This window comes from Tyto alba, unplaced genomic scaffold (genome assembly GCF_018691265.1).
Source record: "Tyto alba isolate M040663 unplaced genomic scaffold, T.alba_DEE_v4.0 Super-Scaffold_6, whole genome shotgun sequence".
Classification (NCBI taxonomy): Eukaryota; Metazoa; Chordata; class Aves; order Strigiformes; family Tytonidae; genus Tyto; species Tyto alba.
In genome coordinates, this window is record NW_024881327.1 from 11,221,300 (window position 1) to 11,293,388 (window position 72,089).

The 72,089-nt window shown below is 40.1% G+C and overlaps 1 protein-coding gene across 1 annotated transcript; it reads left to right on the top strand.

Annotated features, from left to right (window-relative positions):
• The first annotated feature begins 2,080 nt into the window (after positions 1 to 2,080).
• On the top strand, positions 2,081 to 48,809 carry MMRN1 (multimerin 1). Its single transcript, XM_032999389.2, has 8 exons — positions 2,081 to 2,673; positions 19,202 to 19,321; positions 21,525 to 21,631; positions 27,051 to 27,149; positions 31,342 to 31,515; positions 36,426 to 38,405; positions 45,374 to 45,520; positions 46,656 to 48,809. Exons 1-8 carry the CDS (start codon positions 2,147 to 2,149, stop codon positions 47,075 to 47,077), a joined length of 3,576 nt encoding a protein of 1,191 aa, XP_032855280.1. The 5' UTR covers positions 2,081 to 2,146; the 3' UTR covers positions 47,078 to 48,809.
• Positions 48,810 to 72,089: the final 23,280 nt, after the last annotated feature.

Below are 72,089 nucleotides of genomic sequence, written 5' to 3' on the forward strand. Positions count from 1 at the left end.
CTGTTTTACTTGCAGAGTAGAAGCCTACACTTTACTGAGACAATAAAACAGAAAAATAAAATCATAGCAAATGGAAAACCTAACTCTTTAGCATACCTAAAAGGCCAGACTATCACCTGGAAACTGAAGGCAAGGCACTGCAATACAAATATTTCAAATCAGGAACAGCCATCACAGAAATTTACTTGACTGCAATAAGAGCTAGTGGTTTATCCTCCATGTTTTTTTTTTTTCTTGTTGTTGTGTTGTTTTGGGGCTTTTTTGTGTTTTTTTTTTTTTTTTTTTTTTTTTTTCTTAAGTATCTTCTGAAGAGAACTGCAAATCATTTATCAGCTTTTCCATTGTCTCACTGTTAATCATCAAACTCCCATGGAATGGGGATTTTGCTTCTGTTTTTGAGAAAAGGTGATCCTCAAATCATATGAAGCATGCCCAGGAGATGCTGTTGTTTCCAGGTGTGTAAGGTTGTTTTCATAGATGCATTGTCCATAGTCTTTAGTGCAGCACTTTTGTCAGTGGCTAGAGGGTTTTTGAACAGGTTGACAATAATATCTCAGAAGTATTTGCTTCCTGACAGGTCTTTTCTGTTACTTTTTTCTCCCGGCTTTAAAATTTCATGTTACATTTCTTTATGTAATTTCTGCAGCAATTAGAATTCATTTCTTTTCCTTCAACAAGAAATTAACTCTCCTTAGTCTCAGAAAGCTGCAGAATGGCAGTAGAGGAGAAAAGATTCCTTCTTCTCTTCCCTGACTGCAGTATTCAACCTTGCAGCAACTAAGCATAATTTCATAGAGTAATATAGATTGGAAAGGACATCCAAAGGTCATCTGGTCCAAAACCCAACTCAAAGCAGGGCTTAGATCATGTTGCTCAGGGTCTTGTTTAGTTGAGTTTTGAATATCTCTAGGTATGGAGATCCCACAACCTCTTGAGGTTACCTGTTCCAATATTTGTCTACCCTTCTGCTGTAAAATATGATCTTTATTCTTGATACTGATTATCCATCTCCCCAGTTATTTTCTGCATGTGAAGTTACCAATATTATATTTAGGCTGCAATTAATATTGTTTTAAAATAATAACTATAATTAATTAATTGTGAAAGTATACAGTAAATGGGAAGGAATGGACTCAGTGATTTAGGATATTCTTTTCAGTCTTGTCTATGGATGGGGTTCGGCTAACAGATTTAGAGATATGGGTTTAGAGGTTCATAAATATGGACCTGCATGTGAACTAGGTGTCTAAACTCCAATTTCAGTCAGTGTGGATCTGGGATGGGATTTAGTTGTCCCTGGGTAAGCTTTTAACACCATTTGAAATGCCCTCAAGGATCCTGTCCCAGAAGGGCACATCTTCCATAGATCATATGCCACCTCTGCTAGCCCCACGTAGGTGTTTCTTGTACTCTAGAGAGTCTGAAGTGACACCAGACACCTAGGTGCAATGCTATAGAAATAGTTCATACACATCATTGTATGAAATACAGAAAGACGATGTGGCATAAATGGCCAATGACTGACAGGTAAACATTCAAAGGCTTGTGGTACAACAATGAATACAGTATGAACCTCTTCCTTATTGCCTCCCCACTTTTGGCAGCACTGTGCTTAAACATTCAAACAAAAAAAAAAAAAAAAAAGAAGACAGCAAACTTTCAGCTTTATGTAGCACACTAGTTTTGCCAACTCTTTTTTCAATAACAAGGTCACAAGTACAGACCATCCAAAGGGCACATGTGACAAGTCACTCTGTTCTCTGTACGCATACATGTGAAAGGGAAATTACCTAATAATTTCAGTTTTTATCCCTCAGGATTACTTTACAGTACATATTTTTCCACATTTCTATTGTGCCATTAATCTTTATCCTGTGGCTTCTGCAGAAACTTCTTTTTTCCCCCCACAAAGGCTGCCAGGCTCCTGTTCTCCAACGGGTCACAGGTTGCAGAGGAATCCACAGAAACAGGAAACCAGGCTTCCTCAGTCAGTTTTGAAATACCAAAACCTGTTTCCTTTCTACAAAAATAAAGCCTGTCTGGGCATCCTCTGGGTAGACTCACTGTATGAGCAGCAGCTCAGGAGGAGGGAGAAGCTACAGGATTTCTTGTTTGGGAAATAAATGTGCATTTACAAACCAGCAGAATGAAGGAGATAATCTTCTTGCTGATCCTATTGCACTTACAGAGTGTCAGCACTGGATTTAAGACTCCCCAAAACCTCTGGACCACAGGCCAGGATGGTGAAACCTGGACAAGTCCCTCAAAAATGACTCCATCTCCGACCTCAGTTGTGGAGTCACCCCATTCTAAGATCCCAGCTGCCGAAGAGAGTGCCTCACAGGGACCCCCTTTTGCATCTTCAGGCAAGCCTCTGGGAATGAAACCAGTGAAGAAAACCTCCAATCCCACAACCTCTGCCCTTGCAAGCCAGTCAAATGGACAGCAAGATGCTGACTCTGACAAAGATAAGATGGGAAGCTCATCTGGCAGCAAAGGGACATCTCCACAAAGCAGTGCTAGAGAGGTTCCTCTCTATCAAGAAGTCACTACAAGCTGGGATACAGCTACAGGGAACAGATATCTCAAGCAGTCATCCCACAGCACTGGTATCACCAGCACCCAGCAGGATGCCAACTCCAAAGCATCCAGCTTTGAAACTACCAGGGGAAAGTAAGAAAAGTTACATATTTTTTCTTGTCTCCTATCTTCTGCTTAGGAATGGTTATTTTCCTGTTCCCAGTAAAATAATTGGCAAAAGCCCTAGTAATTTCATTAAAATTGTTTTCTGGCCTTAGAGAAGACCATCTAAAACAAGCAAGGGAACAAACCTGCAGTATTTACTCAGTTAAAACCATACATTTGTGTGCAGAGTAAATGTTGCAATATTTTATTACTCAGGGTAGTTATCTCAAAACCAAAAGGAAAGTCATTATCATATCTGGATAGAAAAAGACTACAATAGATGCCTGCCTGTTTTATGCATAATAAAAAATAGTTACTTTTTTTTCCTTTCTTTTCTTAAGGGTAAAAGGAATTGCAAATGCACCTTTTCATTTGGAATCTACTAAAAAATGACTGTGTTAGTAAACCTCTCCACTAAATTGACAATACAAGCAATTAAGTGTACAAAATGCATCAATGTCTGACAATTTGAAACACTATTCTATGATAAAAACTTATGAAAAGTGGTGCTGCAGATGAATGTGCATTCAGAACTGTGTAACTTAATACATAATAGTTGTGCATAACAGAGTATATAAAATTGTACTGTCTAGTTTTATAGCTCTGGAACACTCTGTTATTTTATTTATTCTCTAATGTCTTAAAATCTCAATGGGGATGTTAATACTGACTTTGGAGATGTTGAAAGGTTCACTTAATTGCTGATATATATGCAGATACTGGTAGAAAATGGAAGACACAAAGGATTGGTTGTTGTCCATAGTATTTATGGAGGGTAGGATTTCAGAATATAATTTCTTCTTTTGATAGTACTTGCCCAAGTGTTAGCATTCAAAAGAAGGAAAAACTCTTTCGCTTGAATTCACACAAAGGAGAATAAACCACACCTTAGAAATGCTCCTACAATTATCTTGCTACGTGTGGCTGAGAGATAATGTTGCTTCAACTCAAAGAATCCTATTGATGTGAGCATGTTTTGGGTCATCCATAAATGAAATAATGCACAAAGACTGAGAGGAAAGGAGTCCTTTGCCTCCTCTTGGAAGAGATACCCCAGTAAGGAGCTGTGTTTCCCAGATAGCTTTCCTAGCATACTCCTTGGGTTGTGAATGTCATCTGTTACAACACCTTACTACAGTGTTCGGCAGTGTCTGAGTCAACCTGAGTTAAATGGGTTGTCTTTATATGTGAGTGCTGATAATTGCATCTCTATTAAAATAGATCTTGACATATGCTAACCTTAGAGTCCTTAGCTTTCTCAGCTTTTTTCAAGAATAGTATTCCAGTGAGATTAATCTTCAGAAAACCTCTGTGAATCAGCTGGTATTGTTTCCACCTGTTACATAAGATATAAATATAGAAAGCAAAAAATTAGTCTCTGGTGAACAAACTCTCATATTTTATTTATCATAATGGGATGTGGTCGCAACTGCAGAGAGGCAAAATAAACAAATATCATATTGGTTAGCACCCTATTTCATGAGTGGTCGATGAGCAATATGCTGTGCAAGATGCATAAAAGTTTGGGTTTTTTTTTTTTGAGTCCATTGAGAAAATTAGTGATAAAGCTAGGATTGCATATCAAAGTTACAGGAATGTTTAGCAGCATGAAACCCCAGCATAAAACAGAATGCTGAATCCCCACTCTCTTTTCCAAACTGCTGGGCCTTTCTCTAGCAAATGTCTACAGTTCTAGGTGTGGCTCGATCCTTTTCACATTAAGATCCTTGTGTTAGAAGCCTTGCCTTCCTACCACATACAAGTGTTTTTACAATCATCTAAGGTGTCCTGAGCTTTTCTTCCAGTTTTGCCACTGACCCGGACTGTGACTCAAGTAAGTCACTTTGTTATTCTGTCTCCCTTTCCCCATGTATTAGACCTGGATGAATCATAAAGTCACTTGTGACTCATTTTTTTTCAGTAAAGTCATGAAAAAATGCCCAGTCTATTGTGCTCAATGTTACAGATCACTGCTGTGAAACACCTGGAAAGCTACTGCTGAGAAACTATGCATAAGAATGCAAGCATTTTTATTTATTATGTGCAGGTGTTATCCATTTCTAGCATATGTTTTATTTTAAAAAAATATTTTTGCATCTTTATTGCAAATGAAGTGAAAGAGATGCTGTAAAACTTCCAATAAAGACATACATCTTGCTTTGAGCTTTAATGCCTGAGCACAGCATGAATGAGTTAGTAGCAGATTACATAGTTGTAAAGTGTACTACCTCTGAGGAATTTCGGAAGCACAATTTGCTTTTTTGGTTTTACTTTGAATGAAAGCAACTATTTGGTTACAGTCTGTATTCCAACCTGAATTTTTGAGTGACCTTGTAGGAACGGCATGACTCTGTAATCCTTTATAGCAACCCATTGTGCTAACATATGTGCAGAGATGCTGATGTTAAGAGGTTCCATAGAGAGGAACAATAGAGATAGGTCAGTGAGAAACAAGAGGAAGGAAAACAAAACAAGAATGAGCATTTGTTGTTTAATATAATTGAAAAAATAGCAATACATATACTTTGTTGGAGAGTCTCCAGGGCTGTCAGATTACCAACAAGGTACAATATATGCCCATTGTACAAGCTTAATTACCCAAATACCCCTTTCCAAAGGAGGTCATGTGCCTTACTGGCTTAATTACAAAGATAATTCCCTCATTATCTCTACCCTAGATTATGTGAGGACTATATTATGTACACATATCGCATGCATACTAGAACAAGATCAGAAAAAAGTTCAGATTCATTTTGTTTTTGCAGAATTCCCATTAAAATGTCAGAAGAGCATGATTGGGAAATATTTAATGGATTTTAAAAATCTGCATCTGAAAAGTATTTCTGACAACCACCAAGTGTGGCAGGCAGGACACACCCAGATATAGCAGCTAGCCTCACCCTGGATGCTGCAGTGCCAACCTCAAGCAGGGGAGGCAAATCAGTGAGTCAGGATCAGCCCTGAGGATAGTGACCAGTGCAAGACACAGCCCAGTGATCGCTGGGCAAGTCCATAGCAATGGGGTAAGGTCAAAGTTAGGCCAGAATGTCAGCTTGCAAGTCAGGATTGGCACTGGTGCAATGTAGCCCTGGGGTGAACTTCAGTGGGGCTTCTGAGCCCCTGGGCAGGGTATATGAGTGAAGACTCCACGTCAGGCTGGTCAGGGTGAATAAGACCCACAGCTGCCATCCTGACGAGTTTTCATTTGATTTTATTGAAGGAAATTCAATATTAGAACTGTCAGAATAATATTTTTTCCCTACTGAAACAGAACCATATTTGCCATAGACCATGACTTTATTTTAAAAATTCGTCTCAGGTTTGCTTTTCAGATTCCAACAGGACTTCTGCGGGCAGAGATGTAGTGCAACAGGCAGTCACCTGATGAGGGGGTACAGTCAGTAGGGCTAAAGGCTCCAGATTCAAGATTCTGCTGTTAATAAAGGAAAGCTTAGCTTTGATCCTCTCTATATCACATCCCAATGTGTTATTTTAAGTTTTAAATATCGGGCATATTGTTATCTTTAAAAACTCTACAGTCTTCCTTATTCTTCACTGGAATGAAACTGCAATGAAATCCTGTTCTTTCACAGTGAAGGGGAACAATTTTATAGTTAATCTTAGAATAGGTACAGGAGGACATAATTTATGGATTTGATAGCTACCTGCTCTCAAAACATTTCAGAAGAGTGGTTTCTCTGGTGAGGTGTCTCCACTCTGGGAGGGCCTGCACCCAAGCGTTCAGAAGAACAAGGAAACTTCATAGGAACCACATCTGGAATGGCCTGAGCAGAAGGAAATTACTTTCTTCACTCCTAGCAATGAATTTGACTTAAGCTCTGAAATGTAAGGCTTATGTCTCTACAAACAAATATGCATGCTTTTTTCATTTCTACCTATCTTCAAATTTTCATGCTATCCGTATCAATTAATAAAGAAACGCTGGAAAATTAGAGTTGTGTGACAGCAGCAGAGAGTTTTTCCAAAGTTCAGTGACATTAAATGTGAGCACCAATTTGGTGTCAAAGAAGAAAATTAATAATACGTTCTTTTCAATTGAGCTCATGTGAGATACATCTTTAGACTGTGGAGAGAGACAACTGCAGTATTTCACTGTATAAAGCAGTTTAAATAACAGTGGTGCTAAGGAGCAAGTCTGAAGTGGAGTCCTGAGACTAGCACACTCATCCTTCCATTCTGAAGCCAGTTTTATTAATTACTATTCAAGGCAGCTTCTGAATACATGAGACTTTCATTCAGGCTGTAAATCTCCACATTGTTGGATGGCTCTACATTACTCTTTTCTCTTAGTATGTGTGTATTACACATTTTCTAATTATCATTAATCCACTGAAGGTCTTCATAGACTTCCCCTGCCATTACTCTGGGTAGTGGTGAGGTGACAGTATTTTATTACTAAGTACAGAAGGGTTTAATAAAGTCATCACCAGGGACGGATTTGCTTAGCTGTCACATGTGGTAACAGTGCTGAAATATTTCATTCTCATGATCAGACCTCTGCATTTCTCCCCCCAAAATTGCTTTTGCCTGTATCAGCTTGGTAGAATTTCTAGTGTACCAACAAATTAAAACAAATGGTTCAGCTCAGCAGATGATTCAAATACATAAGACATGTAGAAACATGATTTAACTGCCCAGTTAATGCAAAGTTCACAGTCTCTTTTGATCATGTCATTTTTTTAATGTAGCAAACAATTCTTGATTCGATTTCTTAAGATTTTGCATCACTGTGCACTTACAATAAATAAAGCCACGCATGGCTTAGGTTTCTGCCTCACTAGGTATATTCACTACAACCTGAAAGGAGGAACCTCTTGTACTTGGGTTGCCTTGGTGGCTAAGTGTCAGAGCATGTTTGACAAGAAGTGCTTGTTTTGCCCTCACAATGTTGTATTCCAGCCATGCAGAAGGCCTTTGCAGTGAGCCCCTGTTGTCCAGCAGCACCTTGAGTGTGCTTCTGATGCTTGGCTGTAAGCCCACAATCTAATTTTCCTACATATGCTGAATGCAATGTTACTCCCATTGTAGTCCTAAAGACCAAAACAAATAATTCACCCGAGTGCTGGTATTCACTACTTCATTGCTATTTCATCCACAGAATAAATGGGGCAATGGACATAATTATGCAGTTCCATAATGATGCATGTGGCATGGTACCAAGAAAATTTAACCGTCCATAGAGAATTTTAACCCAAGTATTTAAAGATTGCTGCTGTCTTCTGCTGAGCACAGAAGTAAAACAGTTAATAGATGACTGAGACTGCTGGTGTGAAGTAGCAAAACATATTACTGCATCGTGCAGATTGGGTACTACTGCACACTGTACAGGAGCACTGGGGTAGGGCAAGAGCTGCACAAGGTCCATGCGATTCACAGACTTCTTGTATATATCAGTGCACTAAGGAAATTTTTCCACTGCTGATGTCCCATGCACAGAATTAATTAAGGGATCTGTTTGCTCCAATGTGTTGGTCACTTTTCGGGCAGTTCCAGTGCCAGGGTGGGAAGTGGTTTACCCAGCTTGCACTGCCTCCCAGAGAGACCCTGTGGGGTATTTTATCTTTCAGGGAGAGAAGAAATGGTAAACATAGGTTCATACAGTCCTATACTGTAGGTGATAAAATGTCTGAAAACCAGATAATAATTCAGGAAATAACAAAATCCCAAATTCTGGTTTTCTGAGACAGCCTTTCAGCAATGGCAGAGTCATGACAGATTGTTTTCTGTAGCACAGGATACATACCACAGGAAACATTTAAAAAAAAATATACCTCCACCCAGGTTGCTTTTGAGACACTCACAAAGCACTTAAAAAACCCCAAAATCCCAGAATCTTTTTCTTTTAGCCTCCTCAGAGTCTAGTTATTTAGTTTTTCTGCGATCAGATTCAGACAAGGCATGACTATACAGATGACATGTGAAATTTTTTAATGATGGTAATAAAGGTTTCTGTTTATCTCATTACACTATTGCATTAATGCTCCTGGTTATCTTTGTTTCATCTGCCATGGGAACAGCAAGGATTAGGAACAGATGGTTTTCCAGCCCTATTAATGTCTCTTCACACCACTACATGGATTAGGATTACTGTAACAAACTGGACACAGTGTGAGGATTTACCTCCCACTCAATGAAAACATTCAACTCCTTGCATCATTTCATTTAAGGTACACCAGAAACATCTCCTCAAGTTTCCACAGAAAATATTAATTCTTACAAATCTAAAAATGATTAACATTTTAGAAAACTGACACTAATTCCTAGAATAGATGTGGCAAGTAAAAGAACAGAAGCAAGGTGTCCCCATATGTTTTCCAAAGGCATTATCTGTGTTGACAGATAGAGAATGAAAGTGTTACAAAAGACAATCTTTCTGACAAATCTCAAAGCATCCATTCTGTATTACACTCCAGGTAAGTAACACCGTAGGTCATAGGAAAAGCCTGGGAAAAAAATCACCTTGAATTTCATGAACTTTGGTTCATATCCTTTTTTAAGGGCCCCTTAAGAAATCAGTCAGTGACAGCATAAACATACAGATCTGCATGAGTAAGTGGCAAATCAGGTACAAAGCAACTGGCAAGGCATTTAACCATTTAATGAAGCTAAATAAGAAAATAGAAACTGCCCAAAACAACACTATAAACAGATTAAAGAACAACATTCACCCCCAGAATTGGGATGGATCTTCTTTTTTAATATTTTCATTTTGTCAGTTATAAAGGCTGGTTTTTTTGGTCCTTGTTTCTTGAAGTGGAGAAACCATCACTGACATACTGCAGTCTCCTTTTCTGTATGTTACAAAAGGACTAACAAACCAGTGAAAAGCAAGTCCACTGAATGTCATCTGAGAAGCACTGACAGTACACAAAACTAGAACTACCTTAATGAATTTTGTACTCTGGGTCAGTTAGATGATAGAAAATAAATTTATATTCCAGAGGGAAAAACACAGAATTAAGACCCTTTTAAAGAGCAGTCTGCGTTTTCAACTGTATTTTACTGGATGATTCTCAAAGCAGATTAATGGACATCTTCTCTAAAGTTTAAGTTCTACCTGTGGGAAAGCTTGATTATTTTGAAGGGCTCTGAACACACACAGAGAGAGAGAGATATACCCTAAAAGAGCTCATCTGGCTCACAGCAAGGCAAATTTTAAAATGCTAAAGTAGATCGGCAAAGTTCTAGATAAGTGGAAATTGTGAGTTAACTTTTGTATCACAAGGTAGGACATACAATTGGTCACAATAGTAAATGAAAACTTGGATGAGACAAAGAGGCTGTTCACAGTCCAAGGCTTCAGCACTGTGCATACAAAAAAAGGAAATGAATGCTGAGAGTCAAATTTGTATTTTGTAATAGGACAAAATGTCAGGACCCTGAGTCCTGAAAAAAAAACCATTAAACAAATGGTACAACTCCCCCCATCTGATACTTCATTGTCAACAAGTCATCTGTTTCTCAGGGCTAAAATCATATCCTACAAAATATTTTACCATCACATACTATATTATATTACATATTAGATGCACTCTTCAGAGGCTGTCCAGACTCTATATTCCAATCTGCATGTAAAATAGATTTCCCAAATTGGTTTGTTTATGGTCAGTCCCTAGTAAGTATTGAATTTTTATTTCAGCTGAGATTCATGCATTTCAGAGCAAAGGAAGCTAGGCAGTGAACCTAAGAAATGAACAGATTTTGGATTGGGTTTATAATTTCTCTTTGAACTAGAGCTTGTATTTTTGAAAGATGACTGATGTCCATTTAAAGAGACAGAATTTACCATATCAAAAATGTGAGGGGTCTCTGTAGTCCCCTAGTGGAGTTCAAAGGAAGTTGCTGAAACCAAAACCTGGCCTCCCATGCAATAGCAAAAAAAACCTTGTGAGGGTGCTTGGTCTCCTTATAATCTAAGTGTTTACATTGTGACAATCAACATCATCTCTCCTCCTCCAAACATGACAGGTTGTTTAAAGCAAACTGAAAATGTATCACAGCAATGTACTTTTATACAACCTAAATTCAGGGCCTAAAAACTGATCTTCATGTAACAGCTTTTCAGACTGGGAAAGATTCTAGCTGAAAAAAAAAAAGACAAAACAACAACAAAAACAAAACAAAATAAAACAAAACAAAACAAAACACACACACACACACAAAAAAAAAAAAACCCAGACAAATAAAAAAACCCCAACAAACAAAACAAACCAACATGAAAAAAATTATTTCTTCCAAACCGTGTCATTATATGTTTTTATGGATGAATGCACTTAACTTACTGTATTCAGAAGAACAATCATATCACCCCAATGAGATAGATATATAAGCAAAGATCACAGGTTCACAGAACCGTAGGATCATTCAGGTTGGAAGGGATCTCCGGAGGTCCCTAGTCTGACCTCCCGCTCACAGCAGGGCCAGGTGTGCGGTCAGACCAGGCTGCTCGGGGCTTGATCCAGTCAGGTGCTGAGCTCCATGCTCGTGATTGCACAACTTCTTTGGGCCCTGCTCCAGTGCCTGGGTGTCCTCATGGGGAAAAACCTTCTCATTCTCAGTCTGAACTGCTCTTGTTTCAGTTTGGGCTCTTGCTCTCCTGCCATGTAGTGCTGGGAAGAGCCTAGATCCACCTTCTAAATAGCCTCTCTGTAGGGCCTGGGGGGCTGCTGGTGGGTGCCCTCAAAGCCTCCCCTTCCCCAGCCTGAACAAGCCCTGGCTCCTCAGCCTCTCTTCACAAGGCGTCTACCAACTCCAGATGCTTGTAGTATCTGTCCACAACCTCTTTGATGAGGTGTAAATGAAAACACAAAATGAGAACAGGTGTAGAATTGAGATTAGTATTTCATAAACTATTCTGTGAAATACAAATAAACTGCATACAATGTGAGGGAGGCACAACCACCAAGACGGGCGCTGACTTTAAGGACGGCTCCAGCTCTGGGTCCTTTTGTATTCCTTCAGCAGCACAATAATCTCATTTTCATGATTCAGTGATGTTCAGCTGCACTGATTCAATAGCATTTCTATTAAAAGCTAAGTAATCTAATCTACTCATGGATAAAAATAACTCATTTTCAGATATAATATGAAAGGGGCAGAACAAAAGCTATACCCTTTTTTGGCCCAACTACCACCAGTGCTGCTGCTGAGTGGCTTTAGGACCACTTGCAAGGATCTGTGCTTACAAGCAAGCAGAGGCAATCCTGTACAGGTACACCTGATACTCTGTAGCTGAGAGTTTTTGTGAGGGCTTGTTTGTTTGTTTATTGTGGTGTTTTTTTGTTTGTTTGGTTGGTTTTGTTTTTGTGGAAATGTACCCAAAGAACAGTTTACAGTGGAAATGTGCTGTGGAAGGGGTCCTTGCAGTCTCATAAACTTCCACTCACCCTAAGGAAATTATAATTTTACAATGTTAGTGTAAACTGTACTGTGCTTTTCAGCAACACGCGGTATTACAGTGTCAAGAGGGCCGGTTCAAAGCCTGCTGAAGTTGAACAGAAACCTTCCCGTTGACTGCGAAGGTATTCAGAACAACCCAGCCATCGACCAGATAACTTTACCAGCAAGCAGCCACAGCACTCCTTTGGAGTTAAACAGATTTATTTTCTCCTTTTGCTGCCCTCCTCCCTGCAGGCCGCCTGCTCTCCGTCACCACCGCCGGGGAGCTCAGCCGACTGCACCGGCACCGGCGGCCTCCCGCCTCCGCGGGCAACGGCCGCCATCTGCCGGCCCTGCCCGGCAGCGCCTCACCCCCGCCCCGCCTTCACGGCGCCTCCTCCCTCACGGCGCCTCCTCCCTCACGGCGCCTCCTCCCTCACGGCGCCCCGCGGTCTGTACCCCCTCGCCGCCGCCGCCCCACGGCGGGGCCGGTAGCCGGTGGAGCTGTAGGGCGAAGGGGAGGTCTCGGCCGGGCGCCGGTTTACCGGCCGGGCAGATGGCGGCGGTTCCCTCACGCTGCGGGCAGCCGGCGGCGGGGGGGCGATGGGGTGAAGCCGCGTTGGGGGCGGGCGGCTCAGGCGGGGCACTCAGGCTGCCGCCGAAGAGGTGGTAAAGCACAGCGTAAACCCCGCGAATTGCCAGTTAGCCGAGGGTTTTAAGAGTGCTGGCGACGCGCCAGCGAAGCAATGAGGAGTTTAAGGGCTCTTGAGCGTCCCCTGAATCAGGAGGCAGGGACATATGTAAGAGCACGTGCTTATACGGCTACTTCAAGCCAAGTGGGGCGTTTTTCATCGTATAAAGTCAAGCCCAGCTTCAGAAATCTTTACAGTAAATTCAGGAACCGTATTTGCTGCTTATGAAAGCTTACACAATAAGTAAACTACTGCTGCGACATGGCCTACTGTTTGTCTTCCAGCTGTGCCTCACAGGGCAGGTTTCTGTAGGCCGCGTGGTTACATTCTGCAGACAGGGAAGTTGCTTTTGCAGGGAACCGCATCCCTTTGAGGTTGCAAGATGTTGCCCAGCATTTCATACCAGATACATACATATATATATACATACACCTCCATATAATGAGGTTGATGCAAATCGCTGAAGATGAGTCAGCTGCACACAGGGAAACACTACAGTAACCTGTCTTACACTGTCAGAAATAAGGTTTGGTTTTTTTTTTTTTTTTCATTTGAGGAAAATGCATGTGTTCGTACATACTCATGTAAACTGGGCACTGGTCTCCTTGCTACCAACCCAGTGCAGGCAGCCACTGTTTGCAATTGCCCCGAAGCTACTTCTGTTTCACAGTTATCTCCAGGCTGCATCCCTTCAATTTTCTGGCCAAATGTGGAAACGAAGAAATGCTTCGTGGGAATGTTTTCTTTGTGGGAAAAGGAAAAGGACTGGTGTAAGCAGAAGAGAAGAAAACTTTTCCAAGAGGGTATTAGTGCAAGATCTAGATAAGTTGTATGGGATGTGTAAGATCCCAAAAGCTAAAGGAAAACTTAAAGGCACTGTCTGGGTCCCGCTAATACCCTGCCAGTTGTAGGCTTTGCTCCAGCCATGTGGGCAGGGTCCATGGCCCATTAGCTACTCAGGACTTTGAATTCACAATGGCCAGAAACCCCAGAGGACTCAGGCCTGCCAAGGCTGCAGTGTAGACATGCTTATTAGTTGCAAAAGAAACCGCTCTTTGTGCTATGCTCTGCTTCTCAGGGTCAAACTGCACATGATGCAGAGGTAGAGTAGCAGTATTTTGATTCGAGCTGGAAATACTGCTGCAGATATCACAAGCAAAGAGGCTATTTCAAAGGCCTGGAGACTCAGAGGTACTCTCCCACACTTTGCTGCTAGTGAGCTTTCCTGGCCAACACATGCAAGAGGAGGATGAAATCTGTCACATGGGCTTTATGCCAGCCAGGGACTTGCACTGCTCTCTGCAGTCCAGATTTCTGTTGTATGTTGTGAGGATTTTGTTTAGTTTTAAAATACAGCTTTCCTGATTGAAATCAGGCTCAATGCAAAAGAAACGCTAGGCTCCTGCAGCTCTCAACAAAATCTGCACGTTAGAAGCCTGTGTTGCTGATCTGGAATACATTATTCCATGGAGGGTAAAGAGGATTTTCAGGTTTAAAGTCTTGTTATGCAAATCAGTTGTCTTCTGTTCTGCCATTGCATGAACACAGCCTGTCATAGTTCTTCCGCCACGCTTCATCTTATATTTCCAAATCTACATTTTTTCAGACAATTTGATTTCAAAATTATATTTACATTCTTAACATCTCTTAATGAGCTTATTTCATTGGTAGTATAAACCTAATTATGAGTCACACCAGGGGCTCTCTCGCTGTGAATATTTCTTCCAGTTTAGCCTGATCAAAGATTGCTGGGCCATGTGAGAACCACAGCTTCAGACATTGCACTCATGTAGCTTAAGAATGAGTTAAATAATCTGCTCAAGTTGAGTTAAATTTTTGGAAGAGACCAGAGACTCTTTCAGACTATCTTTAAAAACCAAGAGCAGTCCTTAAATGATATATTTGGGATGTATTATACCATGTTTTCCTTTGGAGGGCATCTCCAAATAAGCAAGTTCCACTAGCTCTTACCTTGAAGCTAGTCACCCTCAATAATCATGGTAATTAGTGGATTTACATTATGAATTTTAAAACACATTTTTTTTTTAAAAAAATGGATTCTCTGTATTCCATGGCTCTCCTGTATTTTACAACTGCTTTTTATGCCTGTTTTAATTGTTTTATCTTTTCATTGACCACATTTTCTCAGATGTAAAATGGAATTCAATTACCAAAAATTATACCTTGTGTGCACTGCAGAAAAGGTCGTCACTGACAGCACTGCTATATGTCTTCTGCTTAATCCCTTTCCTTGGCGAGCTGTCAAGTCTGCATGTGAGGGTAGAGCACAGGCTAGGGAGCCAGAAGCTCAAGTCCTAACCTCACTGCTGGATCATTGTAGCCCAGATTTTAAAAATCTGACTCCTATATTTGAGTTCTTGATTTTTAGAGATGTAAAGCTTAGCACTCGGCTGCCCAGGGTGTCAGCTCTTTGTTCCTCACTTTCCAGATAGCTAATGTGCAACAGTCAGAGAGGTGTGGCATTACATAACTGCTTGAGGTGGTAATACCATTTCAGATATCTTCTGATCAGACTTTATATGCCATCAGTTAATTGCTGAGAGTTATTCAGGAATTTAGATGTTTACATTCTCCATACTGAGTTTAAATCACAATCAAATCATAAACAGACTTGCCATGCTTAATCAGAGCTTCTCCTGAAGAGACAACTGTCTGGCCCAGTATTGCTTTCTGCACCTGTTAAGATATGTTTAGTATCCCATTCATACGTTGAGAGATTTTTTTTTTTTAATGTGCTGCACTTCAGAGAAAAAAAATTACAGTTTTTAACCCTGGTATGCAAATGCAGAACCCTCACTGCAGCTGTGAAATGGAAGAGACCTCATGCCTGCAGCGAGAAAGGAGCTCAGTAGTAGTAGTGCCCTGAGCAAGCTAACAAGTCTTGATTGCCCTAAACAACCTCACCTGAAACCTCCACCCACGTTCATGGGCCAGGGGCTCCATTTAAGCCCAGGGTTGAGCCTATTTTCCTTTTAAAGGTGCCTGTCCTTAGTAGCCTTCTTGGACCTAATTTATCACCTAGCCTCTGCCTGATGGGTCACTACTTGACCTGTTTCTGTCACCCTACTGCTGTTTGCCTGTCTCTGGTGCTGTGGTACTCTATGCTGCTGCTGAGGTCAGTGTCTAGTTTGAGTAGTTGCCTCTTCCTTACATCCTGTTAGGGAGAAGCCCTGCTCTTGCTGCTCCCTGGTGCTCAAGACAGAACCCCCGTGGAAGAGTTGTCTTCCTGGCCATGCCTGTAAGGGAGCTGTGTCCTCCTACTGAGCGCTTGGCAAGAGGGGGTGCCTATCCTCCCTTGCTGCTGCAGAGGTGTGCTGGAAGGGACAGAGGTACAAGCTCTCTCTCTGGCTAACTATGGACAGTGTTTAACTGCAAATATCATTATTATTTAATTATTACTGCTAGTCTCTGTGTGATACAGGAGACTGTAAAGGACCCATATGCCCCACCCAGAGGGGTGTTGTAAGTAACTTTATGATCCCTCTGCATAGCTAAAAGAACTTAAGTCTCCTTTTGATTCTTCCAAATTTATGTGTCTTAAACCTGTGTAGAGTTGCTCCTGGCTTCCACAGAGATAGTAAGAAGAGCACCTAGTCTTTAAGCTTATGGTTGAGAGCTGCATTTAATTTTTAGTAAATATTTATTCATGGAGTCTCTAATAGATACACACAAAAGGCTATAGCTAGAGGAGACAGACTATAAAGAAAGCATCAAACAAAAGCCCAGCCTTTTTATACCGAATTAAAAAGAAATCTTATCCTAATGAAAACTCTCAAGGCTGTGGAGGGTGAGTGAGCAAAATCAGATCAAAGAGACTCAATAAAAAAGCATTTTACATAAAACACATTATTCATCAATTAAACAGTATGTGTTGTGTGAGGGAGCACCACAATATGATATTTACAGCAAAAATACTGAGATGTTCAGTTTGTTGGCCTTAGCATCTTACTTCCTACCTTATCCTGATGATTTCTTAGGAATCATTTTCCAAATAAAGCACTACTGAATTTAATGTGAGTACACTGGCAGGATCTTGGTAGACAAAAACAATCACTTAAGGACAGACACTGATAATATTTTGTGTTTTGTGCTGTTCTTGTTTGAAGCAGTGTGAATCTGTATTAATGCCAGTTAAGTAAATGGAACTAATCTGCTTTTGTATTTCAATTTCCACTGTAAGGAGCCCATAGCAAGATACTGATTTCAGGGTCAGCTGGGTAATGTAAATATATATTTCCATGCTGCATTATGAAATCCTAACAGAACAACTACAACTGGAAGCAAAGGTTAACAGCAAACCATGACCCAGGAAGATGAACTTTAAGTTCTCGTACACAAATATTGGTGTGGAAGTATCAAATTCACCAGCCCTACAACCAAAACAATGTCTTGTCACTAACTTACCAAGTCAAATATAAAATGTGTTTCAGCATGGATAAGAGAATAATGTATGACCCTGAGAAAGGCTGTACTAAGTTGTGCGGGTTGGTGGGGAATCACTACCAGACCAAACAGGTGATTGTTCCACCAGCAGAAGTCCAATAATACTTTCTTGAGGATGCCTTCCAATCTGCAGTTGGGGGACTTCCTGAGACAGAAGTTATAGCTACAACTTTATGTTTAAAAAAACCCAAACCAACAAAACCTTAATGGTGTATTCTTTCATTAAATCATTTAACTGCTTTTAAAAATCCATTTTAGCTTCCCAGACTTCCAAATCTGGCACAGTCTATATTTGTGGAAATACTACCCTGACCTATTTTTTTTTCTTTAAGTTTAAACCTGATTTGTTTTGATGCCTCTTTGGCATAACCAGACAAACTGCATAATGAATACCATGACTTCACATCCCTCCTGCTCTTCATCTTCTGTTTGTATCTTTCTTTTCACCTCTCTCTAGGATGTAGGAACAAACCTGAATTCTATACTCAAAGTGTGGACTAACCATAAACTCATACATGGCAACAAGGAGTTGATGTACAGAAACAGCGGTGATTTCTCTTTGTTATTTAGTCCTTCCCTAATAATTTAATGTATTCGATTCACTGGTTTAGTTAATACAAAATACTAAATTGGCATATTTAAAGAGCTAATCACAATGACTCCAAGATCTTTTTCCTGATGATAGTTAATTTAGGTTGTCATGCTGTCTTTATTTGTGCCTGACTCTGCATTACAAGACCCTTTTCTGATAATTAGTTGGAAATTCAGTATCATGAGATTTCTGCTATTCTTCGAGATCAGCTTTAGGTTTGCTAAGCAAAATGACTTTGTATTGCTCTGTATAACTCTGTCATCTCCCTGTTCACCTACTTTCCCCCTCATTAATGAATATAAGGTCTATAACAGATCCATGTGGGATTCTGCTGATAAACTGTTTCTTGAGAAAGCTAACTGGTCTTTCACCTCTCTGTTTTAATGCCTTATTAATCTGTAACAGAATCTGTCTTCTTACTATGTGACAGATTGCTTTTTTTTTTCCCCCCTCTAATAGCTTTTGGCGAGTGACCTTGCCAAAAACCTCAGAAAATCACTCCCTTATCTACCTGCTTCTTATTCAAATAATGCCAATAGATTTCTGAGGCATGATTTCCCTGTACAAATTTGTCCTGAGCCATTATTCAGTTTATAATTTCTACTTAATTCTATTCTCTACTGTGGCTTCCACCAAATCATATGGTTTCAAAATCCAATTTAATACCTTGCAGTTTCTTGCACCCTCCTTAGAATCCCTTTTAAAAAACCCAGACCTGGCCTTGTACTTGCCAGCTCCTACATCCTGTGCTGCAGTGATCAAGAGTTTGTTCATTTTGTATGTGACTTCCTTCTCTGGGTGGGTGGCCAGTGGCATGGGTAAGTGTGGAGCTATGGCATGTTACTGCTGTGTGTGCCTTTGACCTCAAAATGCACTGCAGAACACTGTCTACATGTACCACAGTATTGCTAGGGCAAGGAAGGAAGAGTAGAAATGTCCATCCATAAAGTGATAGTCATGGGTGGTTAAAAACCTTACTAAACAATCCTTTGAATTCTGGATAAACAGTTTCAGTAGTTGGAAGTGTAGGTGTATTTTAAGACCTGTCATTACTGCCGCCTATGAGAGCTTCTTTGTACTTCGTGCTCCACAAACATTTACAAAGAAAATCTAAGATTTGCAGTATAAATATATGCACAGATGGAGAAATAATTGTTTGTTTTCTTTGTTTTTAATGGGTAGCTGAAGGACAAAGACTATGTAATTGCCCAAGACTACATTGTCAGTCTGAGAGAAACCAAACAATTTTAATAACTTAGTCCTATCCCCAAATTATGGGTTAACTTTCCCCTTTTTGTATAAATATATCATCATATTGTGGAAAATGTTATTTGTACTTTTATTTATATTTACCCTTTGTATCTTACAGGAACTGGTGCGCTTATGTCCATACCAGACTCTTACCTGCAGTGGTAGTGGACAACCTGGAAACCTTCTCATCAGGCAGAGCGAAGCCTTGCACTCGGGGTATTGGGTCCTGTGCTCAGAGGTGTGTAGAACTAAGAAGAAATAGTACTTCCAAGTACTTTAATTATCACCAGCTGCATATCACCAGCATAATTAATACAACCATGACTTTAGAAATGTAAAAGAAAACAGAAGGGAGCAGATTAGCATGCTTCCAGGTCTCATCTTCACATGTTCCTGTAGCAAGTGTAAAAGCTCATGACTTGGCATGCCTTTACTCTGGCACCCTCTGATCAGTCCAAAGCCTTCAAATAAGCCCACTGCCTGCTCCCCTTTTCTGGCATATTGTAAGGAGAGGTGCATATGTGGGGACGTGGGGAAGAAAATTCTTTCTGTGCAGTTTTCTAAGCTTGTGCTTTGTTGGAGCAAAAGGCTTCCCCTGAGAGGCATAAAGATTTCTGTTGTTACTTCTTTGCTGGGTGCTTCTTTCTGGCACAGCTTTGGTCAGGCAGTGAACCTAGAGAAGTAACTGGCCTGGATACAGTTTGTAAATAATGACTGTTAAACATATTCGGATTGTTATTTCTGGTTTGGGTGCCTTGTTGTACTCTCCAAACATTATATTTCAGTAGTAAATGAAATTGGGTTTTAATGTATGGGCCTGGAAAATGACAAACTGAAACAGCACCAACAAAACAGAGGTGGTCACATATTTTTCCCATATTGAAAAATTTCTAAAGAGTCTTACAAGTTGGTTTGACTGTTCTGAGAATCGTCCTCTAGGTGGTATGGCAGAACACACTTAAACCTTTGAAGTGAAACTGGGAATAGAGTATCCTTGTGATTTGATGACTCTGAAGTATAGTCAGTTGTATTGCAAAACTGTAGAGTGGACCCCGTGGTTGAAATGTTGCCAGTTTTTTTCCTAATTCAATCCAGAAGATTCACAGTAAATCTGATTTCTTTTTTTTTTTTTGTAGGACAATTAGATCCTTGTGCTGTTCCTGTAAATGAGTCTCTAGTATATACAGTTCTGGAGCTTGTCTATGTGGAGAGTCACTTTTGAAATAGCTATTCTGATTAATTCTTCTCATGGATGCTTCATTTTTGAGTGCTTTCAGGAATGGATTATGCTAATGCAGAATAAGGTAGTTTTATCATAAAATAAGACCATCCATACAGCAAAATAACGGAAAACTCTCTTGACTTCAGTTCACCTTAATCTTTATTGAGTTCTTGCTGATGAAAAAGCCATTTCTCAGAGGCAAAGCTGGTTGGGGATACATGCAAAGCTCCTGCCAGCTGCTGTGAATTTTAATATATATAATATTACATCCCTTGTGAAGGGTTGACAAGATTAACTACAGTGTAAAACAAGGTGGCATTTTTTTAATTCATTGGGAGGATTTTTTTTTTTTTTTTGCTCTGACAACCTTCAAATATCCCTTTCTGGAATGACTTAGGCAGGGACTGTGTGTCCAAAATGGTTCTGTAACCATTTTATAATTGTATTTTCTGATATGTTAGGTGTTCATCATTTTATTGTTTAGCAACTAGCAGAACTGTGCGAGGTTCTTTTTATTCATACTTTGTATTTAACGTATTAAAAGAGGCAAGTAGACTTACCATAGTTAGTTTCTTCTGTATGCCCAACTGCAGCATGTTCATTCTAAGCTGACTTGTCTGAAGTTAAGAAATCTAAAAAAAGCGATGGGGTAGCCAGGACATGCAGAATGTGTTGAGGCATCACAATAGCCATGCCCTCCTTACATCGACTTCCAGAGTGGAAATTTTCATGCTTTATTGGGTTAATATTTGTATAATTCTGTTTAAAATAATCAGAGTGGAAGGCTTCCAATGCGTACTAAATGTGAACTGGTGTGTCATAATTTCATTGTGAATACTTCTTTTACTGATTTAAAAGAAAATGCTGTATCACAATTGTATTTTTGTCTCACTCTGTCCAGTTTAGTAGATATTAATTGTAACAGTTTCCATAAAAGTTAGCAATATTTTATTCCTGAATAAAATATTCAGGGAAGAATTCTGACGGCACTAAATAGACATCAGGTTCCTTTAAAATCCATGCAGATGATCTGAAGGCTGCAGTACTGAAACTGTAATTGCTATTGAAACATCAAACCCTAGTTAAGCTTCACTTTCCATTTCAAGCAGTTAATGAAAGGATACATTTGACATGTAAGATAATATAATGTAGTTATCCAGGTATCCTACGACTCCTGTTTGGCCACCTAAAATAGGTTTAAAATGTTCTTGTTTTGCAGGTCCCAGACAACAACACACCACGCCTACAGAATCAAGCATAAAATAGTAACATCGCTGGAGTGGAAGTGCTGTCCTGGGTACACTGGGCAAAACTGCCAACCCAAAGGTGAGTAGAGTTGTAAGGATTTGAAACTATTCACTTCAACAAAGGAAAACAATGCAGTCTGATTTGTGGGCAAATGGCTCTGCTGAAAATCAATGCAGTCCTTTCTGTTAATTTAAAACCAGGAAAAATGCACAGTGAATTAAAATGCTTTGGGATGTTGACTCCTCCACACGAATTTCCAGAGTAGCTAAGCAGAATATCCTTTCCTCTCTTTCACTCTAAAACTCAAAATCTCGAGCCTTATTCCATTTTGTTAAAATATGGAGTTTGCATTCAGTGCATCTCTACTTTGACTTTTTAGTTATTGTGCATTTAAGTGCTTCGGATATTAAATTCAGGTCCCCTATTGAATACTTGCTGTAAAATTAGTCTATAGCACTGTGGCTCTTTTGGCTTTCAGTTTCAGGCTTTAAGAATATATGATAAAATAATTTATCAACTTTGTTTCTCTCTGAATAGAGTGTGACTTCTGTTGTTCATTTCAACAGTGTCTGAATCTTACCAGGTATTACACATGATCCCTGTGTAATTGTGTCCTTTTTTAACTGAATAGAGTGTTTTACCTCTGCCCTGGTGATCAAACATATGGCAAAGTACTGTAGTTTAACATCTGTATAATAGCTATTTCTTTGCTGCTGGCCTTAAACAAGCTACCCTTGAAAAATAAGATACGGCATCAGCATACATATTTTAAATAAATGAATATTACAAGAAAGGCCATCAGATGTGGTAGGGAATTCAATCAGCAATGGTAAAGTAGAGGCTGTGATTAAAAATTAATGTAGAGGAATGAAGAGAAATCACTGTTACTCACATTCAAAAGGAAAATTTCAATGCTGAGGAGCCAGAACCTCAGCAGGCAAAGATTTCTTTTCTGTGCAGCTGAGCATGGAGTCAGTTATTAACATGAGACAAAGTCAGACAGCAAGGCTGTCCAGTGAGCATGGATCAGGTGTTTTAAAGGTTTGCTTTTTAAAAAAATGCAAACGTTAGCAAAAATAGATTTAAAAATACTTATTGAAGGGGGAGGCTACAGATGATAAAATTGAAGTGGCATCAAAACAGCAGGGAAGCATTGACCAGGAAAAGAAAAGCTGTATAACTCAATTGGTAGTGACATCTGTGTAAAAATAAGAATAAAGGGAAATGTTGTCAAGTGTTACAGGAGCAGGTTTGAAATTACATCTCTTGGGTTCTATTTTCAAACCTCTTCTGGCTTGCTGAATAACTTGAGGAAGCCACTGATAATCTGCATACCCAAGTTTACCCATCTAGAAAATTGAGATGACACTTATCTCACAGGGGCACTGGGATATTTAATTAATTAATGCTCGTAAAAGTGCTTAAAGAGATTGGGATGAAAGGTGTTATGTCAGAAAGGCTCTTCTTCCCCGCGTCTGGAATCCTGCCTCCCATGAGGAGCAGACCACCAGCACAAGCCCTGCCTGTATTATTCAATTCCCATGAAGGGACGTCTGCTAATGAACTTGAACAGTTGGGAGCCCAGTAGCCTTGTCTTCAGGCACTCCATTTCTGCCGTGGTGGGGGGAGAGACATTGTAAGTTCTGCCTGGAGCTTTGCAGCATCCCTGAGCCCTCCGCTTGGCCTCTCCGCGCTTGATCTGCTCAACAACAGAGCTGTTATTGAAGGGTTTTGGTGCCAAGGGTACTGGGGTATTCTGACAATATGTTTTAGATCCTGGGAAGGCACTACTAGTGTGATGTGGGTTGCTTGTAGCAAATGCTAATTCAAAACGCCTTCTGGTTTGGCTTCTGTCTCAAAACAAATGAAATCATACGTAACTATTTCACTCAGTCCAGGCAGGAGGAAACACTTGTCACCTCACCATCTGATTATTACTAGACATCTGTAAACCATATTTAGGAGCCTCGTTGTGACTGCTTGGTTACAGATGCTTCTCAAGGTAACGTAGTAGTGAGTGAGGCAGAAGAGCCTCTGGGACGAGGTGTGTTCAGATCACTACTTCTAATGTGGTAACACGTGACCAAATCGGGTAAGACATGGATCCTAGTCCAGCATGGACAATGCAATTTTACAAGAAACTCTTAAAGGGAAAAATGTAGACATAATTTCTTACAAGTCTCAGGAAACAGTGAAATATGTACAATTCAACAAATAAAACATAATTATTTTGATTTGGGAATATCAAATACTTAACTGTGAGCAAAACTGCTAAAATTAAAGGGCTTGTAATTTCCGAGTTGCAAAGTTCATGATGTCACTTTTACTAAGCACAGCTTTATTTTAACTTTTCGTCTTTAAGCTGGAGAAAACACTGTATGTAGTAATGTCTGAGGGGAAGAAATCCCAGTTTGCTCATGCGCATACGATCCCTGAACACTGTATTATGTGTCACAAATGAGTTCAAGAACTGAAAGATGCATCTTCAAATGTAGATCATGCTGTGTTCAAATTCGGCTTTGCTGTGGAGTGAGACTGAGGTGACTTAGTGCAGATGAATTCACTTCCATCTGCCCTGGCTGTGGTCTAGAGCAAACAGCTGGTTCTCAGAGTTGCTGACAATGCCATAGCCATTGTTAGCACTGAATTCTCTCGTGTGGTAGCGATGTCATTTCTCCAGCAGATGGCTGTAAAATGTTCCACACAGGGCCCAGTGCTATCCTCTTTGTGGGGTGAGCTGCAGACACAAAAGGTAGCAATTCACTTTGAAACACTGGGAATGGGAGGAAACTACCAAACTCCCCACAGGGATTCCCCTTCAGCCATTCCTGCTTCATCAAAAATATATTGAGAGAAAAAGATCCCATTTCCATGTTTTTAATAGTCTCTGAAATCATTTTGCATGCTGTGTTTAAAAATACATGGGACAATAAATTATACATCTAGGCCAATATATTCAATGATAGGAACCTAATGCTAAATTCCTGTGTGTTACCTGATATTCAGAAGTGCTGAGGACCCTGAAGCTCCTGGAGGAACTAGAAGAACTCATTGCTCAGCATTTTGAATTGCTGCTTTTTTTGTTGGTGTTGCTTTGTTATTGTAAATGGCAGCCATAAGGTGGGTCTAGCGGTCTAATTTTTATTTTATCTTTTAGCTCAAGCTGAGTGTAGCATATCCAATTTCTAAAAGGTCTCACGTGTGAGTCATTTGGCTATTTCTACCCTATTGAATATATGTATTAGAGTTTGTCTGGTGCTCCCATCATATCTGCTGCTATTAAAGATCTGGGCTGGGGAATCTCACCTGTGGGACCAAGGAGCATAGAAGACTTAATCACCATATGATGTGTCAGAGTGGTTCCTTTGAAAAAGGACTGAGCCACACTGGAAGAATGATGTAGGAGAGCATATATTGACACTGACTCTTCGGAATTTGTTTCACAAATGAAAAGCCCTGAATTTCTAATGCTGCCTGAGAAGTACATTTTCTATACAGTGATGAAATTTAATAACTGCACAATATGAGGTATCAGTATTGTCTCTCAGTGAGTTTTATGAGTGTTTGCAGTACTGGCTAGAGTTCTTGCTGCTTTTAGAGGCAGTATATAATGCCCTACTGGCTTGCTCCATTACTGTTTTTCTCCAACAGAGTGATATTATATCCTGGGTCTTACAGGGATTAAGTTATCTGAACCATTTAAAACATTTACAAAACAAGCACACAGGGATAAATATATATCCTTGAAACTCTAAAAGTGAAAAAAAAAGTGTAAGGGTTTGACTATTCCACAATGTGAGGCTGTGAGTGGAACAATTGATTTAATTGGGAAGATGAAAGGTAAAATGGTTAGTATAAAAAAAAAATCCAGTAACTGTAGCACTAACAGTGGCAGTGAATACATTTAGAGCAACAGAAAGATTGGTAAATGAAAGATTAAAAGGACATGGATCAGCTGGTCTTTATCATAGGCAAGTAACTGACTCCCTTGTCATAGATTATATCATTACATTATCACCTGATAAATCCTGGGTAATGAATTGGGCTGAATGCAGGTGTTTAACTCCTGTCAATATCTGTGCCATAGAAAGATAACAGAAGCTATTGAAATTATAACTATTCGAGGATTTTGTATTTCTTATCAACCAATTTCAATAAATTCTATGAAGCTCTAAGTCCATATGATAATTTCTTTTGAGTTCCTGTCCTAATTGTTACTTTGCCCCCCCCCCCTTAATTTACAACATAAACCAATTTATATCATCCTTAAATGTAATCTATTGATCCTCATATATACTGTTAAGAGGCTGATGAAACATGGGGAATTTCTTGATTCAGCATTTTATTCTGTTTTCTTGGAAACTCACATTATGGCCAGACTAGGTTTTAATATTTGAACTGGAAAATAATGTCACCATACCCAAGTTATTCTGCCTGTACTGTACTAAAGACTGGAAATCACATCACTGACACATAAGTGGCATTCCTTAGATGTGCTCCAGCTGGAACAATATCCACTTCAAAATGCTTCGTGAACTGAGCAAGCATCTAAAAATTGGTATGAATTTACACTAGCAAATTTACAGCCTATTTTGTACATATTTATTTTTTAAAAAAACAATGAAATAAAAATGACATTGTTAAGCTTAGTGGCTAGATAAATAAGTCAGGAAGGTGGAAATCTCAGTTCAGTTTCCAGTTATCAGTTGTTCTCTACTGTTTGTAAGTGAAGACACTTTACTTTTCTGGACCTCAGTTCCCCCAACTGTAATACTGAAATAATAATAATGTTAGTCTAGCTTTTTGCAAATTGCTTTGGGATCTTTGGACTGAGATGTGAAATAAGCACAGAAAATCCCACCTGCCCTGACCAGAGAAAATATTTACAAACATATCGCCTTCATGAAGTTTTTAAATGTATGTACCAGTTACAAGTCTAGGATATTTGTTGTAATTTGGAATTTGAATATGTTTTGAAATGTTTTTTATTTTTTAGGTGATGCAACACTGTAAAAATACAATTGCCTTCAGTGGGAATATTTGTATGGTTGGAGATTTGTGTAATCTGTCAAAAAAAAAAATCAGTTTCAGCAAACCTGACTAATTTTATAGCTATAAAAAAACCTAATTAATTTTACAACTGACAATCTCTGTATTGTCTTTGTACAGCTTTTTTATATTGATCTAAAATATTCCTCTAGAATTTTTAGCCCTGGAGATTTCAAAATTCTGTTCATTAAAGCACAAGTTTTGACCTTTTAGTATTAACATCAACCCCTGCCAATCTCAGGAGGCTGTTTATAAAGCCATTCACTGTATTCATCAACGTGGTCCCACACTGTGTTACAGATGAACTAAGCAGATAACAAGAATTACTGCAGATGATTAGGCTTTGGTAAAGTTCATATAGAATAGAGAGAGAAAGAAATTGCTGTGGAATCCTGATTGTCATGTTCCATGTCTCACTCATATCCTTTCCTTTTCCTCACTCTTTCAGCTCAAGAACAACAATCACTTATACACAGCAACCAGGCTGAAAGCAGCAGAACTGTCAGTGAGAGGACACCAGGACCTCCTCAGGACCCCAGTGGGCCAGGTCAGCTTTTATAATTACTGTTACTTCCAGCCCAGTCACTGACCACAGGACTCACAAAGATCACTGCAAAAACAATTTCAGAAAAATCCCTATCTGCTGAAGGGACCTGAATGAACCATTTCTACCAGTCATGGTTCAGCGGTATGCTGCTCTGATAAAGACAGGCAGAAGAAACTGAATTTAAACGTACCACTAGCTTAACATTTATAGAGTGTCTTGTGACTAAACTAGAACCAGGAAAGTAATTCTGTCAGGAAATACCTGAACTGCTATATTACTGAGTAAAATATCTTAATTAACAGAAAAAAAAAACCAAAACCAACCAAACAAAACAACCAACCAACCAACCAAACAAATACCAACAAAAAACCAACAACAACAACAAAAAAAAAAACACCAAAAAAAAAAAAAAAAAAAACCACAAAAATCCCCAAACAACACAGCCAAAAAACTCAAAACCAAATCTAGGAGTAGTATAGACCAGCACTGATAAGAAAAGAAAATGTAATGATGTTAATTGTATTATCTGAATATGTGAGTATTGTTATACATTTTCTTATAATAATCAGTGCTTTATTAAAAATCAGTACAATGACACTTCAAACTTTCCCAAGGGCAGTTTGGGTGTGTTTTAAGCTCCTCCATCTAGAAAGATCAAATAGCCAAGCAACACAGGGACAGTTTACCACTTTATACCACAGTTGTTTGAGACTGTTTCTTATTACACTATTTCTTTGCTCACTACTATGTTTACTTCAACCTATCTAGACCGTAAGGTTTGGGAACATAATGTCAGTGTTTTCTTGCAAGGGTATGTGCAGACCTCAGCACTGTAAAGGCTTGCTAGTAACAATAATGCTTTTATTCGAATAGTGATATACATTAAGAAGTTACCTTAGATAACTGCTGCATGAAAAGCTTTTCCACTTCTTAATCTATAGAATTATTGGGTGTGCTTACTTCCCTTTATTTTCCATTACCATCAGCATGATTTAAAGTTTACCGTCACAAATGTTCCAGAAAATTAATTTCATAGTTGTCTGCATAAGTATTCATGGGAGTGGAATTTTATTCATGCCAGACATGTTCGCACACTCACTAAATTGGGAGCAGAAGCAATCATAGTTTATCAGATCATTCCAAGTGACCATGAATTCAAATATTAAGTGTTCACTATAAAGAAACATGAAAAGGTATCTATGATTTAGAGGTATTCGAGTAGTTGACAGACTATACTATATTCCAGTCTGTGCCACCTGAAGGTGTATATGCCTTTAAGGGTATAGAGATGATGGTAATGCAGAATTATTTAGAAAGTCTGTGTACTCAGAGAACTGCCAACAATCAGCATATCGTGTTTAAATAAAAAAAGAACTATGTGAAACATGCTTGAATAAGGAAGTTGTTTGACAAAATTGTTCTCTGCTTATGATACACTCCCCAGCAATGACTGAGACTACATTTGTCAGGTGAATTTTTGATGGCAAATTGTATGGAATTTGTTTGGCAGTGTTCTCTGCATATGTCAAATGAGCTTGTAGTTTACATGGTGAGGAGCCAGAAGATGGACAAGATGTGAAAGACAGTGTAAAGGAGGCATGTTCCTTGAACTTTCTTACTACTTCCCTTTTCTTCTGAATCTGTTGATGTTTCAAATACAGATATCTACACTGGCTTTTTGTATAATCATCAGCTGTTCCACACTATGGTGTTATTGTCACTCACACAGTTGGCCTATGTCCGAAAATATTTTATGGAATCAAATAATAAGGCAAGTTATGTTCTCAGGTGTGTGTGTTGCAGTTGTCAATATACTGTCTTGCTGCTGGGATATTCATGCATGCTGGGTGAAACAGGATGTCAAAATCTACACTGACACAGGGTTTTGTGTACACATGTATGTATTTATGTTCATATATGTGTTTTACTTTAAATCATAATAGACAAATAGAGAAATCAGAAAGTGTAGACAGGAGAGGGAAAGACTGAATCTGGTATGGGATATATAGAAAGGTATTTTCAAATGGTAGTTAGGAGAAAGCTGTTGTCCCTTGGTGATACTGTGTGAGCAACTAAGTTTCCCAGTGCTGGAGGGAGGAGAATGTTGTCTGGTAAAGCAGACAGGATGCATATGAAAAAGTGGGCTTGATCAATAGAGCATTAAAACATGCCACTTCTCTTAGTAGGAATTCTATTCTGAAAAATAACTCAGAAATTGGAATCTCAGAGCTCCATGTTAATTGCTTTTCAGTTATTTTTCAGTCAAATGGGGTCAGTTTAGAAGGAGAGAGATACCTGTTATGGCTGCCAACCCTGCAGACGTGACCTGGAGCTGGGACTGACTGCCCTGGTCTGTCATTCCATCAGCAGCTGTCAGGACTCTACAAGCCAGGTTCTATTTCCATCATCCAGCCATACCACTTATAAAGCTCACTTTCAGGTTCACCTATGCAGCTTGTCTTCCCCCTCCAGTAGGAACTGACAGAAACCAAACTGAAGAAAGCAGTGCACCCTGCAGGTTAGTTATCAGTTTGGGTGACTATGCATGAGCCAGTAATTAATTTAAATCACTTCCTCATAGTAGCAATTCAACCAGGAACAGAATTATCCAGACCTGTCTGTCACAGATTATGATTTATTATGATGAAGAGTATTCAGACAAAGAAGATCCATCAATGGCTTGTCTCCACAGTGCCATTAGGGAGAGCTGCCAGACTCTAAACTAGGTGGTTGAGTTATAAACACAATTTTGTGTCTGTGTAAGTAGAGACCGTGGGCAAAGTAAATGTCTGGAGATGCTAATATCCTAACCTTAACCAGCCAGCCTTATTCACCAGGCTCTACCAATTATGAATTTTACAACCAACATGCCTCTACAGGAGAGCATTCTCATGAGTGTTGGCTTCGTCTGTGCTGACTGGGTGCACTTAGTGAATTTTCTGGATTTTCCCAAATGGTAGCAAGTTATGTGTAATACATCTATTTTTTACATACTAGAATTTTGAAGAATAAGAATCTAGTCAGAAGAATATGTCCTTTTATATAAAACTTGGGTTTTTTCTGTGGTAGCCTTTAGGCCCCTGTGCTTCTACATGATTTTTGATTATAACTGTTTACTGCCATGGGAATAGACACTGATGCCGTAATGAAAAGTGACATAAGCTCAATAACAATACTGTAAATTTACACTAATGAATATGTGTATGTACTGCTGAGGAATCTCTTGCATAGCAGTTTATTAAGTCATAGTATGGTCTGAATCATGTAGGGTAATACATCATATGTCTAAGGTAGCCTGTTTAGGCTGAATTGTTGAAGGAACTGAAGAGATTTTGTGGCTTTGCTTACAGGAATTAGACCATTTAATTTTACCAGCATCTTCTGAAAATCCCAGACTGAAGTCTCATTCCTGTCAACTGTGATACTCAGATGGCTAGCTGAAGTCATGTGGAGTATTAATCTGCAATACCAAGACCTTCTTCACAACCACCTATCTTAAAAACATCCAGCTAGGTTTTTTATACCTGAAGAGACTACAAGTATCATGAACAATTTAGAGAAGTTTTAAAATAAACTTGACTTCAGAAGTTGAGCATCTTTTCTTAATGACAGACTAATGATTATTCCAAAGTCATTTATCTATTAGTTCTTTTTCTGCCTTGCTGCTGTGTTGAACAGGTCTTTATTTTGATGCCAACACTGAAAAGATGATGTATTCCTTCAGACAGAAGACCTGCAAATTTATGAAGCTATGTTATAAATGGAAAGTAAAAATCAATGCTTTTGTGATTGTGCTAAAGGAGATAGACTAAATGAGATAGACTAAATGAGAGTTAAGTGAATACTCTGTAGGGTGCTAGGTGGAGGAAGAATGGCATTATGCTGATTAAAATATGCTAACCATTCAAAACACTCTTGTAGAATTATAAATACTTCATAATGGATATGGATGCTTCAGTAGTTACGTTTCTGCTGTGCTGCTGAATGTCACTTATACATGATACATGACAAAAATCAGGATGATTCACTCAAGAATAAAAATTCAGAAACTTTTCACCCCGCTTCTAGCTAATGTGTCTCAAGTGAATTACACTTTCTTTCCTCCCACTCCACAATGTTTTAACACTACTTTTTTTTTTTTTTTTTTTTTTTTTTTTTTTTTCCCCCTCCCTCATTTTGGTCTCTGGTCAAGCACTTGCACAAAAAATGAATGAGAAGATTAGCAGCCAAGAGATGAAACTGACTTTTCTACAGAAGAAGGTTGACAGCATTGCTGCTGCGATGAATGATGTGAGCAAGATGCTTTCTTCTCTGGAAGGCAAAATCAATGAAGATAAGGGCAGAGACTTCCAGTCTTTTCTAAAAGGTAAGAAAAATAAATTAATGTAATCACTCACCCAGTTAAAGGTGCCAGAAAAAAACAAGAGCTAAAAATATTCATAAACTATCCTATTCTATTGCTCAACATTTATAGGGAAAACTCTTTTTTTTTGGTTTAATTTCATAATAGAGGGATTTGTTCATTTCAACATTTCTTATGGTGTCTTTTATGGTGACAAAAAAATTATGTTCTTGGGTACTACATTGTCTACATGGTAACTTAAGTCACTATCAAGGCATTTTCATTTAGAGCTTCTGCAAATATTCCTATCCCTGTATTTTGTTTATCTAACAGCTGCTAAAGGATGTAGTATTTGCTTTGCTGCCAAGTCTAAGTAACATTCTTTAATACATAATTCACATATGCAGGAGAAATGTGTAAGGAATTCTGTGGTGGTTGTATTTATAATATGGCAAACATCCTGCTGAATAATTTTGCCTCAGATCATTTTAGGCTACCTTTGATAAACATCTGTACTCATGTTGGGTAGATGAGAAAGACGCAGCCAGGGATCAGGTTGGGCAGTCCCTCGCCAGCAGAATTATGCATCCATTCTTTGTGAATTCTGCAGCAAGATCTGTTTGTTACCCAACTACAAATGGTGCTTAACAATCAGATTGGGACTGAAGCTTTTGTTTCCTTGATGTTCAATACTTTTATAATTTTTCAGGATTTTTCCCCAAACTGATTGTATTATACACTTTATAATTCAGAGGACTTTTCTACTGTTTAAAAGTAGGATGAGAGAACTGGAGATCCTTACACTGAGATAAAAATAAATGAAACAATAAGGGCTTTTATATCTCATTCATATTTACCAAATGTGGTACCGTTTCTTGTATTTTCAGTCCTCTGTCTCCCGAGTTGCTAGTGCCACATGCTAGATGGCTCTCTTGTACCCTGGATCAAGCTTATCCCATCTCTTGCTCTGTGACCTGCTTTCACCTCTCCATATATTGCTAGATGGCATTCTTGACCCTTGGGCCTACCTTTAATTTGTCTTTGAATATTTCCCATTTCCCTTCTGCTTTCTCTTCATTCTTTTTATATTCCACTTATTCTAGCTGTCATTTTCATGTTATTCCAAGAGGTCTTTTGCTGCATTCTGTGTTCCTGCTTCTCCATTTCCTATCTATATTTAAGGGTCTGAGTCCTAATTAAAATGTGCAGTACAAAAAACCCTGTTATTTCACACCTCTGTGCAAATGCATTTCAAGCCTTTATTGTTTTTATCTGCAATGCTCTGTATTATACCTACTTAGATGAAATCTCCAGTTGCTGGCCCCTTTTTGAATTATGTTCTCAATCTATCTCCTAATCAAGTAGCTCTAATGAAAATGCTGCTATCAACTATTTACCTTTACTCTAATTATGGGCACTCCAATGCAGGTTATTCTTGGCTTGCACATGGATAAACAGCAGGGATGAGGGAAGGAGGTGAGAGAGAACAAGGTTACTGTTTCTGTTGGCTTGTATATGTAATGTCAAAAGGCAACTGCAGTTTCTGTCCAGGGAATATCAGTCAGTCATATTACAAGTGGGCAAAGAGCATCCTAAAGTAGCAGGAGGTGGAAGGAGTTCCCATTCGGTCCTCTGTACCTGCATACATATGCGCAGTATAGGCACATCAGACTTGCTAAAAATTACTCTTAGAAGCTCATCTGAAGCAAAACACAACGTTACCAACTACCACTGCCATTCTGAAGCTACATGATTTCAAAGCACAGTTAAGTCTGTAGTTGCTTCATGCTATTCAAACTGCTGCCTTCTTCCCCTACTTTTCCATTTTCTTCCCATGGTGCCCTGGTGCCTTGCTCATATCCATTAATCACCATTTTTCTTACCATAGAAATTCTAAGGGCTGCCCAGCTTTGTATCGGGGTTTGTTAGGAGTGAGGTCTGTTTCTGTGAACAAACAATTCAATACAGTTTACAAAGTCTTTATTTCTTGGTTTCATCTGTAAATACACTTTGGTCCCACAAACCCGTCGTCTGTTGATACAGGGCAACACAACACTCACTGGAGTAACTGATATGCTCCTCTAATTTGATTAGTGAAAACTGTTGTGCGTTTTTTAAATTGTTTTCAGTACTCAGGAGATTGTTCCTACTTTTTACTTAGAGAAAATAATTCGGTCTTCTCCATTTAATTTAGTAAACTCTGCTTACTTCTTGTTATTATTTCTTCTTCTTTTCACTCTACACCAAGCCTTTTTATAGACTCCTTTCATCTTCATTATTAAAACATACACTCCTTTAAAAATGGACTCAACAATGGAGTGTTAATTACTTCCCAGTCAGAAATGTCATTTATATATCACCTTAACTCAGTCTCCTGTGTACATACATTTATTTTGCACATTATTCTTCAAATAATTGAAACTGCAAAGGGAGTATATGTTGACACAAAGTAATTACACACTTTGGATTTCAGCCAGGGAGTTCAAATTAAAATTTATAATCTCATAAAAAGTGCAAGAGATCTTTAATGTTCACAGGTAGTTTGAACATTCCTATTTCAAAATGAGCAATGGAGAACTGTAATTGAGTTAAGTCCATGAATGTGCTCATGTGTATTCTCAGCTCAAGCTTAAAAATATACCCAACTGTCACCAACAACACAAGTTTGGGCCAGGTCTTTCTGTGGAGAAATGTGCTCCCACAGCCCCTGGTGAACTTTGGAATAGCACTCACCTACCAGGTACCTAGCTGCCCCAGCCAGCAAGTAAGGGAAAGAAACCCAAAGCTGTCTGTTTTACCAGGTTCCACCCCCTTGATACTAGAAGAACACCTGAAAACTAGAGCTGAGCTCCATACACCACCTGTGATCCAACTAAATAGAGCAGGAATGGGAAAGAGCGATGCTGGCAGTTTCTCAACTGTCACGGAAAGAAAAGGCCAGTATAGATCTTGTGGAAGACTTCTCGCAGCGGGATGGTCTGTTATCAAGATTTGTTGCTGACATGAAGAAATTGAATTAATTCCTCATAGAAGCTGTAGAGTAACCTTGTTTCTTTGCACAGGCATTAAACTTCTCTTCACAGCTCATTGTGTCTCTCAAAGCAGAGAACATTTTTCAGCGTCATAAAGTACAACTGATGTTTTGGTCAGGTTAATGGTTTCTCTACATGTCAGTTGTTTTACTCTGCATTCATATCTTGGTTCTTTGTCTCAGCTTCCGGGACATCCTTATTTTCAGGTATCTTATCTTGCTGTTTTTCCTTCACTGACAAAGCTCAGTGCAAGTGTAAGTGTGCACATTCGTGTGCACATTCATGTATATCCATCTGTCTAGTCATTCACTTGTTGTTCAGGTAGTAAAAAATAAAATAATAAAGGCAATCTCAGTATTATCACTTTGTTATTTTTTATACTTTGTCTTAAAATTTCTTTGACATCTGTGACAACAGTTGACAGTAATTCAGTTTATTGATTAGGAAACTTCATGCTGTATATCTGAAGTGGCTCTTTGCTAGGCTGGCAAACTTAGTGCACCTTGCTGTTATATCCTGCCTTGAAAAAAAAAGAAAAAACATCTGAACAAGTGTGAGATTTCTCCCCTAAGCATTGGAGGTGTTTTACCATTGACTGAGACTCATAGTTCATAAAAAGCAAATGTTATCAACTACTTTATCTCTGTTTCCAGCTGGAGATACACGCACAATTCAAATTACTCTCCTGAATAGAAAAAAGCATTGTCTTTCTCTCTAGCTTGCTGAACAAAACCATTTTTATTTGGAATCCTTCTGCACCCCTGGAGCCCAAAGTTGGATTGGATTTCATGGGTCTGATTTCCTGCCATTTTACTGCTCTTGCTGAGAATGTACTTTCAAATCAGGTTTCAGAACATGCCTTGCTGTTTTAGAGATGAAGCAATAAAATCCAGGCTATAGAAGTAATTGAGAGGAAAATAGAGGAAGGCAACAGAGAATTTTTGCCTTTATCAGTTCTGTTTTAATCAGAGAACCAGTGGTCATCAAGACATTGTAGAGGTTGAAGGGTTTAAGCATTATATCACAAGATGGCTGTAAGTGTTCACAGGGTTTGGAAAAAAACATGCAAACAATGCTTCAGTGTTTTAGCTGGACAGAAGGGCTACATTTGGAGAACAAATTAAAATATCCTTCTAATCTCACACCAGACCAGAACTACTGCTCTAATTAATTCAAATATGTTATGCAGCACTCTTGATGAACACTATTTTATGACTGTCTTAACCCATCTAAGGCTGTATGGGAGACATATTGATGTTATTCCCAGGAGCAGAATTCCCACATGTTCACCTCTGCCTAGTGCTTTTCAGGATCAGTATTCCTAGGCGCTATATAAAGAGTTGTAGTATGCAAGACTAAAGGTTTGTACCTTTAAAATGTCTGCCTTTTGCAGCAGTTGTCATGTTACTAACTTTAGACATTCAATAAGGCTATTCTTTTTATTTTGCTTCTCTCTCACTATAGTGTGATGTATGATCACTTATCACATACAATACAATAGAAAGGTCACTTGACCGTAATGTTGATAGAGGAGGTGTTTTTTCTTACGTTCCCAGTGGAGAAAGGACACATCATTTTCTTATGAGCAAGCTACAAAAGCACACAGATCTCCATTTCAGTGCTCAGAAATGGCTTAGCTAGGAGGTCAAAGTTGATACCACATGCAGAGTCTGAGTTTGCCCTTTCAAAATAATAGTAAAACTCCCACTGATTTCAGGAGAAACAGGGATGAGTCTTCAAACACCATTAGCCACCCTCTACCTTCCTCAGCTTTAAATTTTGCTCTATGGGTGGGTAAACTGGGGCTTCTGTACAGCACTATATTTGCTCACGTTGTGGAAAAAAATCAGATATGCTAACACAATTGGTTTGATTGTTTTCATATTTCCCCTTTTTCCAAAGGTCTCAAATCCAGAAGTATTAATGAATTAGTCAAAGACATTGTCAGAGAAGACTTCAAAATATTTCAAGGGGAAATGCAAGAGAACGTGGCTCAAGTTTTCAAGACTCTGTCTAGTTTGTCAGATGACCTTGAAAATACAAAAGAATTAGTCAAGTATCTGAATGAAACACAACAAAAATTTGCTCAGGAGAAAGACAGTGGTCCAACAAAGCTTGACATTCTGGAGCTGAAGAGTCATATGGTGCAGATGAAAGATGAAATGACCCTCACTTGTGGCAAGCCTATGAAAGCTTTACAGGAAAAGCAGAAATCCTTGGAAGATAACTTGAAGCATCAACAGTCAAGAAGCATCATTTATTATGAATCTTTAAATAGGACTCTTACTGAAATGAAAGATGCTCATGAACAACTGTTATCAGCTGAACAGTCTTCAAGCCAAAACATCCCTTCAGCAGATAAAGTCATGGAGTACAATATTACAGAGTACATGTTCACACTGCATGAGAAAGTAAAGAAACAAGGCGTGATGGTGCTACAGGTCTATGATGACTTAAGAGCCCAAGATAGCAAGATCAGCAATCTCAGTCTTGCACTGGAAATTCAGAGAGACTCTGTTCTGGGGGTCTGTGATGACATGCTGTCAGAGAGCAGAAGGGATTTCCAAACACAGCTGGCAGCAATCCAAGAGAATGTGCTTGTCCTAAACAAAAGTGTCTCTGACCTGGTCCTTCCATTGGACAGCAAGATGGACAAAATGAATGAGCAAATCAATGATTTGTGCTATGATATGGAGATCCTGCAACCCTTGATTGAACAAGGGGTACCTTTTAGTCTCACTTCGGAGTATGAACAACAAATACAAGCTGAAGAAATCAATGAGAAGCTTGAAAACCTCACTACTGTCATTAACAGAATGAGTTCTGCAATTAAGGAGCTTTCCAAAACTCAGGAGGGACTTAAAAATGAATCTCAGGCTTATCAGGAACTGTTTGAAAATCGTGTTAATGAATGCTCCATGGAAATAGAAGATGGATTAAACAAGACCATGATAGTAATAAACAATGCTATTGATTCTATTCAAGATAACTATGTACTGAAAGATATGCTGCATGCTCTAAGAAATGAGACTGAAGTCTGCTGTGGCAGAGCTGAGAAACTGGACAGCCTCCTGGCTTTCATCCCCCAGTTCCAACAGTTGAACGAATCCCTCCAGATGCTACTCATTGGCAAGAAGAATGAATTCCCTCCACAAGTAGTGCCATCCCTTGCTGATCTTCCGTACGAGAAGTCTGGCAATAGTATCCTCTACAATTTCCAACGAGTTTTCTATATTTTAAATGATACATCGTCAAAAGTGGACAATCAACAACAAGATATCAGCCACCTGGAAGAAAAACTACTTGACTCTGTGGAGGAATCAAAGGACCATGAGGTTCGCCTTCTGAATGTGGAGTCAAAAATTTCTAAGTTTTTGGCAAACAACTGTGTCTCATTGAAAAAAAACAAAGCTGCCTCAACAGAGAAAGAACAAGTGGCCCCACTTCAGCTCCAGACACTGAGTTCCAGGATCAAGGCCCTGGAAGCCAAGTCGATCCGCTTTTCAAACAGCATTCCACTTCTGAACAAGACTGCTCATGAAGCCTGGGGACTGTGTCAGGTTATCAACAGCAGCATCCAAAAAGTGAATGAGAGTATACCTGTGCTAATTAAACTTGCTCAGCCAGATATCCCCCTGCTGCAGAGAGGCCTCAAAGAGCTCATTGAATCTGTGCTTGAAATAAAAGCAGGATCTATCTTGACAAATCTAACTCAGCATGTTGACATATCAGTGTCAAATGCAATGAACAACATCACCAAACTTCAGAAGCAGGTGAAACCAGGTATAAAGAAACCAGCCCCAGGGAAAAAAGGAGCAACAAACATCACCATGAGCCTGGCAAGCCGAAGTCAGAGAAACGCAGATAATACTATAGATCCAGGTAATGCATTTTACTAAAAGTTAGGGCCTTTGCAATAGAGGCTTATGTAACCTTTGTGATGCACTTGACCAGAACTTGACTGGCAGTGAATAAAAAGTCAGAAGATTGCCATAAGGAATGTTTCAGAGGAATTTGAGGTTACCCTAGTCTCTTGCTTACAAGAAAATGTATTTTTCTTATGAGACTGCACACACGCATCGAGAAGCTCCATTTGATTTTCCTCAATAAATTCACATCTGATCAGTTGTATGTGATCAGCAGTATGTGCATGCACATACACTCAGCTGAGAACCTGACCTTTCAAATGTAACTGGCAATTTAGACAAAATCTAAACTACAAGAAATTTGTGCCTGCATCTCAGTTAGCAACTTCAGTAAAAAACCCACACAAGCTGAGATAAAAATCTGGAGTTGTGTCAGTACTTTGCAGTGTCAGTGGGGATGAAGAATATCAAAAACCTGAGGCAAGTGAATACTCCTAATGACTGTAATGAGGCTTTTGCCAGGTCCTTCAGTACTTCATTGAGATTATTAGTGCAGTTACAATTACAACAGTGTGTTTGTGCAGAATCGGGAGCCCAGCCAATAAAGCAGGTTTGACTCAAGTCAGTCCGGAGAACAGCTCAGCTGAGTAGGAGCCACCATTCTTAAAAGGGACATTTTGAATGTGATTCGCTTCTGAACTTAAACATTTTCATGTGAAATGAATTCATATGGATGAATTTGCAGAAATACAAACTCTGAGTTATGGCTTTTGGAATCAGACTTGACTGAAAATCAATAACACAAGCTAATGTTTTATGGAAATATATTTTCTGGGAAAATACAGAAAATGAAGGGTGGTTAAGTAACTAGAAGTCCTCAGAGGACTCTAATTCACATTAAAATAAGTGAGATAGATACCCAGATACTTTTGAAGCCCCAAACTAAATCTTTTCTGTAAAGCTTTCTTAAATCTATGAACATTTCTGAAATTATATTTGGTCCCTATTTAAGCAGAGGTAGGGGTAGTAAGTGCTACTGCTCTTGTTCATTTGCTAAGACCGTGAGTAATCTCCTTTTCCCTCTCCCTCTCCATGCCTCTTCCCTCCATTCCCCACCTCTCTCCTTCATTTCCTCTTGTCCTAGGTACAGCCCTTTTCAATGGAAAGGATCCTTTTTAAAGCCCCAGTCCCATGTGTAGCTTTGCTTCTGCTGAAAGCCATCCTCACTGAAGAATTTCAGTCCTTGGTTCCCGTTTCAGTTAGAGAGGACATGCAGCTATTCCAACAGGCAGTCACACTTAAAAAGGCACCAGGATTTGCCAAATTCTTACTACAAAGTAATATGAATATTTTGATACTAAAAATGACAATACTTTCTCAGTCATTTCTGTTTTCTGCCTGTTCCTGCCACTGCATAGGATGGAAATTCAAAACCTTTGTTCACAATTAAAATCAAGGGAAAATGAGATATGATGCTTTTGATCCTTCCAAAGTCTTCTACTTTGTTGGAGAATGTCACTAGTGCTACCTGCCTGGAGCACAGGAAGCTGCCAGCTGCTCTGTTTTTCACTCCACATTAATTCATTAATGTCTTTCCTATTTATTATTTATCTCATGCTGAATTTTAACAAGTAGCTTGCTTGATAACATTGGATGTATGCTCACTCTTACAGAAAGTGCAGACCTTTGCAGATGTTAAAACGCCCTATTTCTAATCAAGGTTTCTACATAGCAATGTTTATGCAGACTTTTCCATCAGTAATGAGCTTTTGCACTCAGTGATATTTCATACCTAGCAAAGTCATACATTACATTTCTGTAAGTTAAAGAAGTAAGAGCATTATCTTAATTAACAAGTATCCATCTTCTCCCTGGGTAGATTTTAGTTCTCTAGGAAAGCTTTTTCTCTCTAGGTTCCAGGAGACCATCCTGAGGTATTTGCCGATCCTACTAAAGTTTCTAGAAGAAATCCTATGGCATGTTTGACTAATAATATAATGTGTTTGATCTGAGATCATCTTTTTCAATTCAAAAAGAATAGAGTTAAATTCTAGAAAGAGGTGAATGACAATTCTCATTGATTCCAGTATGCTTAATATTTGATCGTACTCTAACAGACTGGGATTTTCGTTGGCTTTAATGTGTTCAGGATTTGGCCCTGATGTAATACTTTCCTCAATAGTTATCTGAAATCAAGGGGAAACAATGTGAGTTTTCATTGTGTATGCAGAGACATACAGCTTTGCAGACTTGTTATATTGTTGAATGAACAAAATAAAAGGTTTATGTCAGCTAGAGGCTGCAATACATGTACGAGGGATGAAAAACCTAACACTTTACCTGATACTAACTGTAATGGCAACCCGGAATGAATAAAAAAGTGATGGCCTTAAGATAGCCTCAGGTGTCTAACATAGGGGAGATGACAGCCTTTAAAGAACAAATATACACCAAACTCTTCATCAGTCTTGGTTACAGATTATGTCTGGCCCTACCTTCCAATGCCCTGTTCTACTGCAGAAATGCATGATGCAGCGTGAGGGCAGCTTAGCTCTGTTCCCATTTTCCCATTGCCATTTAGTGCTGTGTCTGTTCTCTAGGGAATCTAGAGGCTGCTGTGCTTTCCAAAGGTGAATGCACTCTCCTGTTTCATGTCTTGTATTAGTTGTGGGTTTGCTTTATTCAGATTATGGCACTCTCCCATCAACATGAATAACTGAGGGTGCAGCTGTGTTACGTTTATGTGTTTAAAACAGTGCATTCATGTGAGAGATGTAATTACTTTTCATTCTCATTTTCTCTGTGTCTTATTTCTTATTGTGTTTTCACATGATTTCTCACTCCTAACAGAAATGCAAGCTTCCATTGTTGCTTTATCATTCAAGCCTGCAGTAAAATTAACCTATTTAAATATTTTCCATCTTGTGTTCTAATTGCACAAGTTTGATGGTTATTCTAGTTCAGTTTGATAACAAATACTTCAATTTTGCAGATTGAGTCTTTAAACTAATAGATAGATAAAACTGTTTTGTTATTTTTAATTTAGTGACCCTGAAATCATCACACTGGAAGTATTAGATAGCTCTGCTTAACAGAGAGGCAGAGTTGCCAGAGTCCAAGTAGCTCAGATCGGCCTTGACAATCTGCCCCCACCCAAAACTGGAGAGCACAGCTGAGGCACCTCTCCCCCCTTGCTTTTTGCCCAAAACCACTGCAGGTGAATCTTTGTGCCTTTTTGCACCGCAAACACCCCACGCAGCGTTTATGCCTGAGTTCCCCGTTGGGACCCCGAGTGCACCAATTTCCTTAATTGCCCCGGGGTGTCCTGACCCAGACCCAGACTGCACACCCTGCCCATGGGCCTGGGCTCCCTGTTTCAGCTCAACCCGAGATCCCAGGCCTTTTCAGTCGTGCTGGGCTGTGACGGACGCCAGTTACCGTGATCAGCCTGCCATCCTCTGCTTGTCACCTCTCCAGGTGAGGTGCCAGCTCTGCTGTCACCCTCAGTTCCTGAGGGTGCTGGCCACAGGCGGGCTGCCTCTCTCCTGCTGCTCCCTCACATCCAGGCTGTGGGGGATGCTCATCGCTTTTATCACTGTCAGACAGAGATCTCTAAGCCAGAGGTGATTAATAACTGTAGACCGACAACCAGTCTGACCCTGTGCGAGCAGGGTGGTTTAGTGGATTCTCAGCTTCTTCCAATCTGCCAGGGATTCCTGAGAGACTGTTACTGACAACTAAATATAGAGAAAATGCTAGTAAATTACTTTCTGTTCAGACATTTCCAAATTGAACCACTGGAGTTACTCCTTTCCGTAAGGATACCATTAAATTGCTAAATATTTGATTTGCTTCTAAACAACACCCCAGTAAATACTGACAGAGCTTCATTATTTGTTTGAAGATTTGTTTGTACAGCGTTGGCAGTCTATTTCCCAAAAGAGCTTCTGGCTGCTTGCCCTCACGAAGAGTAGCAAAACTCAGCATTAACTGTCTCTCCTCATTCCTACCACACTGAGTGTAAATTGCAACTGCATTCAGTGTATTCTCTGCTATTGATAGCTGCAATTTAAGCCTTTAATTAAATTTATAAAGTCTCTCTCTTTTATTCATCTACACTACTAAGCTGTGAAAGATATAGGATATATCCTAAAAATAGGGTATGTACTATAGTAGCAAATTCTTTCCTCACCTGATCTTCTTGGCACCTTTACCCTAGGCAGAGAATACAGACAGTGTCTCAGGATGGCCTTCAGCAAGGAAAAAAGAAAAAGGAAATACTGAGCAGAGGGGAAGCCTCAGCCAGAATTGACAGCAAAACCATGCTATTGTAAGATCACATGGAAGTTACAGAGACATTACCCACTTAGTGGAGATCTAGGGCATTTGCCTCTTACTCTGAAAATCCTAATTTGACTTGAACCTTTTCACAGCTTCTAGTTCTAGCAAATGGAGCAGGCTCCCCAGCTACTGTTAAGCAAAGCTGCACCTGGAGGGTTAATTTATTGTAGGTAAAGCTATATCTGAATTTTATTTAACTCCAAGGTTAAGTTCAGGCAAAATCATCCCTCAGCAGACTGTTAAAACACTAGTCTCAATCTCATTATAATTTCCTTTCTGTGAACTTTTTCCTGTTTCTTGGATTTACTTCTTGTTTATGATAAATAGAGGCCAATTAGCAAAGAGGCTGCTGTGTTCTTCCACAAAGCTTGTGTATTTTGGGAATATGATAGTCAGCACAATCAGTTGTTTTCCTTCCTTTTCTGTTTTCCTTTCACAGTTGGTAGATATGTGGATGCTTGGTAAATATGAGTGAAATGTTGTGGATGCTTGGTGAATATGAGTGAAAAATAACTTCAGCTGAGTGTGCAGCAAAACTATTATCTGAGAAGAAAAACATTATTTTCTCATGTCCGGTTGCCTGTGCTGTGACCCCAGTCCTGACAGTCCTAAATTGCTTAATTTCAGGCATTACAGGATGGATGTTATTTTCTGTGACAAGAATTACTGTTGTGTTTTTAAGTCCACATGCTCCATCAGTGCAAATTCAAGTGGCACTGTACAATGTGCTTTTAGCATCCTGCTCACTGAACTAAAATTTATCACAGAAATAGTTTGCCTCAATTCAACAGTCTGTGAAATGGCTGGATGGGAATCTGAAGATAACTGTGGGCATTACCAAAACATCTATGTGAAGATCCAATCCCTGCCAATAAGTAGACCCTTTTATGAAAGGCTTTTTCAGTTCCCACCTACTAATCCAGATTTACTGTCACAGGACTGTGTGGAGTTCTCTTTCCAGAGCTCTGCTGATAGTTTCTGGCAAAAAAAATAAGGTTTATTTTCTAGAACATCTGACTTTTATTTGACTTCTATTTTTATTTTCATAACAATCTTTAATTTTTGATGTGGCTTGAGTGTTCTTCCCCCCAAAGTGCTATGACAATATATTATATAATTACACTCAGTAGTTACTATCTCAGACCTCAGCAGCACTGGACCAACAGATTTCTCTGTATCAACTGGGCGCGATGTGGCCAGCTCGTAAATAGTCAGGAAGAGCAGCAAAGACATCCTCCGTGAGGGTGCTCTGCAAAACCACCTGTTTGGTGTCATTTGTGTTGCTTGCAATACAAAACTTTTACAGCAATCTTAGTAGATACCCTGGAATTGAGTTATTTATGGGCAAGGACAAGTACTGGAAGTGGTTTGGATAGCATGTTTCCTCACCAGTAATCAGGCTCTCCTGCAATGGTTGTGACACATCTGGGTGAGCAATGTCATAGACAGGACAGTCCAAGCTGTACACCAGCATTACAAAATCTGTGCTTTGGTATGCCCAAGGATAAGCTGGCTCTGTCTAGAAAGAGCAGCCTTCCGTGCCTGCTCTAGTGAAATCAAAACAAAGCACAGATTTATCTGAACCAGCAGGAAAATATTTCTTTTGTCTCACCAAAAGAAGGAACTAAAATTGAATATGTCATTATTGTCTCTTCCAAGTTTTGCTGTTTGTTTCTGAAGGACTCCTGCAGTATAGTCAGCTCCAAGCCTCTCGGCACATTCCCATTGTTAGTAAAGATTAATTAGCTGATCCAACATATTTCTTTAATCACATGATTGCAGACCACTTGGTTTTTACTTGTGTCTTGTTTTGCTGTAGTGTCTGAGGGCTACCATACAAGAAGGGAAGAAGGTGGCTGAGCCAGCTGTATGGGGATCAGCACAGAAAGTCTACTGCCACTGTGACCAGCTGGAAGGGGGAAATGAGCAGCTGATTCTGGGTGGATTGCAGGTCTCCATTATCAGGCTGTGGAAAGGAGGGGTGGATTCTCAGCCCCCCCAACTCCCCCTGGGAATGAGTATCTTCCACACTGACTCTGTCCTGAAGGCCATCTGTAGGGACATCCTGCCTTAGATTATTATGGAAAGACTTGTGTAGGGAACAGGAGAAGGAGAATTTCCAAATGCTTGGCTGTAGCCAGGCTTTGCTGGCTTTAAACTTATATTGCAGGGAGGGAGGTCATTAAATTAAGGACAGGAGGGAAAAAATGAGGAAGGGCATGTTGGTGATTGTTGACGGGTTTCTTGGACTGTACAGTCACAGCTGTTTAGATATCCCAATCTTTTGATGGTTCTCATAATATTTGTTGAGATGCTCCAAAGAAGTTAGATTTGTAATATCTTTCATCTTATATTACATGTTCTTGACCCTCTGAGACAAGCAGGATTCAGCATTTATAGGTTATTCTGAATATCTTGGAGACTAGCTGAGGGCTGTTCTCAGACAGAGAGGGAGGCTGGACTAGCAAAGGGTCTGAACATCCTGGACAGGATCCGTAGCTGGCCTTCGCACAGAACCTCGGCAGAAATTTCACTGCCTTTATGAACTGACAAAAAGGCTTTACAAAATACTGCAAATATGGGAAGTGTCACTGTAATGACATTGAAGCTGAGGTTGTTGGGTTTTCTCCTTCTCTATCACAGGGCAATATTCAGCTTGTGTCAGTTCCCCGTGCCAGAATGGAGGAACCTGTGTCAACGACAGACAGAGTTTTATTTGTGCTTGTCGCCACCCCTTTGGAGGAGTCAACTGCAGTACGAAGCTGACGAACGACAATTCTCTGAGTGTTGGCAAGTAAAGAATTTAGTAGTGCAATATGCTGTCAGTATGGGCCTCTGCCCCAGGGCCTCATTAGAGAGCATTTTCTGGTCAAAGGTCTCACATTTCACTTTAATGAGTGCCAACTCAAGTAGTAGTGTCCTCTGTTTTGGTGCTGAAGACATCAATCCTCGTGGGTGACTCATGATCTCTTTCTTTAATATGACCAGACAATGGGATTAAATTGGGCTGGGACCAGCCGTAATAGCTGGAAAGGTCCCTGCTGAATTGTGCAGAGCAGGAGGGTGTGCAATAGATGTATTTGAACATGATATCATAGAATTTGAAGGGGGAGGTAAAATCATATCACTGGGGAATACTAGCTTCAGCATGGCCATAAATGCTCTATAAATACCAGTAGCTACCATGACGTGTGGGACTATGGCCTCAAGGAGTCATTTCAGACATGCCTCTGATTTTCATCAGCAAAGGATGCAGCCCGTGAAAAATATTTCAGAAAAGAAAAGTGGAAACTCTGCTTATCCAGTCCAGAAAACAAATTAATAATTTACATCCATGCCCCATGGAATGTGAATTTTATGCAGCTTTCAGCAGCCATTTGGCTGATTCTCACACATGACAGCATATGAATAGTGAATGAAATCATTTGTACAGTGGCAGGGAATCATAGTGTGCAGGCTCAGCTTGAAGAGAAAACCATATACTTTTATTCCCTCATTTAACATCAGGAGTGCTAAGCCTCTTCAGTGTTTGTCTAAGATTTGTGGAGAAACTTCTTGGCTTCAGTGCATACAGATGAACAATGAAAGAGATCCTGGGGTGGGAACGACTGGGGAGGGGGAAAGGAGGGAAAGAAAGAAAACAAAAAAAGCAGTTCCCTTAATTATAACATACTGTAGACAAACATAAAGTTCTCTTGCTGTTTCTAAAATTATTCTTTCGTGGGTACACCTAGAACTAATTGTGCAGAAAATGACTTTTTATACAATACAGGACACCTCTGTGTTTATGCAGAAACACCATGTTTACGTTGCTCAAGCTACTGGATGATGTGACTTCAGAAAAGCTGCTTTTGGTCTTCTGGCTGGTCTGAGTTGCCTTTCTACAATGTAATATTACACGAAATTGTTCTTTATTCCTTTCCAGATTTTTCAAAAGGATCGTACAGGTATGCACCTATGGTGGCCTTTTTTGCCTCTCATACATATGGAATGACGACTCCAGGACCCATCAGATTTAACAATCTGGATGTCAACTACGGAGCTTCATTTGCCCCAGCAACCGGGAAGTTCCATGTTCCATATCTGGGGGTCTATGTTTTTGAATATACCATTGAATCATTTAGTCCACGTGCCTCTGGCTATCTGGTCATTGACGGAATAGACAAACTCACTTTTCAGGCTGAGAATATTAATAGTAACAAGTACACTGACAGAGTAATTACGGGAAATGCTTTATTAGAGTTAAATTATGGTCAAGAAGTCTGGCTCAGACTGGCAAGTGGCTCTATACCAGCCAAGTATCCACCAGTAACTACATTTAGTGGTTACTTGTTGTATCGTACCTAAGTCAGTCATAAATGTAAGCGGTTACCACCAAATGAAGCAACCTGCAGGTGAACTTATCTTTACCTTTAAATACTTTGTTTCTTTAACAGCTGTAAGTTTCTCAAAGTAACTGTCATTTAAGTAAATGGTGCTTGAAGTGCTGTTTCTCCAAGAGGTTGCCTGGTTGTAGCCATATGCACATCTACAAAGAGAGCCCACAGGTTGGAGATGGCGGGGGGAAATAAGCATCTTCCTTATATAAGCATGACTGGAAGCACAGATCTACTTATGTTCTACATTTACATTGCATAACCATGCTTACTGAAGGTTGCTGAGAATCAGTTCTCAAGGTAGATACAAGCTGGTTTTGATTTTTCCTTTGCAACCTGAGTGCATACCAAAGGTGATGGATACATTTTGATGACTCGGATGCTGGGTTACTACTTAGCTCATTGTATCAAGTGATAATCATGTGTTTATATTCTGTTTGGAAAAAAATATATGTCTTTTTCATTTTACCTGACATTATTCACCACATACCTCGATATGTTAGCGCTTAATTGATTCATGATTTTTAATGTAACCAGTAAACTGTAAACTAGTCTTTTATCTAGCAGAAAAAATCAAAAGGGAATACTTAAAAGCTGCATGTTGATACATTCAGATTAGAAATAAGGTGCTCATTTTTATCGGTGAATATAATTAATCATAAAAAAACATTATAATGGATTTGCTGGAGTTTCCCTGTCACTTGAAGCATTTAAACCACAGCTGGATTTTCCTTAGGTGATATGTTTTTAAGCAAACATGGCTACATTGGCTTCACACAGATTATAGCATGTAAACTCTGGCCTATGAAGTACACAAGGTTAAATGAGATGATCATAGTACTTTCCAAGTCTTCTTTGAGCTCTATAAATCCAAGATTTTGGGTTTTTTCTGCATTATATTAGCTAACTACTGAGGCAAGATGAAATGAAATTCAATCTCCATAAAAAAGAATGTGATTTCCAAGCACCAATCCAGTAAAAAAATTATTCTTAGCTCATGCTCTGACTGCCTGAAAAAAAACCCCTCAGGTTTGCATCCTTACCAGTTGCAAGGTCTGAGTTGCCGTCGTTTCTTGATATCCCATCGACGGGTGTGACTGACCAGGTTTGTTTCTGGTTATTGCCTTTGTTAACACCAATTGATCAGGTTTTATATCTCTGTGTGTTTGTCTCCCTCCCTTTCTTTATCCTCCCAGCTGAAAAAATAAACTTTCTCACACTCCACATGTCCTTACCAATTAGTGCCAGGTTTGTGATCAACACTACCTCCCCTAGCATGTGTCAGGCAGGTTCGTCTCTGCATGTGCTTGTTTATGGCTCCTTTGACCAGCTACCCTTAAAGGAGCAGACGCTCTCCTTCCATGGCCCTCACATTCAGTTATTGTTAATCAGCATGCTCCAGAGATCTATGCCAATTCCTGAAGCCTAGAATGTTTTGAAGCTGCCTGCTTTATTTTGTTTTCCACTGTCAGGAACTTTTCTTGAAAACACATGAAAATCTTCAGCTCTCTTTTTAGTATTACTTAATGTGCCTTACTAGATCTTAAGATGAATGTGCATGAAATGACTGAATTCTCCCATTCGCTGCGTGGATAAGGGAAATCACAGCATCTTTCATCAAGTGTATACAACTTGTCCTGGTTTCAGCTGGGATAGAGTTAATTTTCTTCCTAGTAGCTGGTACAGTGCTGTGGTTTGGATTCAGTGTGAGAACAATGTTGATAACACGCTGATGTTTCAGTTGTTGCTAAGTAGCGCAACTTACCCTAAGTTAAGGATTTTTCAGTTTCCCCGTGCTGTGCCAGCGAGCCGGTGCACAAGGAGCTGGGAGGGAGCACGGCCGGGACAGCTGGCCCGAACTGGCCAAGGGGATGTTCCACCCCATAGAACATAGTCCTGCCCAGTACATACACTGGGGGGGGGGGAGTCAGCTGGGGGGCAGATCGCTGCTCAGGCATCGGTCAGCGGGTGGTGAGAAACTGCATTGTGCATCACTTGTCTTTCCTTGGGTTTTAACCCTCTTTTTCTTTTTTATTATATTCATTTTCGTTGCCGTTATTATGTTATTTTATTATTGTTGTTGTTGCTAAATTTTACTTTATTTTAGTTATTAAACTGTTCTTATCCCAACCTGTGAGTTTTACTTTTTTACGATTCTCCTCCCCACCCCACCAGGAAGCCAAGAGGAGTGAGCAAGCGGCTGTGTGGTGCTTAGCTGATGGCTGGGGTTAAGTCACGACAAACTACACTTTGTTGTTCAAAACTGAAAGGTGCATTCTCCGTGCTGAAGCGTGCCATGGGCCCGCGCCTCTGGGCACTGGCTGCCTGAACTACTGAGGCGTGCAGCACGGAACACGCTTCCTCAGCTTCAGGGGGCATCCTATCATGGCTCATGCTTGCAGACAGCAACTGAGAATTGACAAGAACTTTCAATCCAAGCCCATTTCCTGAGGCCCTGAATGCACTAATTAATTGTTATGGGACCTTGCAGCACAGAAATTGTTATTAAAATATCCTATGTTTCCTTGAAGGATCTGAAAAAAACAGAACCACTACTCTAAGGGTCAACTGCAAATCTTGTTAACAGGTTGGGATGTTTTGCTGTTGTTTGTATTTTTGGTTTGATTTAGGGGATTTTTTGTTTGTTTGTTTTTGGCTTTTTTTTTGTTTGTTTGTTTTTTTTTTTGTTGTTGTTTTGGTATGTTTTTTGTGGTTTTTTTGTTTGTTTGTTTGTTGTTTGTTTTTTAAATTTTTTTTTGAGGCCAGGAATCCTTTCTTCTTTGTACCTGATGGATTCTCAGTGTACCAGGAACACAGAATGAGTGTGCTACAGACCTTTCTCCTGTTGCATACCATATTTTTCTGTAAACACTCAACATCTTTGATATGGTACTAACTCAGTATCATTGAATTTTATCAAATGTGATGACCACAAGCCCCAATCCCTCGTATGATTTTGTCATTTTAATGTGTTTAGTCCTCTTTATTCCTGCTGTGACTGTGGCTAAATGGCATGAAAATTACTCTGCAGATGAAATTCAAATGACCCACCAGAGACTGCATCTCTGTTTTAATGTGACTTTCTCAGCCCTTGCTGCCCTTGCTACTGAATTCCTCAAGCTGGGTCCTCATCTTCACAAGCGCTATTTTCCCCTGGCAGCCAGATACTTTCTGTGTCATCGTACTGGTTTTCTTTCCTCTTTTCTCCCTTTTTTCTCACAAAACTCCCAATTCATTGGGGTAGAGTAAGAACTCTGATTAAACCCACATCTGTAGGAGTTATACGTAGAAAAATAATTTCCCTTATAGAAAGTAGTACTGAAGATAATTCTTACTGTACAATTTAAAATATGGAAGAAATAAAGTTTTAAACATATAATAAATATACACCCCCCCTTTTATATTATGCAATAATCCGTTCAAATTTTTCATTGGATGTATTAAAGCAAAGTACACTTGGCTTTGTCTGTTGTTAAAAACTAAAATGCAGATTCTTCACCGTGAAAATAGGTTTGCATTGGCCCCTGAGGCTTATTTATGGGCCTGTGCCTATGTACCTGGGCTGCCTGGAATAATGAAGGAAACAATATTGAAAAATAACCGAGGATCAATAAAATCAGTCAGCCTACCCATTATGCAGAATAGACAGCAATCAGTCTGAATTCCCAGGAGAACTTTTTAGGCATCAACCAGGAAAGCCGGGTCCCGAGGCACCTTGTCACCCCTTCACTTTCATTTGCACACTCTGATTTGCATTCCCTAATGACAGCAGGCAGCAGATCTGAACGTTCATCTCTACCCCCAGACCTTGCGAGGGATCACAAAGCCATCCTGAGCCTTTGTACTTCCGAGTCAGCGGTGTTCTCTTTATTTGGGTGACTCAATAACCATGGCAACATTTTGTCTGGCTTGGCTTTGACAAGCCCATCCAATTTACTCCAGAGCCTGCATTATCATTTCCTCACCTATTCCAACCAAGTTATCGCTGAACGCATTCCCCAGCCCCTCATATATTTAGCATTCCCGCTGAGATCAGCAGTTTATTTTCCTCACATACCTTTTCTAGCTGAATAGCCAGCACAACCCTGCTCCGCTCCAGCTCATTTCTAACTTCCCTGCTAACACATGCCTGCTTGATGCTGACTTATGAGTATTGCCATCTGTCCATACATCCAGGATATTTTTGTTCAATTCTTTTTTTTTTTTTTTTTTTTTTTTTTCCCTCCAAGTTAATAACATCTACATTGACAGCAAGTGGGAAGAAAGACATTATTTCTGAATTCAGGCATTGACCTGAGTGCATCTACTAGAAGTAACACTGCAGCTATACCCCACCAAAATCAGTGGATAGCTGGTAAGTACCTTTAACAGTGGGATAACAAGTGCATTGAGACAGTTGCAAAACTAAATCATCCTAGCAGCTAAACTCAGGCAGGTGAGCAGCAGAGTGCAAACCAAAATAATATTAACAATGATAATGATGATAACAATAACAATAATAACAATAACAACAACAACAACAATAATAATAATAATAATACCTGCATTTTTTACATTTCCAAAGAACAGAAATGTGTACCATGCTATTACACATCTTTCACTGGTGGCTGCTACTTGGGCACAGGAACTATTGCCTAGCAGCTCCATGGATTTCATTAACCCCTTCAGGCCATCAGATATATTACAGAGTCATCAAGGTCTAAGTTTTTTCATCCAGTTTTATTTTGCTTAATCCATACTTCTTTCTATGCTCAGCTGACTACTAGAAAGCCTGAGCCCCATACTCCTGTTCCCATGCTAGAGTGTTACCGGAATCAGAAGACGGGCATCTTCTTTAGTTACTGCGGAGGAGGCTTTTCGTACTTACTAAATCTTCCTGGTATAACCACATTTTCAGCAGCATTCTATAGGAAATACAAGTATTTACCACTGCTTTGTATTTAAAATATACAGGAGAAGTCCCATTGTATTAATTTTCTCTTTGCAAAGCTGCCATTCTCCCGTTTTGTATGATGGTAGTGACGGCAGGAGAGTTGTCAAGAGTGAGAAATAACAAAACATCGCCTTTAGATGGGAATCCAGTCAAGAGTGCTTGGTAAGAAAACTTTATCAGCAAGCTGCTTCCTAGCTGAAGTCACTATAGATATGTTACAACCAACACACCGGCTTGTAATGAACTTCCTTGCCCTGCTTCCCCACCCCCAGAAGTCTGTGGTGGCTGCTAGCTGAAAACAGTTTTCTGCATTCACATATTACATGTAAACAAACTGAAGTGTTTCTGAAAATATTTATTGCGATAGTTGCTGTTGAAGATTCTTATCTTAGAAAATGCAAGTTGCAAACAAAACAGACCATGGCTGTTTACAAACAGCCTACAAGTGCTTCCAGAAAACTCGCTATTCAGATCGGCAGGAGTTGGGAGATACCATACAAATGATCCAAAGTTCCCAGAAGTTATTTGGAAATGCCAAAAGCCTTTTGAAAGCTCTTTGAACCCACTGCTGGAAACCGGTATATCTCACATCCACACAGATTTAGCGTCATGAAGGCTTGTGTGTCTCAAGTGAAATCACACACTTGACACTAAACACCTGCTAGAGCATCCTCCCTTCTTACCTAAAGGCAAAGTCAAGAACAGTGGCAATTAAAAAGAAATTACTAAAATTATGGACATGTTTAGACAAAGAATTTAGACAAAGAATTATCCTCAGCTCTATCTGACTACTCTGATTGCTCTGCCATTTGTCTTGGAAAGAAAAAAAAAAAAAAAAGTTCAGCCATCCATTGCTAAACTACTTACTGAAGTGAAAAAATACATGTGAGAAAATTGTTTAAGATTACTTCCTGACACAGAAAGTCCCATTGCCAGCTTCTTGAACCAAGAGATAATGCTCAGGCTCAATATTTAGACACATTCTAGAAGAACATAGTTAGACCTCAAGTATGGTTTACATCAATAATTTCTAGGGTGTAAGATGATTGCCTTGGCCCCAACACCTGGGTATTGCTACAGCTTGTTAATAGGTACAGTCTACCATAATACATTTCGTTCTGAAAAACAGGAACAGGAAAAGGAGAGAGATCTCACTAAAAGTTAAAATGCAGCAAAGGAAACTGTGGAATGTCATCCGCAATGCCTTAAAACCGGCCTATCTTGGCCAAAGAGTGCTAAAGAACACCCTCTTAAATGTTGAATTATTTGCGTGAGCTAAAGAGAAATGTAATGAGAGCTATGAGGAACTCCCAGCTTCTAGAGGAGGTGATACAGATCTAGGTTTGCCCTTCAATTTGTCTATGGGCTTGTCTTGTTTGCACAGGTTTGCACTTTGACTTAACTAGTACATATGGCCATTTTCCCCAAAGGAAGTTCAGATGTTTAAGTAATTGTGAAGGCAAGACACAGGTGCATAAGCCAGGGAAATAACACAAACACTATTTGTGCCTAGTAAAGCATAAAATAAATTTTTACCCTTTTGCTTGTTTGATGTATCTCACAAATAACATCATATTAAACAGTCCACAAGTTGGTTTGGGGTTTTTTGTTTTGGTTTGGTTTTGTTTGTTTGTTTGTTTGTTTTTATCTAGCAAGCATCTGCAAAGTTAAACAATTGAAAGCTTTAAAGAAAATGCATAAATAACAATACATACGCCTTCTTAAATAAGGATGAAGATAAAAATAAATTAAAACTAAAATATTTTAATATACTCGACCAGTAAGGGAGAGTGTTCATCAACAAATAAGATGCCCAGCTGAGAGGGGCTGGATGAAAGGTGAGCTTTACTAGTGGTCTCCACTACGGCATAGAAAGTCTTAATTTTGTATTAATTCAGAATAGAAACTAACTCTACTCGTCGAGTTGTTGTCTAGGAAACCAATTCCCACGTTTCACCGCGTGAAGTAGATTTTCTTGTGGGACTTCACCTCTGTGATACGAAGCTTATTTGCTGGGCGTGTGACGTTACCACACAAGTGCAAAGCCTCCCTGCGAGTCCGAGCGGAGGCTGAGAGGCAGAGCCACCGCTGCGGCAGAGCCCCTGCCGGCTGCACGAACCCCGGCGGCTTCGGGCTCCCGCAGCACCCCTCTGCACCCACCCTGCCTCGGAGCTCGGCCTTTCCTGGCTGCTACCCTCCATTTCTTTCTACTTCCCTGCTGGTTTTGAGAATGACCGGACTGCAGTGAGTTTCGAAATTGTTTATGGTGCGATATCCTCGCACCAGACTCCTTCTGAGCCCTAAGAGAAGCCCAAATGTTGGTTGCTTGGGTTTGGGGATTTGTTTTGTTTTGCTTTAATTATTTTTAGTTTGATAAATCCTACGGGCACCCCAATTACTGTCATTTTAGTTCTTGTACAGTAAACTACAAAACTCCCAAAAGCTCACGTGGAAGAAGAGGTATTCTTTCAATCTATTTGCACACAAGCACAGTGTTACATTGTTGTTATTTGTGTGTGTATCCTTTATTATCCCTCAAGCAATAACAGGAAAAGCTGGTGGGGAGAAATAATGTTTCAACCAGCTGATACATGCTTTTGTTAGAGGACAAAGTGTACATGGCTGTTTTAAACCTCATGCCATGCTTTTCATTTTTACAGATGTATAAAGCATCTGACCACTCCGTTGGTAGTTTGTTTCATACCTCTGTCTGCAGATTGTACTCTCGGAGGTTAGTTTCCCAGTGACTGTTTGGTGAGACAATGTGTGCATGTCAAAGCCTCTGTACTGGCAGAGAAAAATAGTTGACCTGTTATAAAAATACTTGGAGATCTGTTCAGGTTAAGATATAGTGTTGGTCACCCAGTAATGCTGCCCAGCAGAAACCTGTAACAAGCAGGTAGACCTTGATCTATTTTCTTAAACAGGATTAGAAGCAGGTTCGAAGATACGGAGGTGGAAGGGGACAGTTAAAACCAGAGAATAATTAAAAACATTGCAGGAGGAGTTAGTCAGGAGCTGCTATGTGAATTGGTTGCCTGGTGTACAGGAGAGACGTGTAGAGCTTTTTACCACTGCTGAGAGTCAGGTGAAAAATTCTCTTCCGTGATGATCAGAAAAACTTCCTATTTATTGAAGACAGATAATGAATGGCAAGACATATAGATCTGTAAAATTATATTTAATTAAAGCATTTAAATGCTGATAAAGTCCTGATGTCCACCTGAAAGCAGAAGGGAGGTGCAGAATGAAGAATCATGCAACTTCTGAAACTTGCCAGGAAGGCTATCGATGGGAACAGCAGGACTGGAGCTGAGTGGCTCTGAATAGTGTGCTTGCTTTGTTACTGGGCACAGTGTGATTAAACTGGGGGCACCTGGGCATCTTGGGCAATCTCAGCTCTAGTTGTGCCACCTCCAAACATTAGATCAGAACTGGGGTATAACTTACAAACAGGTATGTAACAAGCCTAATTCCAGCTTCTGCATTAATGTGTATGTACAGAGCTTCCCTTGGCTTATGAGCACCGATGAAATTAAACTGATTGCATGAAGTGTCTATCTCATGTCAAATTACCTGATGCCAGCCGTATGCAATTCTGAATACACTTTTGCAATAACTTACTGTAAAAAAAAAAAAAAAAAAAAAAAAAAAGAATCCTTATCTAAAACTGCTCTGTTGAATTTTGAATTTAAGCCAAGTAATATCTATTACAAAAATATTTGTTTAAGAAAATATCGACATTATATTTTGCAGTTAAAAATCCCCAGATAGACTTGGATGTCTGTTTGCCATCTATGAAGAGTGTGACCATGTCGTGGTTTGGGCCTGGTTGGCAACCAACCCCCGCAGCTGGTCACCCTCCCTTCCCCCTCCCCACCTGGGAACGGGGGAGGGAATTAGAGGGGTGAAGGGAGACTCACAGGCTGAGATAAGAACAGTTTAATAATGGCAGTAAAAGGAGAACAATGACAATGATAGGGGGAAAACAAAAAGAAATACATAAACAGGCAATGCACAGCGTAATTGCTCACCCCCCGCTGACCAATCCCCAGCCTGTTCCCGGCCAGCGACCCCGAGATACCAAGATCCCACAATCACAATCCCAGAAGCGAGAGAGAGAGAGAGAGAGAGCTCCTTCCCAGCCACCCCTCCTCTATACAGTGAGCATGATGTTCCATGATATGGAATATTTCACTGGCCAATTTGGGTCAGGTGCTCTGTCCGTGCTCCCTCCCTGCTCCCTGTGCCCTTGCGCACGGGCAGGACAGGGGGAGTCAGAGAGTCCTTGAAGTCTCGGTAGCAGCTGAAAACTGAAATCAGTGTGCTATCAGCATTTTTCCCATACCAAACCCAAAGCTAAATCCAAAACACAGCACTCATCTAGTCCCTGAAAAGGAATATTAACTCTATTTCAGCCCAAACCAAGACAGACCAAAACTAGTGAATGCTGGTGACTTGCTCCTAAGCCACTGATGGTGTTAGGGTGGACGCCTGATCTCAGGGTGAAGTGTTGCCTATAACCAGTTACACCGCTGTCTTTGTAAACTGGATAGCTCTTGCTTCTCAACCATTGACTAAGATAATGACGTCTGGTGGTAAAAGGACTGTCTTGGAGTAATCTTTCATCACCACCCAATTCACCACTTTTCTTCCCACTGTTATTTTCAAAAGTGCTGGCAATGACAGCTTGGTTATGAAGTCGCTTCCCAGCTAACACCTTTAATGAGAAACTTTTGTCTGGGTTTTGATCTATCCTCCACAGTTACAGCACCAGCCACGTGCTCGTGTGTGCTGAGAACAGCATGCTGCAAGCGCTGATGTTGTTGGACTTGTCACTTGAACCTGGCAGAATTGATCACAGCAGTTCACCTCTGAGGTGGTCAACACTTCTGCAGTATTTCAGTCTTTCTGTAGTCAACCCCAGACAGTCTCCTTCTGTGACATGGGGATTGCAATTGCAATTTACATCTCACCAACCAGGGCTTTCCCGCCCGGCTCAGGGGCACCCAGCCTGAGAGCAGTGTGAACAGAAGAAATTTCTAGATGGTGGGTTTCACATGGAACCAGAAAGTGCCACAGACACCCAGAGCAGAAAATAAATGGGAGACATCTATGTCTCTCAGCATAAAAACCATCTTCAGTAAAGCCAGTTACTGGTAACTGTAGAGAACCTAGCTCCTAATCTGGTGTCATACATGGCTTTATACATTTTGATTGTGAAAACTAATTTAAAATACATTGAATTATTCTGTTTTCCTCTCCTCCTGGGATGGCTTTGATGTCTGATACTTTCTTGTTGGAATGGGACTGTTTGTCACAGCATTTCAAACAGTTATCTTGAAACTATGTATTCCTCTGGAATCCCCAAAACATTTGAAGCTAAACACTTCAAAATTCAAAGAGGCTTTGCTCAAATGCATAGATACAAAAATGCTTTCACAGAAACAGTTTCAACCCTTTTTAAAAATCCTCTCATTTTCACACCCTGTTGCATTACAAGACTAATTCTCCTTGCAGCTAGCAGATCTAAATTGCACGTTTTGAAGTCACAAAGCTTCCTTCTATTCTCGTAGGAGCTGTGAACCCAGTTCCTCTGTAATACTATCCAGATTGCTGAACTGCTATAATCTTTAAGAAAACAGTGGCATTTTGCTTTGGAAACTTGCTCTGATTTACTTGTATGTTGCCAGTTTTACACAAATTGCCAGATATTCTTGCAAATCTAAGATCCTCCAAACGAAATGTCTTTATTGTTCATATGTCCTCACAATCCTTTTATCTGACCAAATGGAATGAGTTCAGAATTTACAGTGGCTAATTTGCTTATTATTGTATTGTGCAGATGCACAGAAGGGTAACAATTCAAGACTTAAAGAGAAACCCAATGAAAACAAAAGGAAAGCATCTTGCTTTGTGTGGCTTCTCCTTCCTTTGTACCAATACCACCTAAAACAGCTTTTCACATTAATACAAGCAGCTTGATTCTTAAGGATAGCAATTATTTTTAAGTGTTCTGGTGAGTATAATTACACTGTCAAGAGTTCACTTATGTTCCTCTGGTAGCCATGTGGCTCTGTTTCAGATTTCCAATTTCTCCCTCCTACAGGATCCGCACCCCTCAAACGGTTGTAACGTTGCTACCAGCCTAACACATTTGTGCTCGTGCCGCGATGAGTTGCACGCCGCCTGCCCACAGCCGTAGCTTAGTGCTGAGCAGGCAAATATGACAGTCCATCCCCCAGAGGCTCCTGCTCTCTGCTTCCTAACAGGTGGCTGCACGGCAGGATCCGAGCCTGGGAACGCCACCAGAAAATGGAAGTGGGAGAAACAGAGAAACTATGTTGAGAATATACACCCAAAGAACCTTAAAAGCCTAAGTGTGAGATGCATCCTGGTAATGATGAAAGAAAGCATGTTAGTAGAGTGAGAGAAGTCAGCATTAAGGGAAAGGAAAGATGTAATGTGAGCTGAAGGCTGCCGTGCTGCTGGAGGAATGCGTCCAGAACTGGCAAGCAGCAAGTGAGAAAGAAAAACAATATTTGACAAGAGGTATTGAAACGGAGGAGAAAATATAGGGAAAAAAAAAAAAAAAAAAAAACAAACCCAAACCAAACCAAAAACAACAACAAAAAAAACCCAAAACCAACCAACAACAACAACAAAAGCCACTAAAAATCCCCCCAAGCAATCCAGGATTAAGAAAAAAAAAAAAGGAAATACAAGGGAAAAAATATTGTGGGCAGTGATTCATTAGCTAGCATTCATGGGATCTGTGTGATTTCCAGAGGGCTAAATCTCAGCTCAAGGTGTGCTTCAAAATAGATTCAGGTCTTCTCAAGGAAAGGGGAGTAAGTCCGGCTGGTGAGCAAGATAAAACAAAGATCAGGAGAGACATTGAGACTTTTTGTTCTACCACTGACTTTCTCTTTGTGTGCCTCAAGCTGTTCTTTAGCTGAGCAGTGCCATTTTACCCAGCCAACACACCCCTTTGACCAAAATGAAGCATTTACATCAGGTTTTCTGGTTTAATACCATGAGGGAAAGCACTGAAAGATTTTTATGAACAGAACATGCTTTCATACATTCCTGACATTTTAAGCCAGATCAACTTGTCCCTGTGCTATTCTGTAGAAAACTATTACAAATTTCTGTTGCTTGGTTCCTTTCTCACCAATATATGCTGTTATAACTGGGGTTATGTGAAGCAGGAGAGGGAGAGACAAGGTAAGTCCCGAGGGAGGCGGATTGGAAAAAGATGGTCTTCCTTACAGGTAAAGCTTAAAAAAAGATGGAACACCATAGGGCCCACAAAGGTTGTTCTGCAGAAGGTCTCAACTCAAATGGGAAATCTCGGTGAGAGGATCAGCCTGCCTGCTCTGCTTTGTCCCTTCTGGTTTGTCACTTGCAGAGAAAGAACATTCCTCTGCTTGGCAGGTGTGGGGGAGACCTCTTCTTCATCAGAAAGCAAGAACATTTCTTCCTGCTGGTTGGAAAGGGAGAGATGACATCCCTTTGGGAGCTCAGAGTTGCCCCATCACCTCTTCCCACCTGTCTTGTGAAATGGAAACCCTGAAAACCAGCAAAGAAAACATGAGGCCCCAGTGAGAGCGTGTCCTGCTCCCTGACCCAAGGGGACAGGAGAGTCCCTGCACAGCAGGTTTGGGAGTGTGTGGCCTGGGAAAGGGCCAGTGGCTGACAAGCCTGGGGCAAGCCTGGGTGGACCTTCTGGTTGTGTGGTTTGAGTGACTCCTGGAGCCACAATCACTTGGCTATGGGTGCATTGACTTTAATTGTAAAAGATATGGAAGGAATAGACAGGGGACAGAAATGAACAGAGAGAATGTGGTTTGGACCATTTTTTTTTTTTTTTTTCATTTTGCTTTTTATCCCTTTTACTGGTTATTGCTGTTGTAATGCAACTTGCAAATTGTGGGCTAATCTTTCCCTGTGTGCCATTCTTTGTGCTCTGACTTAATTTTGTAACCTGCGTTTTTGACAATGCTATGGTTGCCAACTAGATAATGATTTTTTTCTGCTGCTCTTTCCAAAAGCTCAAGAATGCATCAGATGGTCTGAGTTAGCACTGTTCAACTGATTTCAAAACAGGTGAAGCAAAGCTGGCTTGAGGACCTGGTATGGTAAGGGGTTGGAAGGCAGAGGAACTTTCCTCTAATATTGCAGCACAAAATTAATAGTGGTAGATATGATTCTGTTTCTCATTTTTCGACCAGTGCTGTTTAAATAGAATAGATATGAAGAAAGCTTTCTATTTTACACTCTTCTTTGATATGACATTTTGTTGACAGAAGGGTCATTTATTTGCTTTTCCAGCATCTCTGCACAGTTCATGTCTGTCACATGGTGAAGCCTTCCTGGTTCACTGGGCCTCTGTAGAAAACTGCATCACTTTTTCTTGTTTCTTCATAAGATCAATACATGGATCCCTTCCAACTTGAGATATTCTATCATTCTATTCCTTCCCCCAACTCCCTTGCAAGTGATACAGGATAAGCATGGGATAAAAGATTAAAACAAAGAAGTGAAACCCCATGTGTATTGATTGAGTGATTGTGGTGATAAAAGTCTCCTCAGACTCACTGCAAAGCACAGAGGTTGCAGCAAGGTGCATCCTGTGTAGATTTGGCTCATCACAGGCAGAACAAGAGTGGAATGTATATTGACTGGTTTTATCAGATTAAGCAAGAGACAGAGGAAGAAGCAAAAATCAGTGTGAAATTAAGGTGAGGGTATGAATGCTTTTCCTTGAAAACAGCCTATTTAAAGCTGACAAACCAGTCCCTCCCTGTGATTTGACTTGTTTCAGGAAATCACTTTCAAATTTAGGGTGAGAATTCTCAGGGCTCAAAAAATGCAGTGTACTTGCCTAAGAATCATGAACCGGTGTGTGTGTGTGTGTGTGTTTTTGTTTGTTTTTGGCTTTGTTTGTTTGTTTGGGTTTTTTGTTTTGTTTTGTTTTGTGGGGGTTTTTGGGTTGGGATTTTATTTCCCTGATTTTCTAACTCTCAGATCTTTTTCCTGAAAAATCAGGGATAGAATAGTATGTGGGGTGGGTTGGTGGGAAATGTCAGTTTTGAGTAAATGTTAAGGTTTTCATGTAAACCCTGGCTTTGTGGTCTGGACCCTCAAGAAAGAGTCCTGTGAAGCTTTTGGAAATCTAACATTGTGTTTCCAACTTGTACTGGATGTCAGGTTTGTGTACCATAGCTGGTAAGTTGTTGTCTATGTAAACCGTATCTTGAATAGGCTTGCCCATTCTTTTTTTCTTCTGACACAGCATTCACCACTGTCCTCTTGCTCTTTAATACAAGTGCAACAATTATCTGTTATGAAATTCAGGGATATGGCAATAATCAAATTTTGGAAGGATCAGTAAGTGTGCATGTGCAAATAATCATGTGATGCTTTTGTTACAGGATCTTAAGTATTCAAAGCCCAGTGCTGTACCCTGACCATATAACACTTTGCATTTAAATGTAACTCACAGTTTGTGACAGATGCTGAAAGAAATATATGAATAGGGGGGTGAAAATATTAGTTTATATACAGTCATTTATCTTCTGATAGCATGAGCAAAGCTTAAGTCAGATACAGTTAAATGAACTGAAGCTTTAACAGTGCCTTTTGAACTGCCTGAATTAACAAAATCAATCCTCATAAATTAAACTATCATTGATCTATGATACAATTAAGTTCTATAATCAAAATACACTATCGGTGCGTGCAGTGTAACCGTGCTTGTTCCAACGCTGAATTTTAACCACTGCTGGCTAACTGCTCCTGCCATGTTGTGTAGGGCTCCCATCTGGCATGGGAGATGCTAACATTATGATACAGTATTTCTTTTCCATTTTTCAATTTAGGCTGACATCTGCTGGTCTCTGCAAATGGCAGGCAGCCCTGCTGAATGCAAACCAATTTGAGGCGGCGGCTCTTTCATTTTCCCCCTTTGTCATTTTTTCCAGAGCTAGGAATGGCATCCAGGCCACTTAATTACAAAGGAAATTCACGCAGAATAATAACTCTCTGGAAGAAGAAAGGTAGGAACAATACAGGGTAAAAGAAAATTAGTTTGACATGCTAAATTGCATCTATGCACACCCAGTGTGCTGTGCAAGTACTCAAAGGAACCAACAGCAGCTACTATATATTGGCCAATTAGACCTACACAAAAAAGGTGCTATTTGAGGGCACCACACTGTGGGTCATCAGGAGGAGGACGTGGATGGGAGTTCTCTCTTTTACCCTCTCAATAAGGCTAAAGAGAGGGGGAGTGGCACTACACTGGGCAATCAGCATTAGACATTTGAGCAGGCACATGGCAATGACCACCAAGTGCTTGGCACTGGGCAGGGCGAGAGGTTCCTCCAGGAGCTACCAGCACTCTGGGTGGAGAAATGCTACAGACATCTGGCCAGAAACAGCAACAGAAATGAGAGGCTGCTCTACACCACTGTGATTAAATAAAACAGGAGACAGTTCCACATTCCCAGTTTGTTGTGGGTTTCTTGCCTCTGATTGCGATTTTAGAAAAAAACAATCGATTGGCATCTTACATTGACTACAACATTCCTTGCCCAGCCAGCTAGCTTCAAGGCCATTCAAGTGTATCTACAGTGGTCCAGCCTCCACCTGTGTGGACTTTCAGTCGTATTGTTTCCTGGTTGTTAATTTGAATAGGAATACATTCACAAGCAGCTGTACAGCTACTTTCCACTGTGATTTGGAAATCCTGAGTAAAATCAGTCATCTCTGAATGAACTGGGAATCTGTGGAGGTACTTGTACTTGAGCTACAATGTGGATATTGGATAGGCAGCATTTACTGATTCCCCAAGGTAGTTTGTCATGAAATGCTAAGTCTGAACTGTTTGCAACATTCTTGCTCTCACCACCTTTCATTTCCATTTGTTCTAGCTCTTTCTGTGAGATTGCTGGAGTCCCCGCTAACCTCTGCAGCTCTATTTCCCACTCCAGTTGCATCCCTTTGTCTTTCCCAAGATAATTCCTAAGTGGACAAAAGAGAGAAGAGAAGCTTTAATTATGCCATGTCAGCTGCTCCTGTGATGCCAATGTAGATTTACTGACACCGTCACCCGTGCCTCCTGCGGGCTGCCTGGCCTTCATCAGGAGATGCATGGGAGTCGGAGGATCACCCTGTTCTTCCCATGGTGGCTAACCCTGCTTTTCAGTGGGGTGATTACACTGTGTTGGCTGGCTGAGCTAACGCCCTAAAACACTTCAACACCCAAGTCATTGCACAGGGCAGATGCAGTTTAAATCCCACACTGTGGATCCCCTGAGCTGGGTTTGGCTTTGTAGGGTGTGGAAAATACTCGATGCTAGTTGTGATAACTCATGACGCTGACATTTCTCCTTTAGAAACTGGATTGAAGTCTGCTCCCTTACTTACAGCTGTAGCTTGGAAGAGCCAAGAGACCCTGAGCCAGGGATGCCAGAGAGCCCTATCCAAAGCTGCCCTCTCCACCTCCATTAGCTGCCATGGCTGGCAAGGTGCTGAGGTGCAGCTGCACAGCACACACGGCAAGAGAGAAAGGGCAGATAAGATCTAGGTCCTCTTACTGTTCTCCTCTGTTCTTCTAACATCATGTTACATCTCACAAGCATTAAGGACCCTCCAGCTGATCCAGCTCAGAAAAGTGGAAAGCCTCCCTGCTTTTGGGAGGAATGAACAGAGAAATGCCTGCAGTTATGCAGTTTTGCACAGTGTGCAGAATACTAGCAGACAGGAATCTGAAGTCAAGTTGGTTTTGGGTCCAGGTTTAGTGATGGTTACTAATTACAATTAACCATTATTGTCTGTTAAGTGCTGACAGACATGAAAGGAGACAGGTCCACCCCCTAAACATGATAACAATCAAATAAAGCATCAGTTGTTTCCAGTAACCTTGATCCCAGGTGCTAAGGTGCAGCTGAGGTACAGATTGGGGCTTGATGAAGATCATGCAGATAGTGCTTTGTCAGCATTGATGTGATGAGGGAGTTAAGAGAATTTCTCATTTTTTCTCTTGCTAAGATATCTTGCAGCGCTTACAAGAATAAAATGCAATTTCAAAACGTGAAACCCTTTGGGTCCTAACTCAGAGAATGTATTTGGGGAGATAGAAATGCTAACTAACATGGTGAGTTTTTCTCTTAGTATTTCAAATCACACCAGTTACATGAAATACAAAACTACAGGCCTGAAGCTGTATACAAAAGTTTGTCTTGATTTTTGTAAGATAATGTGGGTTTGTTTTGTTTGTTTGTTTTGCGTTTAGGTTACAGGTTAGAGCTTTAAATCCTCTTTATAAAAATGATGTAAGAAATAGTAGTGACCTATAAAGCAGGTGCTACTGCAATATCCGTGTAAGCATCAAGAAAATCCTTAAACTACCTTAAGCCTTTAAATTACTTCTTACATAGTAGTTTGGACTGTTATGTAAGTAATTGTGGTGATATTTGGTGCTTCTTCAGGTGAAAGCCCTCTGAATACTCCTAACATCTCTGAATTACAGTTCAGATTGCTCTGGGTAGTTGCTTCCAAATGAAAATGAATGCATTTACCACTGAATTGCTGTCCTTCTGCTGGTGTTCATTTCTTTCACACTCAGATTCTGTAGATGGCCTGTTTCTATCAGATGTTTAATAGTGATAGTAACGTACTGACAGATACACCCGAGTATGATGCAATTTACTAGAGCTGATGGGGAAATCTTCTGAGACCTAACCTTGCAAAATGTAGCTGTTTTATAGCTTTCATGATTGCTTTTCTTGAGAACGTCATCTCTCTGAGAGTGCTGATAGACAATTTTCCCTTCCATTCATTCCTCTGCTTATCATAATAAATACTTTCATCACAGGTCAGTGAACTGTAAATCTGAACAGACTCCTCAGCATTTCATACAGTAGAAGAGAAGCATCAGAAAAATCAAATTTGTAACAAAGCTAAAATAAATCATAGCGTAGATATCTTGCAAAGGTGAATTCAAGTTCTGGATCTTCAGTGTCAGACCCAAAAAAACCTCCTCAGGTCAAGGTTTTATATCTGCCTACTGCTGTGCTTTGGGTAGTAGACTTTAAAGAGAGCGATACACTGGATAGCAAGATGGACCTCTGAAATCTTCATCTAATTGGGTTCCTGTAAGTGCAGAGTGATCTTTAACAAGTTGGGCATCCTGCATTCAATTAATGGTGGAGTGTAGAATCACCATGTAGAAGCACCACACAACAGAACTTCTGTGTATGTACGAGGTACAGCAGGCTAATGGTGTGCCCAAAAATTTAAGAGTTCAGCCAAAAGCTGAACCTGCTATTCCCCAGCTGTGTTACATCTTCAATCACAAATGGAAAACTTTGTTGTGGATTTGACCTCATCACACTTTAAAGCCACAGAACATGATACGCTTACGACAGGATTACGGTGTGTGGTCTTTTACTATTAGTTCACTGCTTTTTAGTAGTAATAACTTTTGCTATTTGATTATATGATAGCCACAGCTTTTCTTGTGAAAGTTGAGGTAGGTAATTCCACGTTTATGAAAACACTATGGTACTGCCTAAGCATTTATGATATGCTGTGGTAATGCCTGATTTTGTGCTATCATAGGCATTCACCTTGCATAAATGCTGCTGCCCCTGCCCCTTATACAATCTCTTTAATAGTGGCATTGCTGCTGATGAACTAGGCATGTAGATGTTCATTTTCCTGCACTTAGAGTGTTATCAGGTCTAGAGGATTACAGTTGATCAGGTTCTCATTTGAACTCCCAATGTAGCTTTATATTCTGGGCTCCTAGAGAAATGAGTGTAGACGGGAGCCAGAACTGCAGCAGTTCAGCTGTGTAGGGATTTTTTGCAGATACTCAATTGACAACAAGAAACATCTTTATGTCTTTTTAGTATTTCCTTATGAAACATCCAATTTATTTCTGTTGGAGCTCATTAGGTAAAAATCTCACTGGTCTGAATTGAAGATAATAATCTCTGAAGGCTTTTCAAAGAGCTGAGACAAGTATAGAATTGGTAACCCCTGAACTTTAAAAAAGAGAGACAGATGGAAATTTCTGGGATGGAAATCCAAGCATCTAGATGACATTTCAGTAGAGTCAATTCATAGAAAACTCTCCCAATGGTTTGGAGAGAGGAAGGGGAAGCTCATATGTCACAGCAATGTCGTGAATAGAAGAGATTCCAAAGTGATAATGTGCTTTCTTGTCTGTGAGTCTTCTTTTTACAGGCAACATAAAACTCTGGGTCAGCTTCTAGCCACTTTAAAATTTCTGTTCTAATTTCCCACAGCCTTCTGCTTTATACCATTTATGCCAGTAGGAGTAGTTGCATACCATTTTAGAAGAGCTCAGACTGCAACATTTCACACCCGGTTTGCCTCTGGTGACCAAGTTTAAGAGGCTGGTGGAATTTAATGCACAGGCAACAGGGTGCAAACCACCAGAGATTCAAATGGTGACCTGACAGAACAATCCCAGGGCAGCTATAACAAAGACAGAGAGCAAGATGAGGATCTCCTTGCACAACAGGACAAGTGGAGCTGGGTGGTCTGACAGCTGCTCCTGTGGCATCCAGCAGTGAGACAAGAGTGGAATGTAAATTCGTGTGGCTGCTCAGAGTCACGCTGGGATAGCTGATCACAACCTGACTAGCTCTGAGAATTTGGGGGCTGCGAGGTGGGTGCAAATCCTCTGTAAGTTTCAGCAGTGAAGAGCTCAGGCCAAAACGCTGCAGTGCTGGTGTAGAGTCTCTGCCTCTGTTCCTGTTCAGCTCCCTCAATAATACTGAAGCAGCAAAGCTTAAGCTCAATCGAGTTATGTAAGCCAGTGAGCTTCACTGCATGTCTTGTTGCCCTACCAAAATGATCCACTTCTAAAATATTTTGCTTAAAATCAAGGCAAGGATTGGTAATTTTTCTAGCATGGTCTCTCCTCTTCAACTGCTCATCTTGCTGCTCCATGACTCAGGTGGATTTGGGACTGCTTGGCATGTACATCTGTGAGGACTATTATGAACTGCACAGCTTTCACTTGACCTCAGACTTCAGAAGGAACATCAGGATCAGACCCTGAATATCTGAATTAAAGGCCTAACTTTGAAAAGCGCATCATCAAAGTGGTCAGCAGGTCTGTGGGGCACACAAAGCGGGCTATTGTGCACAGATCCCCGTGTTAGCTTTCCCTCTGTTGCCAGCAACCAAGGCTGAAAGAAAATGTTTGTGTTGCAGGTAATGGTATGAAAAATAATCTGCGATGAGGAGTAAAGAAGCAAAATTCCTTGTTAAAAGCTTGAGTTTGCAGAATCTGGCCCTTTTACTTCATTCCTACACTTTCACAGTAATGTGAAGAACAGTGAACTTTCCCTCTCATGGGAACTGAGCTCACCCAGTTCCTTCGCAGTTGCAGTGTCTGCGATCCTTGCTGTCTTTTATAAGTGGCACCTATAATGATTATAAAGCCTGAAGAGATGTAGGGCTTCAATTCTACAGATACCAACAATGCTCTCGAGGCCACATCTCTCTTGATCCTGGCCCTCACCAGCCAGTGCTTCCCATCTCATCATGAGCGCAGGAGGAACAGCTCGTGTCCCAAGGCAGTGCGGCTCCCAGTCATCTTTCTTCATGATTCACACAGAAACATTTAATTTATAGAACTGACATATTAACTCCAGTGGCCTAAAAGAATAAATGAGTAATATTGTAGGGTCATTCGCTCAAAAACAAGAATGTTTTCCCAAAGATCTCTTCTTTTTAATTGAAGCCATTTGTCATTTTGAATGTAGAATGTATTCATTAGAAAGCAGCACCTCGGAGGGGACTGGAAAGCTCAGGAGATTAGTAACAGGGTATAAAGCCTTTTGCCTCCAGGTTGCCAGTTTCAAATCTGGCTATGTCATTATTGATCAGAAGTAGTCATTACAGGCTGACAGATGTTTGGCTGCTTATATAGAAGTGACCTTGTCAGATTAGTCAAGTTCTTTGTTAAGAGATACGTCCCCACCCGTGCACACAAAAAAAATCCTCATTAGCACCTTGCTGGTAGTCCTTGCAGCATCAATAAGGACAGGGCAAGCTTGTTTATGCAAAATCAGAATGGAGGGATTTTTGAGCCCTGTGAAGGTTGATTGAAATGTTTTCAAAGCATCTCATGATGCGCTTTGAAATTTTCAAGTTAAGTCTAAGCTGCATAATTTTAAATTAAGCCTTCTTACAATATTTGCCACACTTTGATCAATATGAGATTTTTTTTTAAAGAATCCGAACACTGAGTCTTAGTTTTCTTTAGAATCATCAATATGTGTATTAATAACAAAACATGTTCTTAGCACAAAGATGCATCTGAAATAACTACAAAAATGAATAGAAATACTGCATACGTTTTATTCAGTAACTTTCAGAATAAGACCCAAAATATTCTAAGTCCTGTGCTGTGTGTATTTTGCAGATTTTGCTGTCTGATACTTAGGGTAGAGAAGAATCTTACAAAATCACCATAGGTACTTTAATTCAGCCTGCAGTGGCTCATATTTGTAGCCTGAATTAAATTCTTGCTCTGTGGACCCCGATGGCCGCCAATGGTGAAAGCAGAAATCTCCATTCATAAGGCTCTGTTACCTCTTCAGCATCACCCTTGTCTTTTAGAATCACCCAGAGGAATCACCAGGGAGACTGTACAAGGGAATTTTCAAGTTCAGGCTCTTCGAGGAACCCCTTTCACATGTCTTTTTGAAGATCCTATGAGGAAGACAGTTCAGCTCGGAACAGGCCTTCCTCCACTGACCTCCAGCTGGGGCTCAGGTGGGACTTTAACGAAGTGAAGGGGAGAGGTGGGGTTCTGATGGAGCTGAGAACCTCTACACAAATAATCTGTGTGGGAGATGCTACCATTCTCTGAAGCAGAGGAAAGAAGATGACAGAAATCCAGTGGGAGCTCAGTTTGCCATAGGGAAGAAAAGGTTGGTTTTGGTGAGCTTTGCAGCCCATGCTGCAAACTGAGTCTGAGACAGAAAAATCCCTTTGGGGTTTTCATACTTTTTATATCACCAGCAATAAATATCACAGCTGGGTTGATAACTTTGTTGGCAGGAAAAGTGCAGGTGACATTGGTTTGTATTGCAAACAGCAGGTAACGTGCCTCTTGGTCAGTGAGGCAAGTAGGCAATAATTTGTGGTGTTGTGTTTTTGATTCTAGGCAAAATTCTGCTTTTAAGGGGTTAAATCAGATTTTTCTCTGAGTTAAACTTGCCTCTATACAGGAGCTTTGCACAGAGTCTTCTTTAATCCATTGTAACCCCTCTGCAAGGGTGCTGAGTGCATGAAGTAATACCTTTGTCTGGGCTGCATTGCTCTGAGAAACACCAATTTTTTGGCACACCTTGTCATATCCTTTAAGCAAACATAGCATGTGACTTTGGCTCTTTCTGTGTCAAGAACATTTGTTGTAAAATGCCGCAAGGATTTGGGAAGGTGTGCCAAGGCTTCTGTGTACCTTCAGCCATTCTCAAGGTGATGAGAATATAAGGGTGCTTACATCACTGAGTTAAAAATTGCAATTTAGCCTTTTTCAGAGCACAGAATAGCACATACCATTCAAGTCGTGGACAAAGAGATAAGATAACTTGCTGTATTTTAGAGTTAAGGCTTATGCATCAGATTGTGTTAAAAAAAAAAATGAGCAAATACATAATGTTACAACACTTCAGCCACCAAATTTGGCTGATTTGATTTTTCTTATCAATGAGGAGCTTCAACCTGACTGATATGCTGTTTCTTTAAGGTCTCAGTAATATTGGGTCTGCAAGAAGTAGTATTTCAGTATGCATATTTGAAATCTGGATTGCCTTGGGGTAACATCAACTGCAAGTAATGCACACTGAGTACTTAGAAACCCACAAATGTGAACTTCTGTTTGTGTCCCAGTAACATGGAAAGCATAAGCCTAGAGCAGGCCTATGGATTTCCTAGGTGGCTAAAAGGGAAAATAGAGACAGATGTTTCAGTGTATTTTAATGAAAAAAAGGTAGAATTAATAGCAAGCTCTAAATTAGTTACTGTGGTGATGAATACTGCATTATGGACCTGAATATGTGCCTCAGGCTTTTATGGGCTTGTAATTACATTAGGAGATACTGTTTTGACCTGGACAGGTTATTTACTATGGTTCTGTGGCTTGAGATAAATAAAACCCAATGAAAACTCTATCAAATACTGTATGCCAAACATATATCTGACAATATATACAATAAGGAGTCCCTGATGACAGAAGGAACACATGTGACAGTAGAAAGCCATTTCAGGGTTAATCTGTGAATGGGAATATTGTTGGTTTCATGAAGGTAATTTTACTTTCTGCAATGGTGTAGCTAAACTGAAGACTGTTCTACCAGTCTGTGCTGCCAGCCTTCCTGGAGGCAGCATGTCCTGATGCATTCAGGGAAGGTAGCCTGTTTCAAGGCAGTGGGCCAAATTCATTTAAATCACCACTGAAGGTATTTCAGAATAACCTGGGTAATTTTTCTAAGTGGACTCAAAGCTTTTACCCAGTCTAGAAAAGTTGTTTAGATGGGAGGTTGCAATGAAGTAATTGGGCAGCAACTCTCTAAGCTGTTCCGAAATAATCATGAGTGTTCATAAAGCAGATGAAAGACTCTGAGTAGTACAGCAGAGCTATGTCAGAAGGCTAAAGTAGAAAGACACATGATTTGTTTAAGACTTTCACTCTATAACATTGATTTTTTTTTTTTTCCTTGCATAAAAAAAAATTAAAACAATACCTTGAAACAAAACCTTAAAACAAAAGGCTAAGAATTTTCCAAGGTCAAAATTAAGGACTTTAAAAGTCTCATGAAAGCATAATACTACTGCTACAAAAAACAATTAGAATAATGAGTTTAAGGATAAAAATTTAAAAAGAAAACATAAGGAGTTAACTAGTATACCTTTTTTAGTATTGCTTCAGCTAGATCAAACGGTCAGGCAAAGGTAGCCATGCAGTAAATAAAAACAAACAGTGGATATGAAAGATCACAACTTCAAGGAAAAAGCAAGAAATCTGTAGCACAGCTTGGAAGGCACAGCTATTAAAGCAAAGATAATTTTTGAGGCTATGGGTAGATGCTACACTCCAGGAGATACTGACACACAGAAGGGAAAACTAAGCTTTGCTGATCAAGTCGCCTTTCACCCCAAACCCCGATTTTGAGAGTTTATGTAGTGGGCGGCTTCACTTGCATTTCTCCCTTGCTTTCTACCAGGTTTTCTTTTCAGATCCATAAACACGCTACATATCCGAAGTGTAAATGCCTGATTTTCTATTCTTGGTGATTTCTTTGCATTGCTGCAAGGCCCCCAAAGGACAAGTCAGAGAAAGACATAAAGTCTGTGTATCCTGAGCTACAACTTCTTGTGGCACTGAAGCAGCCGTCCGCATGGCCAAGCCGGGCTTTGCAGTGCGAGCAAAGGGAGAGGCAGCAGAAAGCTGTGTTGTGCTGCCTGGGCCAGTGCTGGTTTAGCCTTTTTCTACTCCAGCTGCTCACAAAAACCTGCAGCGTCCCAGGGAAGGTGCCCTCTTTGGCAGGTGCTGCCCCTGCTCCTTCACCCTTCCCAAGGGAAAGCCAGCAAGAAAGCTTGGGCTGGATGTCTCCAAGACCTACACAGTGAAGTGCTCTTTGCACACACAAACATATTCTTGAGCAGTGGCTGCGGACAACTAATAGCTCTTTAATCTCACTAACCTATTTGCCTCAGCCGTATGTTGGGTTAAAATTCCCACTGCTAAGATTAAGTGCTGTCTTGGACCAGGGCCTACATGAATAATCATGTTACTTCCACGGTTGCACTCATTAGCATAAAATGTAAAAAAGGATGCTGGTCTTCCTGCTGTGGGACATGGGACAGCTGCTAATTGTTTGTAATCAGAAAGAAGTTTTCTTTTTGCTGTCCTTTAGGGGTCTGTGTGTGTTGATATAATTACATTTTACTCTTGCACTGAACGCAACTGTATTTATCTGCAATGTTTGAT

What these genes read in the sequence shown, in the direction of transcription:
- MMRN1 (XM_032999389.2), top strand. Translation starts at nt 2,147, where the DNA reads ATGAAGGAGATAATCTTCTTGCTGATCCTATTGCACTTACAGAGTGTC. An exon ending in TTTGAAACTACCAGGGGAAA is followed by an intron (nt 2,674 to 19,201) that starts GTAAGAAAAGTT and finishes TGTATCTTACAG; the next exon opens with GAACTGGTGCGCTTATGTCC. An exon ending in CTTCCAGTCTTTTCTAAAAG is followed by an intron (nt 31,516 to 36,425) that starts GTAAGAAAAATA and finishes CTTTTTCCAAAG; the next exon opens with GTCTCAAATCCAGAAGTATT.